This window comes from Melanostigma gelatinosum (assembly GCF_949748355.1).
Source record: "Melanostigma gelatinosum genome assembly, chromosome: 19".
NCBI classification, from domain to species: domain Eukaryota; kingdom Metazoa; phylum Chordata; class Actinopteri; order Perciformes; family Zoarcidae; genus Melanostigma; species Melanostigma gelatinosum.
In genome coordinates this window covers 15,184,250-15,245,197 of record NC_136652.1, presented here as the reverse complement: position 1 = coordinate 15,245,197, position 60,948 = coordinate 15,184,250, and the positions used below count along the sequence as shown (strand labels likewise).

Genomic DNA, 60,948 nt, shown 5'->3' with positions numbered 1-60,948 from the left:
TGTTGACATACGGCTGAGCTGAGATGCTCTTGTAAAGCAACAGAGGACATCACAAATAGAAGATGCCGTACAGTAAAAAAGGTGGCGTGTTATCTTCAGGACAGTCAAACAGTCTGCTCGTCAGGACGTGGGAGCTGACAGAAGTCCAAGAGAAATGAGTGAGGAGGATGTCCTCAAGTATGACCTCATTGTCCTTAATAAACCTATTGGTGAAACTTTAAATACCCGATCGTGCTGATATGGCACAAACATGGTCAGTATACTTAACATTAAAGTGGTAATTCCTCCTTTTGCAACTGAATAAGCTCGCACATTTGACGAAGATGAAAAAAAAGACATAAATTAGCATCAAGCTTGGTTATTCCATCTGCAAAAGTGCGATCTGAAAATGACTGGTTGAGACCTTCACAGTCTGTAAAACCTCCTCAGATGGACGTGACGATGGTATTCGTATGACAGTTGGTTAAATGGCAGTACAGTCTTTGTACGGCAGTGATTCACACCCTGCACAGCCTTGTCCGGGGGTTGCATTATTATTAAACGGTGGAAGTCAGCAGCATCAACAGGAAATGACATCATCTGATTTTGTTTTTTAACCTTTATTTATCCATCGAAGACGTGGCTCAGCATGCATGCTCTTTTTGTTTCAGCATTAATATCCAGTCATGACTCAAATTCACAAGCAGGAGCAAAACAAACACCATCTGCAGAAGGCTGGACGCATGGAGGTAAAGTGGGTTAAACGGATTAGACGCACGTATTCCCTGTTGTCATTAAGGGTGCTCAATCTCATGACTCTGTTGTCCTTTTTCCTCTATTGTTGGATTTGACAAGAAAAAGAATCACATTTGACATCCTGGGAAAGAAAAGCATATTGTCCCAATTAAAAAGATAAAAAAAGATCCAATTAATAAGATTCATAGAACTCAATTTTCTTTTCATACATTGCAATCAGACAATTGCCTTCATTACTTTGCATACTTTGCACTAGTTTTGTCAGGATCCAGGATCCCGGTCTGACCCGTTGTGTGTTTCCCCTGATCTCCTCTCCTCATGTGTCCTGTCATTCCCCCGTTTGTTATTGTGTGTGTGTGTGTGTGTGTGTGTGTGTGTGTGTGTGTGTGTGTGTGTGTGTGTGTGTGTGTGTGTGTGTGTGTGTGTGTGTGTGTGTGTGTGTGTGTGTGTGTGTGTGTTTGTGTAGTCATGACGTATAAACAAGTGAGTCATGTCTCCCTAATGAAGTTTCCACACAGGGATACATGCACACCTTGTAAACAAGAACCGCTGAAAAACGATCCAATCCGTCAAATTGATTTGAACACTTCACCACGGCTCCTCATCCCAGTTGAAAGGACGTCCCTCTGGGCGTCACGGCACTGACCTTTTCATGGATTTAGACGCAGGATTGTTCGGAATCCACGAATGACCTGCGTTTGATTTGACGAGCGTATGATGATGTAAACGTGCACTCAAAAAATGTAACTGAGAGCTCTGAAGCATCATAATAATCCCCCATTCAGGAGTCTTGTAAGATTGCAACCAGAGGAAGACGCAGGAGGAGACGGGGGAGGGCAGCAAGGTAGTTCACCAAGGCTTCACCTGTTGTTGTGGTGACGTGAGCTGCACCATTGATTAAAAAGTGTGTGGGTGGCCTCTATAGGCCTATCTACCTTACACTCAAATACACAATCCTCCCCGTCCAGAGAGGAGCAGGAAACCCCTTACCTTAATCACTCCCCAAGGCCTTGAGACTCCAAACTCCACTCATGCGTCTTTAAAAAGAGCTTTCCTCCTCTGAGGAAGCAGCAGACTACGCTCCTACCGAGCATTTCATTACAGAGCAGACAGAGAGCAGAAGAGGAGGAGCGGGATCATTGTTAGGAGTCGCCACTCTGGAAGATCTGTGGACAAACACAAGGAGAAAAACAAGAAGAGAGGAGAGGACCGTTTTTGGAAAAGGTAAAAAACAAAACGAATGTTTTTAACTTGTTCGTGGATTCTTGTTCTGGCATGGATCGCAATTGCGTCTGGTTGTTGTTAGCTTCTTGTTCTTTTGAACGGATAAGGACTATTGCATTGATTAACATAAACCTCCACAAACACAAATCTAGCTTACAGACACGGTAATAATAACTTCGTATTTCATTAACACATACGGTTTAAATCTATTTTAATCGCAGCAGAATATGTCTGTGGAGAGCAGCGCTTCGCTCAGTGAGTCATAATGTATTTAGTGTCATAATGAGCGTAGAGTCTCTGCCAGAGTTACAAAGACGATGGCCCACCAAGGAGTCACTCCTTAGAATAGAGGATGGAGGGAGAGACAACAAGAAGCAATTTCCCTACAAAGGAGAGGAAATTAACTCATTGCACCAAAATGAAAAATATAAAAGAGAAAAGTAGTATACCCAGGTATCAATATAGTTTATATTTTCTGTTATTTATAGCTTCTACAAAATAAACTCTATAAAGATGATATTTTCGACACGAATGTTTAAACATGGGAAGAGAGGGGAGGAGAACAATGGTAATACACATCACAGCAAAGAGACCAGCAGGAGCGTCATATCAGATCAAGATGCGTCATAACTATTATTCATCATTTGAAAGAACTTGTTTGTAGGTCTTCGTCATCACTTATGAATGAAGATATCCCTCCTGATATATGCGTGGTCCATATGAATGCAGCCTCCAACAACAGCAATCTGTTTCCTTGCATTCATTCGTCTCTGTCCATCGATCATGGTCCTTGAAGTAACATAAAAAGTAACGTTTGCTGGCACCACTTATCTCACAAAGCAACTTTAATGGTCATTTTTAACAGTCACCGACCTTTCAATGTTTGGCTGCAGATCTCCCCATTACTGTTACTAAGCTGGGGAAATACAGCCTATTTACTCCAGTACTAAGTTACTACCGTCATCATTCTGGTGTGCCCTTGAACAGCTATATAAAGGGACTGCTGCATTCAATTTCATTTGTTTTTGATTCTGGTTCTTTTTTTCCTGCATTACATTCAGAGCCAACTGGAATGTAGTTCAGGGACTGTGTGGAAATGACTGCAGTGGGGTACGAGGGATGAATGTATTGTTTGATTTTTTTTCAAATGAAAACCTTCCCCAGGGTCATTAAAGAGTAACTGCACACTCAAACATATTTGTTTTTTAAGCTGTAAACTAAATGATATAACTGTACTGTGATGAAACAAATCGATGCCGGTGTTAATATTGACATTTCTCACCACATTTATAAAACAAAAAAATCAGCATTTCATGGTTGAAAATGGCTCAAAACGCCATCTACTCCTTTAAATCAGACCTAATCTTGCAAGGCCAATTCTGACCTCACCACAGCGCCGAGCCATTTGATTTTTTCGGAAACCGCTTCGATGCATTATGACCACAGCACAAACCTGTTCTCTCCTTTCTGTGACTGGAGATTAACCTCTTTAAGCCATCAGCACGTTACACAATCCTGGTTGTCTGGCAATAGCGATGTGCTTTCCTACGATGTGACAAAAGAGTGTAGATGAAGCATTAACGCCAGCTTCCCATGTTTTCATGCAAACGTAACACTGGTAACAGATGATGGATCAGTGGGCTGCTGGGTCCCTGCTCCCCACTGCTAGGAGACCATACAGCCCAGAGGAGAGCAGACGGACGCTCTGGAGACAGAGGTGCTGGCTGACTTTGAGTTGCTGCAGCCAACATGCTTTTGCCCACTTTTTTTTTTGCATTTCTTCAAAAATGATGCAGTGGCTCAGACCTGAGAGTGAAGTTACACTTTAATTATTGCTTTGGGTTATTCCCTTCACCTCAACACCGCAACTCAGCCACAATTATCTCAGGTTTAATGTGTTCATGCAACAATCATTCACAGTCCAAATTGCACATTAGGAGTGTAATTATCACTTGGCAAAACTGTAAACATAAGTGGTGCAGCGTGTTTGCCGAATTACATTACAGCTGCTCTAATTTTGTACCAAGAGCCACTAAATGATCAGTAACATCACTGACATTTAGATTTTTCAGCACTGCAATATTTCATATTCATTCTTCATACAATCAGGTTTGGTTTGAATTTGCATGTTATGGGTTAAAGTTATAAGCCTGACTATTTCAGCCCCTGAGCAGCTCAACTCTCAGAAATGCAGCCAAATAACAGTCACATGGTATCAATAAAGTCAATCTGACCTTTTTTCCATCACGCCAGGCTAACCCGTGATTGCGTGCTGATGGTGTGGGAAGTAGTTTCCCACACTACAGCTCTGTGGCTTTTTTGCCTTTCTTTCTTTTAACTAACAAAAAAGGAAAATGTCTTTACTGACTGATCACCGTTAGCCCAAACCAAAAGGGACAAACTAATTGCGACTCCTGTGGAAGCTTCTCAAAAAAAGCCACCACCATTTTTCACCAATGGAATAATTGTAATGTGAAGCAGCAGCTGTGTATAAGGCAACAAGGGAAGGACCCAAATGCAGTCGAGAGTGATTTGTTGAAAAACTGCAAATACAAAAGCATACGGGTTGCAAGTCCAAACAGACTGAAGTAGCTGGAGACAGGTGGAAGTTCAACAGGAATGGGGCAGGAGAAAGTTCTCAGAGTTATGAGGTTCAGGTGGCTGGAAAGCAAGAGCACGCAACATTGACAATGCGGCAGGAAATGAATGAAAATGGGCCGTTAATATGCTGCAGAGACTCAGGGAGCCGCAACAGAGGGGCTGAAGAGCCGCATGCGGCTCGCGAGCCACGGGTTGCCGACCCCTGGTATAGGTGAAATGCTGCCCCTCCCCCCCCCCCTTTCACCTGTAATTGTGAAGGGTAAATGTGTAAAGTTCCAACACAGAGACGTGATTTTTTTGTGCATGTAACTATTTTGTTGTTTCATTTGAACAAGTCAATGTTTTCTGTAATTATTTAACAGTAAATCTTGCAAGATAAAGATCAATTAAAAGATCAATCTGGAGCAGGACAGATTCTCTTGCGCCCAGAACATATACACAAACAAGCGTGTTCCTCCTCCCTTTCCAAACCCGACTTCATGCCCAAATCATTTTCTAACAGTCCCTTTGGGTCAGCCGCAAACCTCAACCAAACGCACACATTTTCAAGGCATTTTTTTTCATCGACCATTTCAATATGATTAACAAGACCATCTGTTCAAAGACGCACATGATGTCGGAAGAGGAATGTGGATGAATGGTATTTGAGCTCACAGTCACTATTCAGTTTGGAGACACTGAACTACAAATCCACCAAAGATATGTACCGAACGAAGGAAGTGTTTTTTGCGGAGACATTTCTTGTATTTCTTCACACACTAACAATGTCTCCCAGAGTTTAAGAATAAGTGACTATTTGAGCCTGTCAGGACTGTAGAGTTATTGAAGCCTCTTATGTTTTGAGGAGACCGCCCCTGCTGTGGCTTTGCTTTCTTTTCAACTCATAGCCTCACTTGTGTTTCTGTCCTCCACACCAGGCTGAAGATGATGTATCTATCTTGGCTGTTGGTGGTGGTGATGGCTTACGTGTGCGTCCCCGGCTTTGGGTCGGTGTGCTGGGACAGATCCCAATGCAACGACCTGAGCAACAAGGGAAGAATACTGGTAGGTCAAACTGTCTCCATCCATTTCCTCTCTGTCACTGCCATGAGGCAAAGCCTGGTATATTTCTATAAAAGATTTCACGCAGGGTGATTTCAAAGTGATTACAGTGAACAGACTAAAAGAAAAAGTAAAATAGCACAAAAAGTTACATTTTGAGCTTCAAGGTTCATTCTTGACTCTCAAGATCCATTGAGTTGCCGTCCCGGAGCTTTCAATGTTCTTCTTCAAACTCTAACTGCTTTGGAAGCTTGTGTGTGTATCATTGAAAGCTCCAGAACACTCAGTATCAAAGCGATATAAAGTGCTCATTGGTGTCACATCGTCAACTCTTCTCTTAAAATGCTGCTGGTTTTTCTTTGATCCCTTCCATGCAGGACTGCATTCGCCTCTGCATGTCTGCGATCCAGTCTGAATTCCCTCAGCTCAGCGCAATGGCCCTGAAGGTGAACAATAATGATGATGACCTCCTACTCAGCGTCATTCTGGCCGCCATGGTGTCCGAAAACAAGATATCAGAGTCCCACAGGGACGAGCGACGCTCCTATTCAATGGAGCATTTCCGCTGGGGCAAACCCTCTGGCCGTAAACGTCGACCCGTAAAGGTTTTTGCCTCTTCTCTGGAGGGAGGGGGCCCTTCTGAGCGCAGTGTCCCCCCTCAGGCTCGCAGGCAGCTGGGCAGTAACAATGACGAAGTGAGGGATCTGAATGGAGGAAGTCAAAACCAAGGTTTGCAAAGCATCAGCCTTAAGTCACACGTCCCGGTGAGCCAGCAGGAGAGAAAGAACGAGGCCTATCGGATGAGTCACTTCCGATGGGGGAGCCCACCGGCCTCTAAACGCAACGGCAGCTTTATGAAAAAGCAAATGAAGAAACGTCAGGGGCAGCTGGACAAGCTCCTCATGACCATTATAGTCAAGGATGTGCAGAGGATAATGGGCTGATTGAAGGATGGAGGAGGGGGGGGGGGAGGTTGAAAGAATCGAATAGCCATTGCATGTTCGCACACACAGGTACTATTACAGACACTTATCACTGTCGTTCGCATGTTGTTGAATGTCTTTTCTGGGCCAAAGGTTTCTCGCATTAAAACCTGAACCTTGATAAGAAACAAGGCAGTGTTATGTTGAATAAAAACAACATTGCACCCACGGACTGCCTTGACCGTCTTGGTCTGAATGTGAAGCTTTCTTAAGAGTGTTTCTTCTATTTTATTTTCTTGAAGGATTAGTCATTATTGATCCATATGTTTGGAAAAAAAGAGAATGCCATTCCAGGGCAAGAGGTGAGTGTAAATGTTTATTTGCAGAGTGGTATCTTTTTTTGTAAATTAATATAATAATAATAAAGATAAATTCAGTATGTGGCAAACAAAACAAGTAATTGGCTGATTTCATAATAATCACAGACTTTCAACATGAACTAAATTATTATCAGTGACACCAGCCACCTGATGAAGGGCCCTAGCTGCAGCCGAAAGCTTTGGGGGGGGAAATTGGAAGTGGACTGTGTGTGAGGAACTGACATGAAGACAACAACATTAAATCAAAAAGCATGTATTAGAAAAATTGGGAAGATTGATGAAGTTACGTAATTTAAGTCACAGACATAAATTTGATTAAGGCAACGTTTATTTTGTGTTCCATATGGGACACAAACAGCGGCCTCTTGGCTAAAAGTCCAGGGTCAAAAGGGGTGAAGCATATCAAAAATCATGTGCAGCGCACCTGCCTGCCTAACTTGCTGTCCACCTTGACCTAATCTAATTAACTTGTGTGAGCAGGTGTGTTGAGTGAAGCTACAATGGTCGGTTGTGCTTCGGAGCAACGTCTGACACTTCAGCTGACATTTAGAAAATAGCAAATGTGTATTTACATGTAGAGGCAGGTGTGACGTGGTTTTTTATTGTGTAATGTGGATGAGAATACGGCGCAAAAACATTTAAGCAAGCTACACGGCATTCACAGGAACTTCTGCGCAAAAAGCTGTTTGTTATGGTAGTTTTTTTCACATATAGTGACTAAATATTAGGTATATTAATTATATTATCAATTAACTTGAGTTTGATAAAGACACCTAATCAAACATTTTGTAAAACCTAAGCAACAGTTTCGAGTTACATGTAGAGGCAGGTGTGACGTCATTCTACAGGACACGTGTTTACCCAAAACAGACTCCCAAAGATGATTATGTGTATTAACTTAATGATTTAAACTTTCCTTTTTCATCACACAAACCACAAGCGACGTTGAGAAGGTTTTGACACTGTAATGAAAAGCTAAAAAATGCGGCAGCTACGTGTTCTCTTCCTAATTACAACAGTTGTCATAATTAAGACAACCACGGGCGCGTTCAGCTAGAATGCACGTTCAAGGGGTCGCTTCATAAACCGACACACCGGCGTCAGTGCGTGAGGCCTTCCACCTCTCGTTTGCGTACTGTGATTAGATTATTCGACGGGAATGGGAAAGCAATTCTCAGGAGACCAGACTAGCATTTGGCAGTAAGACAATATGCAGTAATCAGTAAAGCAACTGATTGAATGTTGCATTAAAGCAAGAGCCAAGATGGCAGCTGAGTGGTGCTCTGAGCTAAATGCTAACATCAGCATGCTAACAGGCTCACAACGACAATGTTAGCATGCTTGCTAAATAGCACCAAACAGAAAGTACAGCCTTGACTGATGGGGATAACGTATTGACCTTTGTATTGATAATGGCACTTCATGATTTCATGACAATAGTTTTTGACATATTTCCACAGTGATGGAGAGGCCAACTCGACCGACAGATGACCATTCCTAGAGCCGTATTTATATATACACATATGTAGATATAAATAGATATACATATATCCTCACACTTTTTTTAAGTTATCAATTTTGAGGCTAGTTTGTTCATTTTAATACCACAAAATGTATCTCAAAAGGTATGAAGGTATGAAGCAGAGCTAGGCTAATGAGTTCTACGTTGTTTTTGGATACTACATTCTGTCACAGTAGGAGAAAAGACGCCACTAAAATACACGTTGAATTTAATTCTGATAAACCACCCAAGCAGATGACAGGCATGGGAATGGCAAACACACAGTACAGGCACTGATGCAAGTAGTGCAACACAAACAAAAGCAGTCCATTACAGGCAAGTAAAAGAAAAGCACTACAAGCAGTTAAAGAAACTTTGCAATTGCTTAATACTGTGTTGAACGCTGCAACCGACTGAGCACTCAATGTTAACAAGACATCTGCGTTTGCAGTCAAACGGTTATTTTCATACGCTGCATGATGGCACTCTGCAGCTTCCTGTACCTCAGAAAAACACATTCCACTTTACCAGGCTTTCCCTTTCACCAGAAAACAAATCGGAAACAGATCAGACATTTTCTGGTTACAGACACATTTATTGTACAACACGGCAACATCACCAGCATGCAAAGTCAGGTATGACACTCATAAGGCATTGTCTCCATGTAAAAGCTGCCTTTGTCACTAGGTAATCCAGTTTTTAAAGTGCAAAGTTCACAGAATGAATAGATTTGACCTACAGCACTACATTGTAAACAGATCTATTAACCAGACATGTAATGACAAAAAGTAAGATTGGATTAGCGTCAGTTAATATTACATCACGCTGTGCAGTGACAACAAGCACACTGGTCGATTCACGGGTCATCGCTGCAAAGTTGCAAGATGCTGAAAAGACAATTGTACAAGGTGTAACTGGAAGGTTTAGACACGAAGATAGCTCGTTCTTTGTTAACGTGGTGGAAAGAGTCACTGGACGAAGACTGTAAACAGTGTTTGAAAAGTTTGTTCTTGGGTAACGACGATAAAGACACGCGTCTGCATGAATGTTCATATAGACACATGAACAAATACACACACACACACACACACACACACACACAAAATTGTGAACTGATCTGATACACTGGCATGTGTGGACGTGAATAAAGTAACAGAAGACACTACACTGTAAAATAACAATAAAATGAACAACCAACTGGACTGTGACACATGACAATCAGGGACAAACCAGACACTGCAGTCTACATTGAACAAGGCTGGCTGCAACGCGTTTCACGTCGCCGTGAATTCACAGAAGCGCAGGAGCGGGAGGGTCGGTCTCTTCACGACATCACAAAACTGACCACCACAGCACAGCAACAAGAGTGCACAATTTAAAAACACACACACAAAAAAAAAAAAGAGTCTGCTACCAAAAGGTTGAGCTGTGTTAGCCAGGCCAGTGGCACATTATTGCCATTATACCTTGTGTTTTTTTTATACCTGTGTGTATGTGCACACATGCACACGAAATGGCTTTTAGACTTGTTTGAATCTTGCTGAATGAGACGGGTTGCGCTGCTTGGAGGCCGCAGCAGCTGTTATGGCGTAAAAACAGAGTGCAAAACGTATTCCAGCAGGACTGAGAATATAACGGCAACAATACAGGTCACGATGCTGCTGCTGCTGCTAAAAACCTGTCCCCGACATCGGTGGCCATTCATGAAGTTGATTATTTCAGGTTCATGGATTCGTTAGCGGGACGCTTTCAGACTCTGCGTTCTACTGATTTGGAGATGATGTCGATTTCTACTGTGGGCTGTTCAGACCCTCGTCGATTCAACTCTTTCATTTCATGTGTTGCTGGTTATCTATGTGAGAATTTAACAAACGTATCTGAACACTAAGTAGCTCTCTTCCTTACTTATGGACACAATTAGTGCAGTGGCAGTCTAAAATTAGAATAAATATACAGTATACATACACACACACACGGAAAAATCTCCCTACTCTGTACATCAGCTTAAAGATTTATATATTTCTCTGTATATACACATTTATATGGACAGGAGAAAAATAAAGGATTCATAATAATCTAGTGTTTGATCAGGTAAACATCACAGTAAACACTTGAGAAGTTTAGTGTGGTCATGACTGTGGCGCAAGTGTGTGTTTTTGTGTATGTTTTTAACTTGAGTCACCTGTAAGGCACACTCACTTTGGGAGGATAGCACACAGCTTGACAGTTTTCTCTCATTTAAACCACGGCTAGAATAAATAAAAAGAAGAAGAAGAAAAACAAAAACTAGGTGCAGGAAATAAATGTCTGTCGTGAAAGAAAAAGTACTTTTGGCTGAACACTTAAAAGGCAAAACTAAAAAAAAAAAAAAAGAATAAAGCATTGAACACTGAAGACAGATGTTCAGAGCTGAGCAACATGGGCGATGGGAAGGATTAGCTTCATATTTGTAATGTATATATATCCATATTTCATTCAAACATACACGATCAGGTCAATTAAAATGCATCGAATTCACATTAGCTCTTCCTGGCCATGAAAACAATAGAAAGAAAAGAAAAGAAAAAAAAGGTATAAAATATCAATATCACTAAATCTTAATTTTGTGATCATAGTATGGCACCCTGTAAGGGACAAACTGGTCAAAAGAATGTCCAATAATTGCAGTGCTATCAAAAAGGTGACGTTACAGGACATGCGACAAGTCAATTCACTCTCAAGCCACAGAAGTGACTCAGATTTTCCCCTCACAGTTCTCTGCAATCTCTAAATTGAAAATCCAACCAGTGGAGTTTCTACAGACATCTAAGGAGAGCTGAGGGGAAAATCCACGTTTGCCTTTAGTGCTGCGTGTATTGACATTAGCAGGCTTGTTTTGGCTGCTATCACAGGGAAACATATTCCCAGACAACTAAGTTAATAAAGAAGTGGCTTGTTCTCGAGTTGGTCAAACAACCCTGTGGTTGTTTGACTCCATGATCAAAGATGGCTTAACAGTGAGGATCGGTTGCCCCTCCCAAATCCCTCCCGCCCCCTCAAATGTGAAACAGTTCTGTGACTTTGCTTTCCTGGTCTAGTACACACAGAGGTCAGGAAACTTCATCTCGTAGATGGGCACAGATCGACTCTGGCTTTGGCCATAACCTGACGAAATGGTCCCAGACGGGCTGGGCGGGGGTCTGAATGGGAAGAGCAAACAGTCAGCATCAGCGCGAGTTCAAAACACCTTCATCATCTTAGTCAGTATCACATTTTATTCCCAAAGCACCACCTCTTACCTGATTGTAATCTCAAAGATCTGATTTAGTTTGCTCTGCAGTAGTGTGGCCTAGACAGGACAAAAGCAGATCATATGAGACAATAGTACAAAGCTGAAGCAAGAAAAACTGTTTAAAATAAACAACACAGATAGAAGGAAAGTGTTCTCGTTGTACCCTGGCACCACAGTGGGCAGCTATCTCCTCGAAGGGGGCCTTCTGAAACTTCTCCACCACTTGTCTCCTCCGCTCCCTCTCCTGCTCCTCCATGCCCACGCTGTCCACTAGAGGGAGACACAAACAACATTTGCATTTCAACATCGCTCTGCGCTGCAGTGCATTGTACATTGAAAGTGACAATGTTGCGTTAGTGCTTCTCACTGCAGTAAAGGAAAGTTGTATGAACCCTTTCAATCTGGATTTAGATCTCATCACAGCACAGAAACCGCCCCGATCAAAGTCACCCACGACCTCCTCCCCTCTTGAGTCCTCCCTCCACATTACTGCCACAGCCCTCTCCTGGTTCAAATTACTCCTCTCCGACCGTGAACAGTTCATTAGCATCAATAAATTCAAGTCTGACACATCCCCTTGTCTCTCAAGGTGTCCCTCAAGGTTCAGTACTCGGCCCCCTCCTCTTCATCCTCTACCTGGGCGACTGTGGCTAAGTGGAGAGCAGGGCCGTCCTTCAATCAGAGGGTCTTATGTCGATGTGTCCTTGAGCAAGACACTGAACCCCAAAATTGCTCCCGTAGCTGTGCCTACGGTGTAATGTGATAGAATCTGAATTGTAAGTCGCTTTGGATAAAAGCGTCTGCTAAATGACTGTAATGTAACGACATCATGCGCCACCATGGTCTCCATCTCCACTGCTATGCTGACGACACCCAGCTCTCCATCTCCACCAAATCCATCACCCCCACCACCAACAAGTGCCTCAAAGACCTTAAACTCAACAGCGACAAATCTGAAATCCTCCTCATCGTCCCCAAATCACAGCACAGCTTCTCCCTCTGCATCGATGGCACCACTGTTCCTGCTTCCACAACATGTCCGTAACTTCGGAATCATTTTTGATCAAACCTTCTCCTTCGAACGCCAAACTTCAATCACATCACAAAAAAACGCCTTCTTTCATCTGAAAAACATCGCCCGTCTCCGCCGCTCCCTCTCCTCCTCAGCCACTGAGACACTCATCCACGCCTTCATCACCTCTCGACTGGACTACTGCAACAGCATTCTGTACGGCTCAGCCACCAAAACCATCAACAAGCTACAATACATCCAGAACTCAGCTGCCCGTCTGCTCTCCCACACCAGACCACATCACCCCCAGTCCAATGTCATTTCATGAATACTTTAAAAAGGACGTACCGATGGCATTTTTCAGGGTTTCAAAAGTGATCTCCTCTGCTGGTGTCCTCTGGAGAAAAGAACAAGAAAAACGTAGTGTATGATGATCCAACAAGGTACTTTAAACTTCCCTAAAGGGGATACATTTGATTTCTGGAGCGTGAAATCTCTTTACCTCCTCTTTCTCCGGACTGTTCCTGGACTCCACCTCCACCTGCAGTGAGATGGTCTCCCCGATGCTCTTCCTCTTGGACAGACGGTCCTCATCTGGAAAGAGAGCACAGACCTGTTTTCTCTTTTTCTTAAATGTCTGATGCATTTATTGAGTCTGTAAAACCTGAGTAAACCCATATCGAATAAGACGGAGCCTTTGATGATCTGACAATTACTATAAAAGGTGAAGCGGCACCATAAAGACACTAAGTTAGAGAGTGCTTGACCTTTTAACTCAATGATCCAGGCACAGGCCTCAGAGCTCTGCCCTGATCACCAACACAAAGTTGTAACACGCCGGCAAGCTGACACACATTATTCTTATTTATTTACTTGAGGAGAGGAGCACATTTCTCACTTTGAGAATTCCTCTCAAATACACAGCTGTATTTTGAACTCGATGTGAACAAAAGAGATGCATTACCAGTATACTGAGGGACATAAGGCGTAGCCAGTCTATCGGTGTTATAACCACTTCCTCCGAGGACCTCTGTGATCTTCGACTGGAGGAACAAAACATCTCCTTCTACCTTCTCCAGTGAAGAAAGCAGCCTGGGAAGAAAGAGGGAGCAGTGATATACATACAGTATACAGGCTGACGACTATTATGAAATATAAAAATATCAAATGTAGCAATGGTATAGTTTGGGAGAAAGGAAAACTAAATGAGGCTGGTTCATACTTCGGATTGTCAATGAAGACGTCCTCGGGCAAAAGGTAGGGACTTTCTTTCTGTCTCACCTCAATTACCTGCAGGACAGATGGAAAAGGCTCTGTATTAAAAAGAGGTTCTTGGTATTCACTTGTACACACACATATTTATATATAAACAAAGGAGCGCAGGCCAGACCTCGTGTATGTGCTGGCAGAAGGCTGGGACGGTGGTGAGCTGGCAGATGAGGTTGAGGTAGGCGGCAGCGAGGGCATGAACAGCACAGCGGTTGAAAACGGGCAGAGCCTCGTCGGTGGACAGAGCCAGGTCCTGACGGGAGACAGAGAGACATCAGCAGGGAGCGCTTCAACGTATAACCCCCTGCATGAGGACCTCAAGCACACACAGTCTCCATAACTTGTACAGAATAACTTCCTCAAATACACTCAGCCTTGTTAGGACTCTTTGACTGTTCCCACCTCTTAATCTTGTGTTATTTTATTTATTTATTTATTTTTTTACATAAAAATATATATAAAAAAAAAAAATATATATATATATATATATATATATATAAAAAAAAATATATATAGGCTTTATTTACTGTTATTTTTACCACTCATCTTGAGATTTTGAGCCTTAATCGAAAAAATTATGGTTGAATAATTTTAGAAAAATCATTAGCTGTAATTAATAAAGCGTGTGCATCCACTATTTGTAACATGCTCATTGGTTTTCTTTCCAGTCCACATTGTTTTGATATAATGTGTATAGACCTATATTATACATGTATATAGTTTGTTTTAAATATCGTTTGTATGTGCAAGAATCCTCGTCTATGGTGTCCTGTGTAAAACGATCATCATGTCACATATTCAATAAAAAGTTGATCACGGATAACTGCGTCTGGAGGTTATCGACATTACATCGACACATCAGTACCTGCAAGGCAAGCGCCAGGCGAATGAGGTCCACCACCACCTCTTCGTTAGCCAGCTCCACGCTGAGAAGACCCAACAGAGCGAAGAGCGACTCGTAGTGCTGCCGGCCGCTGCTCTGCTCCTTACAGCCCAAGTAGATGTGTCGATACAGCTGCTGGCCGTGCTGTCAGCGGGATGAGAGGACGCTCTAGAGTTTAAGTGGCTACTTTTTCTGCATCACAAGTATTTTCAAATGTCAGAAACAACACTTTGATGTGTAATGGATTTTTTGATTTGTATATTTTTGTTGTCATTGGCAGGGAATTAAACTTAATACTGAATTCAAATGATACACAACTCAGCTCTAAAATGGCCAGACGGCGTACCTTTTTCATGAATAAGTTGTCCTGTCTGGAACATTTGTCCACTTTGAGTTTGAGCACAGAGATGTCGGAGATGATGCTGCGTAGAGAGAAGGCACAGCGATTAACGCACTTCCATTGCACCCAACGCACTAGAAATGAAGCTCCACAACACAAACGCAGAACCACCATGTTCCTGTGTATGCTGTCCATACCTTATGTCGGAGAACTTGGGCGTGTTGTCGTGCCTGTCGATGAGACTGAGAAGGATCTGGAGCACCAGCAGCCGAATCTCTGGATCCTCCGTCAGAGAGAAGGAAAGCAGCGGCTCCAGGAAAGAGGTGGGGAGTGCCGTCAGCATGTTGGTGTTCTGGAAACCGGCCGTCACCTGAGAGATGAACGATCACACTTTACAGCCTGCAAGCTACAACTCATTTCTAAAACACATAATCAGAGGGTTCACCAGGTTCATACATGTAACTGTCAGATCAAGTCTGAAGAGGCCACTGACTGATTTTCGATCTGTTGCATGTCGAGATTCCGATGTTTGATTCGGTTTACGCGACATAAAATACTTTAATCCATCTGGATAGACGGATGGTTGCTTTCACAAGCACACATATTTAGGGTTTAGTTCAAAGAGACCACCAGAAAGGTAGCCGTGCTGAGCGAACACTCCTCGGATGAGATCATGGGAAGACAAACGTGAAGCTGTGCAGGGAAATGAAAGACGAGGTTAAAAGAATTGTGAGACCATTAGAGTGCTGCCAAACACACACGGTTTGTGGAACACAAGAGCTGTATGCCGAGATAAAGTTTGATAGACGACAGCTATCAGCTGAAATGTCACTCGGACTGGACTGAATTTACTACACAGCTTGTAGCACTATTATATAAACCACTTTAAAGCGGTGTAAAAACCCACACGAAGAACCGATTGCCATTTTGAATTATTAATAACGCAAGGCTGAAAACGTACCTGGACCAAGGACTTCAGTAACATGACCTGAATCATCCTGGTACCCTCGGGTCTGGAGATGGAAACAAATTCAGATACAAATTAAAACCCTTTGATTCACCACCACTCAGGTTTACAAAGTACAGTTGACTGAAGGACGGAATGGAGTAAAATAGAGGATTCCATGAGCACATGCAGCATTCGGTTTTGTGCATATGTAGCACAATGAGAGCAGTGACTAACTTACCCAGAGCCTGAGGAGGGCAGAGCTGGGTGAATCCCAGGGACCGGGATCTTGCCCATGATGAAGAGCATGACCTCTGACCTCTGGTATGTCGGCAGAGTGTTGGCAAATGAACCTAAAAGAGAAAGAGAGATGGGCAACAGATGGGTAGGAGGAGGATTTGGAGCAAAGGGAAAGAAAAGAGAGATATGTGCGGAAGAAAGAAGATGAGCACTAGTCTGTACAAAACCCACACATGTACACAAAGGCATGAATACAGACAGAGGTAAACATAATCATCACAGACAAACTGTGTGTGTGTGTGTGTGTGTGTGTGTGTGTGTGTGTGCGTGTGTGTGCGTGTGTGTGAGAGAGAGAGGCTTTGCAAGACAGGATCACACACACACGCACACACACGAGACTCACCAATGGTCCTGATGACAGCCTCCTGCAGCTGCCTCTCCTCGTGAGCTTTGATGATCTTTGTGCCGATGTTGGTGCTGCCGTCATAGGAGCCGGTCAACTCGTAGTCCACACTCAGGCGGAGCTGCCGCAGCAGTGTGTTAAACACCTCCAACACGGTGGGGCCTGCAAACACGAACAAGTGAACGATCAAAAGACTAGTTCACCCCTAACACACACACGACAGGGGCTCCAGACTGCATGATGCCACTCACAACTCGCGAGCCTGTAATTTAAGAGTGTATATGCGTGTGTGTGTAGTGTGTTAATCTCCTCACCTACAGAGCCGCTGGCTGCAATGGCGGCCGCCTCCAGTAAAACCTCCACTATCCCAGCTCGCACTGTGGCTGAATTCTTGCTGTTAGCGTCCAGGTGACCGAGGAGCTGCTGGATTACCAAGTGAGAGTGCTGGGACTAGGAGAGAAGGAATGAATGAAGCGAGATTAGAAAAATACAAGATGGCAGCATGGGCGTTGCACTCTGTTGTGCTTTTTCTGTTTTTGTTTGTTTGTTCAGTTTTCAGCTCTCTGGGTACAAGTTCGAAACTCTCGGAAAGTAACTATTTCACCGCTTTTCATACAACCAGAATGTTTTGCAGAGCTTTTAGTTGGCGCGGCAGCAGCTCTGTATGGGATCACCAGGAGACGCAGACGACTAGATTCGATTTCTTTGTCCCAGGGGGATGTTTGTTTCCACAGCCAGTACACAGAAACATAGATATACAAATAGCGGCGTACAAACCGTTCAGATATACACTAAATCGTCACGTATGCACTCATTCAGCTCAGCTGAGGCAGATTGTTCAGGGCTGCTACGGCAGGAGGTTGCCGAGTGTTCTGTGTATCTGACCAGACGGCAATAATGTGAAGTGGAGTGATCCGTGTCATCTGATATTTTGAGTGCTCGGCATGTAATGGCTCTGAGGTTCATATCCCAGTGTGTGTGGGATGCTGGAAGGCGTGTTTTGTTTTGTTGGTGATGACGAAGAAGCAGAGGGAACACTGCAACTTACAGAACACTTGACTTGTATATGAACCATTTATTATATTGTATTATTAGTCTCTCATGTTTTTTATATATATTTACAGAATATTTCTACACACTAAACTTATTTTAACAGTCCCGTCTATCCTTTACCTTTATGTGTCCAGCTCTGTTTATTTTATAAAACTAGTTTTGGCTGTAAACCCCCCATGAATACTGGAGACATGTTTCACACATACGAGATTAAAAAAAAGATTTAAAAAAACATGGTGAGTGAATCACACATGATGTTTCAGGTTGTCATTATTTGGACCTGGATTCATGGTCAACAAGGTGAACGACAGAATAAAAGAGGCGAGGAAGAGGTGTTTGTGGATACGTAGGCACTAAAATCACTCACCTGGATAGAGTACATGATAATTTTAAAGCAACGCACTGCAAAGGTCTTTCCCTCCCATAGAGAGTGGTTATCCAAATGCCTGAGGGAACACAGACAGGAGGGGAGGGATGAGGAGGATGCAGAAGATGTCATAATAGAGTCACAGTAATAATGGAGCGCAGCAAGGGATAGAGAGAAAATGCTGTATATATACACTGCAATGTTTACTGTTCACAATCAATGAGTAAAGAGTTTATAGAAACGTGGGCATTTGACTCCGTCTTTCATTGTTGAATGTAGTCAGGATGTTGATGTAAGATGGAAAACCTTATCAATGGTAACAATCAGTAACAACATCCATTAAACATGATCAAGATCATTACTACTGAATCCTTAAGTACACAGAGAAAGACAGGAGGAGGAGTCAGAGACGGAGACAGTGATGGATGGACGAGAGCTGGTCTCACTCAGCAAAAATGAGATCAATTTAAAGAAAATTAAGAGAAAAAATGAATTGGATAGATAAAGAGTCTTCAAAAGAAATACAACTGTAATATATAACTGCACAAGCAAATGGTAACTACAGTTGCAGATGGATGTTGGAGAACAAAATCAATCAATAAAGGCATTACAACTTGGATCCAAACTAAAAGAATGCAGCTGTAGCAGTATTCCTGGAAGTGCATGACTCATGTAGAAATACTGAAATATTTTATCCGCAGAATTGCTCAGCAGATTTCTGAAACTAATTTGCTTTTAATCTAACATCTATTGGAAAATTAAACCATATCGTCAGCCTGCTACATCAGCTGAGGTGCAGGGAACGAAGCCAAGAGGGGCAAAGAACAGGTGGCTACACTAAAGACAAAAAATGAAAAGTCAAAAAGGAATAGTTGATGTCTGGGGCTCAGAGAGAGATACAGGGAACCGGCTGAGACAGATAAAAAGAAAGAGAGAAAGAACAATAGAGCTGTACATATTTAAACTAGAGAGAGAAGGAGGAAGCGTGAGATGAAGAGCGAGACAGACGATCACAGAGGACATCCACAGCTAAATCAAAACACCACAGAAGATGACCTCAGAAGCACGATAAAGCTGCAAGAATTAAAACCTTGCAAGGTAGACCTCAACATAAATGCAGTCACATACAATTCAAAACATCCCGTCTGCAAATCATGCACTCACATCTAGTCTGGAACAACTATGTAACCTTGCGTTCACCTTGTCGCGCCCCGTCATGCCAATCAGTGCACAGATGAATATGCAGCAACGCGGCGTTAACATGCATCCTTTCCTTCCGTTTCAGTCAATGCGACAAACAAACAACACATAAAAGGAAGGAATCCCAGAAAGAGGATAGAAGAGTTGAGTAGAGGTGGTCTCACATTAACACCGGCGTGACGGCATTCTTGATGTTGCCGTAGGCGGCTCGTCCCAGCAGCTCCCTGAAGCAGCGCTCCGTCAGCTCCACCGGGCTCTCCTTCTCCTTCTCAGACGCCTGCAGCGGAGAGGGGGAGCGGCTGGTCGGGAGCAATGCAGGTGAGGAAGCAGACGAGAAGGAAAGGAGGGGAAAGAGAGCAGGGGGGGGGGGGGAGTCGGGGAGGGAGGGGGAAGAGAGGGGGGGGGGGGGGAGTGAGAGTGAGAGTGAGAGAGAGAGAGAATGGACAGGAGCTTGAAATCAATTTGATTCAATAACACTAATGTTTCCACAAAGATTAGATTTCTTGCACAAACACTCTCTGGACGGCCATGTCACTGCAGCCTTCCCGCCCGAGGTTACTCTTCCCTCAGCAGTTTGTCTACAGTGAGAATGAGGACGCCTGCGTTAGCCGGCATGTGTGAACGCATCCGTTATCATCAACAGGAGACATGTCCGTGTCTAAGTTGGTGTGTGTGGCCACTCGCACCAGCCCGTCTCATGCAGAGTTAGTTAAAACCTTCACTATAACGCCATCTTAGTAATGACAACCCTCGGGTGGTCCGCCAATGACGGCATCATTTATTAACCGCCTCACTCTTTCATCTTGCGTGCTGCCTCTCTAACTTACGTCAAATCTATAAAAAACAATGACATCGACACCGGTTTCACTTTAAAGGGCAAAATCTTAAATGTAGCCATTTTCTTTTAGGGCTGCCAATGTGGAAAACGCAGGTGAGTTATAAGCTGCTGGTGTTAAAATGTTGCGCATTTGTTCAGCAGTAACGAATAATGTTTACAAAGCAGTTACAAAGTGCTTCTAAAAACACACCCACAGTAGACGCGTAGCTTTGTCGAATGATTTGGAAACGAGAGCAAATCAGCATAAAAGCCTATTTGGCTGCAGCAATCTGACCTCCCATCTGCTTTCATCAAACAATTCACGGGGGGAGGTTTTGAGTCTGCGGCGGTGGTAATGTTAAAAAGGCAAGGACCATTTCTGTTCACATTTTCTGCTGAGGCAACGGCGAGAGGAAAAAATGCCCGTGGGACATTCAGCTTTTGCAGGTACCTGAACACCTCATTAAAACCAGCCGATCATGCTTGCAGTTGTTCTTGAAGTACGTCAGTATCTCCAGAAATAAAACAGAAATTTGTCTCAGCTGTCAGAGGGCTCGACTAAAACTGTGCCCTGGTTTGATCTTTAAATTAACTTGTAACGCGTGCATGGGGATTAATGCAGAGAAAAATGCACCATCTGTGAGTTTAATTAGACTGTACCGACTGCTGTGGATTTTATGGATGCTAATGAGTGAGGATGCACAGCAGGGGCCGGCGTCATAACACACACACAGAGAGAGCGAAGGGAAGCTGAGAGGGAACTGTGTCTCTGCTGGAGTGTCTGTCTCTCGATCTGTCGCTCTCTTTTCAATAAGCTTCGTATTTCCATCACCGTACTTTCTATTATCTCCCCCCTCCACCCAGTCGTCAAATGTTCTTCTCTCTGCCCTCCCCCTTTTGCTTCCCTAACCTTCAGATCTCGGCACTGACGTCAAAGTGAATTTCAGTATGTGGAATACTGCCAAGAAAGGGAGGCTCCAGACTCTGGCAACCTCTAGCTCTCAATGAAATTGTGATGCTATTATTCTCCACCCATTGCACTCTTTTTCTTCAAGCTCTCCCCCGTTCTCTTTAAATTGTTCTTGCCATGTCTTTGTCCTTGGATGCTGCAGGACAAATATGGCCTAACATAAGACTAAACCGGTCGGCTGCAGGGTGACTGATGTGTGCAGATGACACGCTAACACCAGGGCCGTATTCACCTCAGGTCAGTGTGTTTTACAGGTCTGATGAACAGCAACATATAAAAACCCAATCAGTTCACATCTCCCTTGTTAACACACTCACCTCTCCGTGCGCTCTCCGCTCTGCAGGTTGAAAAGCAAAGAGGGGACGATCTTGTCCATGTGCTGAGGGTCCCAGATGTTGGCCTGCAGCTCGTCGTTCACCGTCTTCCTCACCACACCCTGCAGGCCCTTGATACCTGCCATGCGGATCCTTGGAGGTAACAGAAATAGAAGAGCGGGTGTCAGGCACTAGACATCGTTTGACGGGTAACCGAATCTATAAATGGATGATTTATATTTAGGAAATCTTATTTTTATCTAGGTTTTAAGTCTGGATCCCTCAGTGTTTGGCTGTTACCCTTAAATTCTGCAGCTCTACATTTAACCGTTCAAAGATGTCACTTTGTCTATTTTCAGAAGACAGGATCAGAAAGATGTAAGTGTCCAGAGGGAGTGGTAATCTATAAAAAAAAGACTTCATGGAGCAGTCGAAAAACAGAAAGTACTTCATAATTCTCCCTCTAGCGCTATCAAGCATCTGTCCACTCACTTAGTGCGGATGTCAGGGTCCTCGTAGCTAGAGTGGCACATCTCACTGAAGCGGGACACAAAGAAGTCATAACTGCGGTGGTACGATGGCGTATCCTCTTCTATGTTGGCAAACTTCACAAACTGAGAAGGGAGAAAAATAAAATACATTTTCATGTCAAACTGAAGGAAAAGTCTCCTCCTCAAAAGGCTCTAGTTTGTTGGGAGATTATTTAAATTTGATTAAAAACTCCTTAATGAATTAAGCCTAAATCCCCATGATGAATATCTCACAGGATAAAGTTAAACCACAGGGCCATAACATCTCAATTAGAGTGAGGGCAAAGGGGGGGGGGGGGCTCCCACTGGGCCAGAAAATGTCACTGACATTTAGCTTCACAGCACCCTCCAATTAATAAATGATGAAATGGATTTCTTTAGGATCGCGACAGAACGGATGCTACCTGAAGCAAGAACAAACAGCAGATGGTTATTAAAGTACATAAATCCCCCATTCAGAAACACAGGCTGGACTAGTGCAGTAACCCAAACAAGCAGGAATAAAAAGGAATTCATGGAGCAAATGAAGAGAAACCCCTTGTGAATCCATTTCCTGCTCACAAAATGAGTGTTTGGAGTGGGTTTGTAATGAAAAGAAGTACCCTTGAGCTAATTAAAGGACGTGATCCCATCACTACATCTGTGCTCAGTTGCTGCAGTTAATTGCTGAAGCTGTCCAGTGTTACCAGCAGGTATACTGGGCAGCTTCTAGGTATCAATGTATCGACTCCGCTGAAATGGGCTCTCTACCTGATTGAAAGCTTTGAGCCTCAAGGATGGAGAGATGAGATTATGAACACTTTTGTTGTGACAAAAGGCCACACCGGGAGAAACTAACCCCTGCCCGGAGTCTTTTTTTCCTTTTCTTTTTTTAAATCACATCACATAAAGCAAGCTGACAGAAACACTAACTCGGGTGCAGATGTGTTGAAGAGTCGGCTTGTGTTAGAAAGGGCTCTGCAGGGAAAGAAAGGGTTGAGGTCAGAGAAAACCCGGCGGAGTCTTGTGGCGATAAACTCTCTAATCTGCTCTCGTCACCTCTCGCTGACACTGGTCTGGTACAGCATTAGCTTGCACTGAAAAATACAGAACATGTATAGTTCTGTGTGTGAGGAAGCCCGAGGTTGTGTTTGTACAGTAGGGATTTTCTGCAATTACAGCAAAACTAATCCCAATCAATATCGTCACCGTGTTCAACAACAAGCACTCTGAATGCAAAGCGTTAAATTAGCACATACTGCAAAACTCAACTATTGACTACTAGTGATGCACAATTAATTACACGCAGCACTGATGTGTGTGTGTGTGTGTGTGTGTGTGTGTGTATGAATGGATCAGTATAGGGCCTTTGCATTTGTCCTAAATACACACTCGTGAGTTTGTGCAAGGGAGACTGGTAGCATGAAGATTATGCGTGAGAGGCTGGCGTGACGCGTCAATCTTTGCAGAGCTTTGCCGCTGTGGTTCTGCAGCTAATCTCATTTCCGCTCATCCAACAGCGCCGATAGCTGCACATCAGAGGATACTCATCAACGTCATAAACTGATGGACAGAAAAGCTACAAAATGTTAGTTTTTTGTTCTAAACTGGTAATATTGTCGTGTAAACTCACAGAGTTGGTTCCGAGGATCTGCAGGCTGGGTTTGTCCGACTCCAGCAGCTTGCGCACCATCTTGAGGAAACTCTCCACGAACAGGTTGATGCTCTGACAGTGGCAGGCCATCAGCAGCTGGTCCAGGGCTTCCATGGCTATGCACACATACCTGAACAGGAGGGGAAAGAGACACAGAAACATCTGGATGACGCCATTAACCCTGTAGGCAATGACAACTGTTTGGATATCTGATATGGATATATGCATATTCTAAATGTCTAACTGCACACAGCAACAGAAACATAAATGTGATAAGCTCTGCCAGAAGAACTATGGAAAGTCGCATATTGAACAGATTTCAGCCGGACTCAGCCAAGTGTAAATGTATTCTGTGCAGGCTGTTTGCATTGGCGAGAATCGTCACAGCGTTCTCGTCATGAGTCATAAAAAACATCAACTCCTGTGGCATATTAAGTAAGTACAGAGTGTACAGAAACCCTTGATGCCCAGAAAAGTGTAAAGAACACAGACGTATCTGGTGTAAATTCAGCGGCATAAAAACTGTTTGCATGTGGGTTACATGAGACCTGTATCCCTTTCGACAGGTCTTTAAAGCATCTTAAGCTCTTTGGTGGACCGTCAGTGGAAATCTTTATCGTGAAAGGCTAATCTGTGCACCATCCATTACTTCCCAGCAAGATGACTTTAGATTCTTATCACCATTTTAATGCGTTCACTTCAACTGTGTTGAATTTAAATCAGTTAAGTTCACGTGTGGCAGAGAATAAACAATACAAAAGAAATATGCAAACAGTATTTCTTGAGACAGCCGAAATGCTTTTTACGAAATCTTGATGCGTTTTGAATGACTGACGCTCACCCGTATCTGTGTCGGGCCACATCCCTCGACAATCTCTCAGACAGGTAGGCTCCGATACGGTCAAGCTTCTCTGGAGCCGACAGGGCGTAGAATGTCAGCTTCTCCATGTTGGCCTTCACCAGCCCATCCTAGGAGGGAGACAGAGGGGAGACAGGAAGGGGGGGGGGGGACAACAAGATAGAGACAATAAGAAGACTTTCGTGTCTCATTTGCATGGTTTAGAATCGGAGAGGATTGTTACACCCAAAACAAAAACATCAGTCACTCTCAGGTCAGAGGAGACGCACACGAGTCTGGTATGTGAACTAAACAAAGAAGCAGCTGATTAAAACAAAACGGGCGTTTGCTTTCACTGAGAAAAAAAAAACATCAGTGGCATTTTGCACTAAATCAGGGTGAATAGATCATGATTAATTAATGTGTTCCACTACTGTTATTAACATGTCTGATGCAATAGTGTGTGCTTCTCCTTAAAACCCAAATTGTATTAGTAAATCTAGTTCACAAAGTTTCACCACCTACTTTCCCCCTTGACCCACTTCACTGCTCTTCAGTCTGGTCAGGGAGGATTTGTTGGGAGTTATGCACTCCAAGCATCCTGTAGCAACACAGCTATGCAATGCAACGTGGCTCTAAAAATACTGACCGTGATACACGGGCAGAGCATCATTCATCATTTACAGAAATGCCCCCGAAAAAAAAAAAGAGAGCGCGCGAGAGAAACGTGAGCTGGGAATATGCGAGCAGGAATCCCATTCTGACTAGTAAAAGCACAGGTATTACTAATTATATTTACAACGGTCTATTCAAGCACTCCAGTAAGTCACGCCAGTGAGCAGGCATGTACGACACCGGGAGCCTGAACTGAAGCAGTTCAATGGAATTCAGCCACCGTTCATTTCTCCACTTGTGGTTTTTTTCCTCATATTACATGTAGCATCAACTGCCTTTTGGGCCAATGTAAGATCTTAACCGTCCCGGGGCTTTCCTATTGTGCACTCCGGCTCATTGGCACGGCTTCCTGGCACACCCCAGTGAAATGAGGGCCTCGTTAATGTTATTAGTTGCACCGGCCCTTTCAAGTCAAAAAAGGGCCAATTCCACACGTCAGCGGCTTATTCTAGAGGTCAGCACCGGGCGATTCTAAAACATCCTGTGGCTTTGAATCCAGTGCAGGCTTTTTTTTCCCAATAGTTTAAGCAATATAATTTGTAATTTCTTCCTAATGATGAAAATCCAAGCATACGCAACTATATGAAACTAGCAATGCACACTACTGTGGTGCCCCTTACCACCAATTATCTGGGAGAAACACAGAAATATAGCAACTGTGTACAAAACACATCCACAGGCTCACACAGTGAGACACTTCTTTTTTTTTTTTTTATGTAAATGTTATCAGACGGCTTCGTTATTCCCCAGCTGCTGGGATACAGTTAGTTACAGTCTCCGCAGCCCTGGGAGTACAATGACCAGACGCGCACGGAAATGAGGTCTGCTGGTCCTAGTACGTCCTGTATGCTGCAGACTTGGCCACGGATGTGATTGGTAAAGTGGGTTACTGCGGTAGCAAAGAGGCAAAAAGAAAAAAAAGTTTCCTCTGCGACAAACCGTCTCGTTCTTCTCCACCCGAATGATTCTCTTCATGAGTCATCTGGATCAGATCTCAGACGGTGAGCTGAGGTTTGATACAGACAGCTTTAAAGTAGATAGTTCGGTATGGAGGCGGTTTTCTTATCACCTCTATCTCACTCTTCCTTAAATCTCAGACAATGTCACAACACTGTGTTTATATTCATTTTCCAGGGACTACAGACCAAAAAGCTTCCAGCTAAATCTGGTACAGCGCATTTTCTCAAATATGCGTTCTGTTGCGCACTGTTGTCGAAATTAACCTTAATAAAGTGCTGCAGGGATGACGTACTTAAGTAGGCCAACCTGGTTCCCCCAACAAAGCGCCAATGGGATTTTTCGGATGTACACAATCACACAGACAACAGGGGAATCATTATCGACCTCAGACAATAAATATACTTGTTTTAGGGTTCAGAAAGGCATTATTAAAAGAAACAGTCGAGCTTCTCACCTCCGGGTCTTCTGGGAAGATGTTGTCCACCAGTCTCTTGTACCGAGGCCTGAGCGCCCCGCAACAACCACAAACCCCTGAGGAAGATGAGAGATGGCGGGGGGGGAAGGCAGAGGGAGATGCTCAGTTACACTTGCAACATGACTGGCAGAAATGCAATAAAAACAAATGCAAACAATGCGCAAGAAAGTCTTCTTTTCTGCTCCTTCTCTGTTGTCGCACTATTCACCAGAGCCAAAGTAATAACGTACGTCTTAAATCAGCCTCTTGGGTAACATACTGTAGGTTTGGTAGTTATTGACACTAATCGGTGATATACAGCCAGTCTAAGGCAGCAACCAATAATGGCTTCACATTAACAACATACTGTATCCTCATAAAGGAATTGGTGGGACACTCAATGATGAAAAGCAAGAACATAAAGGTCAACCAAAGAATAAATGAAAAGACATGTGGCGCTGTAACGACTGTCAAATTGGCTCGTCAGCAAGGAAACCACAGCTGCAGCTAATAAAATAATAATGGGTACGGCAAGTACGGACAATCGTCTCAGTATTAATGTTAGGGCCTTGTTTAAGTGACACACTTGAATATAAATATACACGTGGTTCATGTTTATTAGGTGCTGAGCTTTATAGCCCGCTGTGATAGGTTCAGATGATCGGCTGGAGTGCAGAGAAGCAGGGATGTTCTTGGGGAGCTGCAGAATACAGACGGACAGACGTCCATCACAAGCTTTCATTGCGTCAGGGCAAGGAAATATAGCAAGCATCCGCTAAACTGCAGAGTCATTTAGTACCCTGCAATAATACAAGAAGCTGCCAAATGTTGGATTACAATCACCAGTGGCGTGGCGCGATGCCATCAGTCAAACCACTGGGTCCAAGATTAAAAACATCACACGGACAAAGTGAAGGTAGTCAGATATGGAAAGAATGTGGTCACAAGATTACAGACTCGTAGAAAAGTGCAACACACTAAAGATTGATTTCTCTGACTTTGTATTGAGGAGAAAAGCAAGCTAGGCAGCAAAGAGATGGCTGGATTGTGATTGGTTGAAGAAATTCAGCAGTGGTGAGTCATAAGAGGACCAAGGAAGAACAAAGAAAGCTCAAAAAAAAAGGAGATATAACCTCTAAAAACACCATTTAACATAATTTGTGACTCCTGTTATGCAGCTCTGCATAACAACTATTATCTCCCTGCTGACACCAAACAAGGATATATGAATTTAGGAGTCACATGACAGAAAGTAGGTCATTCTGCTGAAAGCAATGCAGTCACTTCTAATGACTGGTTTATAACCTGACACTTCAGATAGAGACAGTAGAAGTGTAACGTAGGTAAGACGAGCAAAACAATCTGCTAAAAAAAAAAATACATATTTTCTACCCTTCCTCCCCCCGAACATCAGTTCCCTTCCCTCTTTTCTCGCAAAGGAAAAACGTTTCATTATTCATTTTTGCTGTTGCACAGATTGAATCATTTCTTGCTGACGTGGCACTAAAACCCCATTCTGAGTGCATAGTGACCGGATATTAACAAAATTGCCAGCTGTCCCCCCCCGCCCCACAGTGTGCTGTATACGACATACAGTAGATGGAGATATGTAGGTGCATTTAGTGTAAAGAACTCATGAACCAACCAACAAAGCCAGGGAAAGCTCTGTCCACACTGTGAATACAGAGATTAGTTTGCCCAAACCAGCTGTCAACTGTGCTACACGTCCTAAAAATCACCCCAAAAAAAAATCTTTTTCTCAATATTAAAAAAAAACAACTGTGCACATTTCACACAGATAATGGAGGCTATAAGCCGCCGCGTGCCTGACTCACTAATACAAATGGATGAGCCGAGCTCAGCTATAACACCGCTTCACAAGACACACAACAACCAAGTTCCCACTGAGTACAGTAGATTTCAACCAGAATATATAGAGCAAAGTCAACAAATTTATACCCAAAACACTTGAAATCCCATCATCAACTTTCTATTGTCAATAAAATCTCAGAAAATTGTAAAAAAAATAATAATGCCATGACAACGTCCTAAAGGCTGAAATCACAATTTCCTTTTTGCCATTTTTGCTTGAAAAATGACTTAAACAATAAATCGATCATCAAAACAATTGTCGGTTTAGCTCCATCTTATATTGCCTGAATGTCCATTCATTCATTCATAGATATGTTGTGTGGATTTCACTAAGGTGATGATTTAAATAAGGATACTTAATAAGTTTAATATTTTGGTTCATTCCCATCTTTGTTAAATCTTTAAGGCAGATAACAATAACAATGTGACCGCCATGAAACCAACATGTTCTCTGTCACACTTCATTATTTAAAACAAAGGACAATGTGGCTTTAAAACACGATCGGTTAGCCCTGTAGGTACAGTATGTATGGAGGCCATCTTTTACAGCAAAGCCACTGAGGCAATAAAGATTAAATGGCTGCCTTGAATAAGAGCTTTTTATCCAAAGCCCTTTACAATTTGAATCTCATTCACCCATTCACACGCACTCACCGATGGCAAGCAAGCTACCATGCAACGTGCTACACTTTAGAGTGCTGCCCAAGGACACTTCGACATGTGGACAGGAGGTTTGAATCCCCGACCCCGGCAGGCCCGCTCTACCTCCCGAGCCACGGCCTCTTCTGGGCCAAGTCCCTGCATTCACTAGCCTCCTGGTGCGTTATCAGTGACCTACACCTGGGAGGAGGGCAGTCAGTACAGGACAACATCTCCTTGAAAAGCCTCTTAATGGAGAGAAAAAAGGGATTATTAGGCCCTGAACCTCTGTTTAAAGGCCTCGGTGTGCTCTCTAAAAGTTCTGCTGAACTCCACAGCAGGCGCTCTGCTGGTGCTTAGGCTTATCTCCGACAGCCGGGTGTCTATTCATAGTGCTGCCCCTCTCTCTCCTCCATCACTTCAAACACTAATGAGGCCTCTTCTGCACCCCTCCCTCTGTCCCGTTGTCCCTTCCTGCTGAAACCCACCAAACCTCTCCTCTAACACCTGCTCTCATCCTTGCTGTATTGGCCCCGGGCCCGAGTGTAGGAGTCGCAGAGGATTTAATGAAAATGCAGCGGGTCCCACGAGTGGAAAGGGTTGAGGACAAAGAGAGTGACAGAGACACAGGCAGCTAAAGAGAGAAAGAGAGATGGAGGTGTGACGGGGGAGGAGGATTGTGATGCACCGAATGAGTCACAGATCAGTGCTACTTATTGCATCGTCTCTGTCCAGCACAGATCCGTCCTCTCTGTCAGCACTGCAGTAGAGAGGGACGAGATTTTTGGGGAGGAGAAGAGGGATTGCGTATACACAGGGAAACCAGTGGTGCTCCACAATCATTTTAACAGCTCAGTGGGTGTAGCAGTTTACCGGTACATGTTATTTCCCCTCCAAACGCATTTTCCATTACAGGTGGGTTATATTCCTAGCCACTTATTCTTTAAAGTTGCTGCGATTGCTTGTTTGTTTTTAGACCAGCTGGCATAGGCCAACTGCACGCAGTTATATAATAAATATTATAACTATACATTTGAACAGTTTTGACAAACGCCAATCAATCTTAAAGCAGAAAAGTAGTTTCTAAGTTTTCAGAGGCTTGATGAAAACCAGCTGATGTTGCTCAAAGTGGTACGTGCTAGTCACTATTGGACTGCAACTCACGATTATTGTCATTATCAATAAACGTATTCTTTTTTTTCATCAAAATATCCAAGCAAACAGTCTAAAAACCCCAAAATATTCAGTTTAAATTATATTAAAAAGGGGAAAAGCAGGTTTTTTGTGCATTTTTGCTTACAGTTACAACTCTGAAAATGCAACTGCAATCATTTTTCCATTTAGTACCATATTTTACTTCTAATGTGCTTCAAAGTGAGCTGTGATACCACGTTTCCATTGGAAATGACTCCAGCTGCCTCACCGAGAGAACACTGAGCTTCAGAGTTGTGTTGAGTTTGTGTGAAAAACAAAGAGTGTGTTTCTGGTGTTGATGATGGGTTAGTGTGGAAACAGCTAAGAGAGATCAGCAAGGTGGGTGGACAACAATTTGGACGACAGCGGTGAAAAGCACGCACACACACACACAGGGGGTCTCACGACATCCACCCACTCTGCATGGCGAGCTGACAACACATTTAGGGGCTGGACACCAAGTGGCTCCAAACACACTGACGCATTAAACCCCCACAGACACACACACACAGAGCGATGGATTACTGGTTGTTGGTAGGAGGACATCTCTGCAGCCTGGTGCACCAGACGTGGGGAACTTTGGCCCATGTGACGCATCTTACTCTTTTCCCTGATTGCCGATGCTAAGCTACACATCCATGCAGACTGAATTAACGTGTGCACACATGTGCAGAGGGGTCTCCAGCCCCTCAAATCACCCCAGCAAGGAGCCCAGCCAATCACAACGCTATATTTATCCCTGTAACAACGGGCTGGTACATTAACGGATTACACTCTCCATTTCCCCCAGGATCTCAGCTTAACATTTCCACATTAGGGTGAGCAAGAGATAGAGAGAGGAAGTGAGACATGTTTGTGCATGACACTATAAAAATAAATAGAAATATCCTCCACACACTGGCACAAACACGTTCAAGTGATCATTGCAGTACTGCTGCACCTATCGGCCCTGGACAATAGCACACCACAAACCACATTTGCTCATTAATATCTCAGACAAAATTAATTTATCTAGAGGAATATAATATTCAAACTACACACACAGAAGGAAGTGAGTGACGAATAGCCCGGCACATCTTGCAGTATCGTATCTGCTGTCCCGAAGCAGCTCTGTTGTACCTAAAGTCCCGTGGCTGACAAGAGAGAGTAAATATAGTCCTGCAAGGAGAATATCAAACACACTGTGGATCTCTCTGTGTGTGTGTGTGTGTGTGTGTGTGTGTGTGTGTGTAGTTGTGAGAGAGCGTGACAGAAGCGCCAATACACATTTAGACCTCACCTTCACCTCGGTCATGCAAAGCGCTGGTTTTAAGCACTATGTAGCCACCTGCACGCTGTGTATGTACACCTGTGCATAATGCATGACACTTCTCATGATGGTCAGAATGCATGTTGCCCTTCAGGAGTGTTATTACATAAGAGTGTTGGGGGAGGGGGGGGGGGGGGGAGACAGACAGACCAAGTCCTGCTATTTTTACAGCAGCAAAACAAAAAACATCCTTAAACCGTAGATTCACGCAGTAAAATGCAAAGCACACACACACCAGACGTATATACGCAGAGAGAACAGGACAAGAGGCGAGGAGAGCGCACGGACATATTTAGATAATGAGCCCGGCGGATTCAACTGCCAAACCAATATGCACATTAGCTGTCGCTCAATGAGTTCAAATGTGTTGCGTACATAACCAGAAAATCAATCTACGCCAACACACACACACACACACCTCAGAATGCATCTTCAGGCTATAGACACACATGCACACTGCGCACACACTTTGCCACGGGTGGAAGCAAACATGGCTGTTATAATGCGAGCAACATACTGATGCACAGACCCGGCTGCCAACACATCCTCATGGCACAAGGCCAATCAGACACTCTGTGAAACACAGTCAAACAGGCGGTGAAAGCGGGCTTCGAGGGACTCGAGCCCAGAGAACCGTTTCCATACAGCAGCGCGCTGCACAGCGAAGCCGAACTGAGCTTGTTCTTCTGGTACGCAGTGTCTGTACTCATCAGCCTTCTAACCAAAGCCTTTTTCTTTTTCCATCAATAGTCCGCAAACTCAAAGCAAAGCCGACTACATTTGTAATTAGTGCTAATCAATGAACCGTTTATCAACATGTCCCAGTAACAGCAGAGCGACAGTAAACGCCAACACCAAAAGGGGGATTTCTTCATGATCTCAAAGTTTCACAGAAAAGTACCACCGTCACTTTAACAGCACGTAGACTACGTTTCCCGTTGTCAAACATGGAGTTAACATGTGCTACGGAAGACATTGAAGAATCACAAAAAACGAGAGGCTTACAAGAAATCTATACACTCATGACAATGTCTCAAAGTCCACCGTACAGATAACGACAAGATTTGGCAGAATGTGTTACAAGACAAAACGTTACCACCTCGAATATGACAGAAGGAAACTATTTGAGTAAAACAAACAAGTATCTCATTACCAAAAATAAACATCTTCAAAAGCGGTGTCTCCTAATTTAATAGACTCTTCACAAGAGTCCAGGTTCCCATAATGCGCCTTCGGGAGACGTTACACTGTGGTGACATCTGCGGTCCATCAGCTATGAGGAAACGCGTTTGTAGAATGGAGGAAAACTGGCTGAACGCTGGCAGCTTCACATTACACACACACACACACACAAAGTGGAAGAGCGGTTGTAATTCTTACCGTACATCGATCGTGATGTTGAGAGTCCCTCACTACAGACACTTGTGTTTTCTCAATGTAGCTCCAGTCATACAGAGACACTACTGTGCCAAGAGGCACTGAAAACACACACACACACACACCGGCCGCTCACGCTGGTATAAACGCCTGCACGTGTGCGCTTGGAGCTAAAATGCGCACCGTGATTGGTGCAGAGCCTGGCTCGATGCACTGAATTACACACACTCTCCCCGCTGTGCAGACAGACAGACACAGACACACACACACACACACACACACACACAGGGGGCAGAAAGGCAACATCAGAGAGAAGCGTGCCGTGATGACCTTGGATTTTCCCGTTTGTCTTCTGCAAAAGCGCTCCTTCTGAAGGGGGGATGGGGGGGTGCAGATTTCACATGCTGGCACACACACACACACAAACACACCCACCTCGCTTCTAACCATTTTCTCAGTCGCAGAGAAAGAAAGGGGAGAAATGGGGGCGGGTGGGGTGAGAATATGACAGAAATATGCACTACAGGGATCGACAGGGAGAAGACCTCCCACCCACGCAGTCTCCTTCTCCTCCTCTATCCACGCCGTGGCGGCGTCACTCTTTTCCCTCCTCATCATCATCATGCCTCCTGCTTTATTTACTTTCAGTTTTTCCTTCTCTGCTGATGCAACTTTCTGTCACGTTTCCTTCCATTGTCCAGCTGAATACCAAAATGTCTGAGTGATTATATAACCACATTTACTGCTTATTTTTCATGTAAAACTGTGAAATATTATCCACTACTACACAAACCCGATGATACTGCAGTGTCATTGTAATCGCATGGATGAGAGCTTGAAATAAAATATATGCCGACTTAGCTTTTTGTTCATTCACCTTTTTTCCCATTATTCCAAACATCAGTTTATAGAAAACATTGCATGAACTTTTTTTAAGACTCGTCATTTAAAAAGATGATTTGGAATCAATCTAAGATAGAACTGGCTTGTACGGTGTGAGAAAGTGAAGTTCCCTCATAAAGCTGGGTTTTTGCAATCACCAAAAGTTCACAGCTGTCACAGAACCTGGACAGAGGACCACATCAGGATTGCTTAATTGAATTAAAGATGGTGGCAAATTGCTCTCAGTTGAGCGGTTCGTCTTTAGTCTGCATCCTCTTACTGTACGATACCATCATCCGCTGCTTAGAGCAGGTTTATTCATCTCTACACTTAATGTGAATTTCCAGTTTTTACAAGGATCTTGTGAGATATTGCATTGCTTGAATATTAATCCAAATCCTTTTCAATCAAGCTTTGTGTTGCTCGTTCTCACATGCCAGATATTCCGGTTGCTGATCAGCAATATTCCCTGTGGATCACTAAGCATCTCTTACCCAACGGAGAGCATTTCAGATTTTATCAATCAAAGTTTTTATCAAAGTAAACATGAAGACCCAGACTGACAATGAATGAAATTTCCTTACAAAAATTAGTTTTTTTTTTAAAAATCACTATTTTACAGCAACCTGTGCCAAGTACCAATCAGCCAGTGTTTCTTCTGTTGGCCGATTCAAGTGTTCGAGTACCCTCTACAAACTATGAAATATGCTAAATCAATTTTTACAAGACAGCAAGTCAAACCCAATCGCTAGTTTCCTTTTTGCGGCTCGACATGTTTTTGTAGAACATCATGGAACCATGAGGAAGAAAGCAACTTTTCTGTGAAATAGTGATCCGTTCAGAAACAGAGAAGGAGCCAGAGGGAGAACAGAGGAGGTGGTGTTGTGTCACTTACCCTTGCCAACGCGATGGTCCAGTAGGGTACGACAATCCAGTGCCAGCCTCTGAGAGGCCGGGACATCGGGCGCAGGCAAGGGCATGGCAGGCAAACAGACACGCAACAGCCCACCAACACACACTACTACTCCTTTTACAGGATCAGAAAAACTCCTAACCAAAGCTAAAAACAAACATGCAAAACTATAAGCAACATGCTGAACATCCTTAATTCTATGGCTATAATTTAACAAAAAAAAGTTTGAAAAGTAAGCCGACCAATACTCACAAAAAACTCACTGCCGTCAAATTCGCAATTCCTTGATAGATAAGCTAAATGCAAAGTTTACCAACTCGCATGCATCCACAACTCTCTGGCTGCAATAAACATTAAGACACATGCACACGCAAAACATACACTCCCTTAGTCAAGCCGAAACAGAAACGCCATCTCCAAATTCTTTAAAAAAAGTTTCACACTGGAACAAACTCCCAAATCCCTTTGAGTTCTTTCTGAACACCAACTTGCATGTCCCTGTCTCGAGGCTTCTTAGTAATTTATGTTAGTACATAGGCAGATTGACCGTATTAACAAAGAGATTAGCGATTAGTCCTTCAACAGCAGCTCTGCTCTCTGTGTGCGCCTCTCTCATTAATAAACATCTCACTAACACAATGGACCTCACTATCCACCCAAAGAGAGGCAGGGAGACACAGGGAGAGGGTGGAGAGAGGCTGGGAGAGAGAGGGGCACTGTGGGACAGCCATTCAGTCAGTGGGCTTGAGGTTCAAGGAATGTAGCCATCAGCAGAGATACCAACAAAGGCAAAATGTCTGGTGAGAGATTTCTGTGCAAATTCACACACAAGAACAGACACATCTCTCTCTCACACACACACACACACACACACCTCTCACTCACACACACACAAACACACACCTGGGACACTGATACAAAGCTTCCACGATCAGTAAATTATCTATTGTGGATTTGGTGAAGCAGCTCAAACTAGCTGTGATGTCCTCAGCAGCCCACTTCTTCTGCACTGTCCATATTAAAGTTTTGGAGGGCCGTACATGATGCCTTCAGACAGAGTACAGGTGTTTTAATAGTTCGGGGTTGCCCACCTGTCATGCTGGATTCTTGTCACAAGGCGGCGATGTTCTTCCAGATTCACAGAGGCAGGAAGATGGGTGGCACTTCAGCCCCGAATAAGAGTCTCCAGCGGCGGTCCAAAAATCAGGAAAACGGCTGGATTGTCTTTGGCCTGTGCAAGTTTGTATTCCAAAAATTAGCCGATGCCCTCATGCATGTTGTTGTCATCAAAACACGGGAAGTACAGGTCGTCAACGTTTAACCTGACCCGTGCCAAGTAAGTAATTTAATGCACGATAGTTAACATCTTATAATACACCGGGACAGAAATCCCAAATCATGACAGTTGCATGTAAATAAAATAAACGCTAACGTTAGCAATGCTAGCTTTTAAAGGTTGTCATCCCACGTTAATGTGTCCTCTCGTAATAGCTTAGGTTACTCTATACTTTCCCTTGATTTCGACTAGGTTTAGACATACATTCACGGCTGTCAAATATAGCAACATTGACTCATTATTCAGAGCCATAGCTATTCGGCTATGCTAGTAGCAAAGTATGCTAACGTTAGCTAACGTTAGCTGTCTGACTTGCTCAACGAGAAATCCCCCTGGCTGCCAACGTTGATTGGTGTCAACACTGATTACTTACCATGAAGTGAACAGAATTAAAATCCTTAAAATGTGTGGCATGCAGACAGTTAACATCAGCCACCTTGACTAAAGTTCAGCCCAGGACAGCATAGATTCAGTCACAGCGTTACTGTTCCTCCAGCTGACAGATGTGACTGGCTAACGTTAGCGCTAAATAGGTAACAGCCCACCACTAGTCACTAGTGTCATGTTTGAATACGTGCAGTCTAGGCGCCCACTGCCGTATCTTTATTCATAACCCTTTGTTTTACTGGATACATATTGAACAGCACATCACACAAATACTCTATCAGATGTTTGGTCAAATAAATGCTATAACATTCCAGAATAATAAGTGTATTGTGATTTAAAAAAAAATATGATATCCTAATGTTGCTCTCCTCATTACAGCTGACATACATTGCTTTCAGAGGAACCAAATCCCAACATGGTTAGACATTGTCATTTCAGAGTAAAGCTTCACTTTATTTTGTGTACAAGGACAACATGCTTTTGTATTGATCAGTGAACGATTATCCTGACCTATTTAGAGTGTGCAATTCCCTTTTATGTGTACACTCCCACATCATATATCCTAATTTATGCAGACCTGTTGCAGAGTTAAGCCATCCAGACATGTTAAGTGATGGAAGAATGAAGGAAAATAAAAGCAATTTATTCTGACCATCAGGCTGTAATAGATTTATTCAAAAATATAGCCTGTATCTGTGAATGGGACATCCTGCTTTTGAAAGTATTTTGTTCTACCAGTTGGTGACAGTAGTGAGTCAGGAGAATCTAATAAGAGATTGTTATGAGCAAAATAGTTGGCAATTTCCTGAAGTTATTAATGTGCATAAACAGTTTCATTGCAAATGAAGACCTAAGTATTTTTACTTGTTGAGCTAATGATGGCTAAGCCACAGCTCAAAACTAAGGGTTTGGTGTCATTACAGGATATGCTTTTTGTATTTCAGTGCGAGAGTAGAAAATAATTTGCAGACATGTGTAGAAAATGTGAACCTCATAAAAGCTGCAGCCAAGGTCTCTGACAAAACATTGAAGCAAGCTTACTATCACCATACCACCTCTTTAGTGCGGGAGGCTGCTTGTAGCCATCGTCTCATATCGTTCATGTTTATTTGTTGATTTGCAAATCCTTTTGACACAACACATTGAAGGTTTTGTGAGGTGGGAAATGCCAAATCAATTGTTAATATGAAAGTGTTTTGGATCAATCCCTGCTCTGGTCAGCATTGTTGTTTCACTTTGACCCTACTGACCTGTACATGTCTTCACTTTCAAGAGCTTAGGGAAACTGCCAACAAAAGCTGGCATGCATTCACTGTCCAACTGTAGTCCAACATTTAAAGTGGACCCTTGAATTACCTCCTAATAACCTCATGATGACACATCAATCCAGCAGACCTGCAGCAGATGCACGCATTCCACCACACAAGAGCACGAGCCTTTCTCTGAGGTTTGTCCACAGCTGTGCTGCTTCTGACGCCCAGCAGGGGGCAGCAGTCCACCTGCTCAGGACCGTGCAGCGCAGGCTGGATCTGTCCTGCTCCTCCTGTGTTGAGTTGGATCTCAAGGAGACTCTCAGGCTGACTGCTGAGGACCGCAGGGCCGTCTCCACCATCCGGAGACGCAGCAGCCAGAAAGCAGAGCTCATCCTGCAGGACTGTGAGGTGGAGGACAGCGGACTGGACCTGCTGTTTCCTGTCCTAGACAGAGTCCTCATCAGGAGGGAAAGACCACAGAATAACCAGAGAAGAAGCTTGTTTCCGTGTTTCTTCATCCCAACAGTCTGCTCTGTTTCTCCTGTTTAGAGCCAGTAACCCCGTCCTCCTCCAGCTGCTGTCCCTGGTTCCTGTGAACAGTGAGAGGGACACAAAAAATCGTTTTAACCTCCCAGTGAGAAATAATCACGATGGAAAGTTCTTAAAGTATTAAAAACATATTTAATGAACAGACACTTCAATCAAAATCCAGCTGAATGGATATAGCTCTTTCCGCACGAATGGTTCGGAGGTCTAACCATAATAAAAAGACAAAACAGAGTATATATGCGCGTTATCTCGTCTCCTCTCCCTTCACCCTCCCCCTCGCAGATGCTGTTGGCCGCTGCACCCACCAAGGCCAGGTTCCCATGCCTTTTCGTGGGAAGGAGGTTTGGGTGGTACATGCAGGTTTAAGCGATACAAGTTATAACTAAAAGAACCATATGATACATTTCCACAACAATGAACACAAACCTTCAACGTCCTCTGAGGAGGTTGGTGTGCTCACTGTGTCTCAACAGGATTTGGAAAAACTTGTCCGCGCATTTATCTTCAGCAGACTGGACTACTGTAACGGTGTGTTTACAGGTCTCTGTAAAAAGTCCGTCAGAAAGCTGCAGCTCGAGTCCTCATAAGACCAGGAGGGTGGACCACATCACTCCAGTTCTGAGGTCTTTGCACTGGCTTCCTGTCCAACAAAGAATTGACTTCATGCTGTTGGTTTACAAAGCACTGAATGGTTTAGGGCCAAAATACATCTCTGACCTGCTGCTACCTTACGAACCATCCCGACCCCTCAGGTCGTCTGGGACCGGTCTACTTTCTGTTCCCAGAGTCAGAACTAAACATGGAGAAGCAGCGTTCAGTTGTTCTGCTCCACATATCTGGAACAAAGTCCCAGAAAGCTGCAGGTCTGCTGAGACCCTCAGCTCATTTAAATCCAGATTGAAGACTTTTCTGTTTGCTGCTGCCTTTAATTGAAGCACATTCAATTAATATATTTATAAATTTCCTGTATTTCTGCATTTTACTACTGCATTTTATTTCTTACACTGTTTTTTTTATTTTTTACTGTTTTTGTTGTTTCAATGAATGTTCTTAATTGTTTTTAAATCTCCTTTTCTTTTGCCTTATGTTTTGATGCTTTTAATGGTTTTATGTGACGCACTTTGAATTACCTTGTTGTTGAAATGTGCTGTACAAATAAACTTGCCTTGCCTTGCCTTGGATAGATTCAAGTTGATCGTATCTGTGCTGAGCGTCGAGTCTGTGTCTGTGGTCAGATAGTCAAATATCTGTCGGATATGTATTTGTTTAGCTACAAAGCACTTTAAGCTGCTTTACATAATGAAGGAAAAGAAGAAAATCTGATTCAATAGATTAAACAGCAGAATGAAGATTTAACAAATGAATATGAGTAAATAATCCGAAATGTAACAGAAACGTGTTTCGAGGCGTGTAGAGGCGACTTTGTGTTTGTTTCAGTTTGATTTATTCAACCCTCCTTGTTGCCTTCAAATGTACTAACACCTTTTATCCTTGGGGTCAATTTGACCCCATTAATTTAAACCTCCAGAAAATTATTATAATTAAAATGATTACCCAAGTTTACGTGTCAGGTACTTTATGTTTGTTTGTTGACTACCTAAATAGCCCTTTAAATAAATACTTCAATAGCCCTTTAAATAAAACATATATTATTATTATTATTCCGACCTCAGACTCCTCACACTTCACCCCGTAGGAGAAATAGATCAGAATCTTAAAGCAGGCTGGACACCCCACTGCCCACTCCCATTGCCCCCAATCAGACGTGGAATGACGAGTACCCAAGTGCAGATGCAACACAGTATTTGCAACTCCCCCTCCCGCACCCCCCAGCTCCGGCCCCAGACACCAGGCCCCACAGAGCCGCAACGTGGGAGTGACAGCTATCAGCACAAAAGAGGATAAGCAGGCCAAAAAAACGCAGAAGTAAAGCTCAAACCTTGAGACATTATGACCCACACGTATGGCCAGCAGGGCCCCCCGTGTGGCAGACAAATGAGGGAAAGCCTTTCACTCCCCTCACAGACAGGGTTTCTTACAAACCACTAACACATCAGCTACATGCTATACCAACAGAACACCGTGGGAACAAAACTTCCGTGGTGTTTTTGCAACAGCTCAACACTTCTGAGTTAAACTTGACGAAACCAAATTGCACCATCTCTGACTGGATCGGCCATACGCCTCAGTGTGAGATCTTATTAAAACCTCCACATCTGCATGCATCTAATTGGCAATGGATGACCCTGTGGCCGAAGTGGCTCCCCTACACGTACAAAAGCATGCGTGGCTCACATTTGGCTATGAACAAGGCAAATTAGACCTGATGCTAAAATGACTGTGACCATGCAAATCAAACTCTGACATTCATTACAGCAAATACTGACCCCAAAAAGAGTGCGCCGATCCCTAAACAGTGAGACACAGACACGAACATGCAAATACTGTGCGCTACAGTCAGCACCGCTCCGGACAGAGGGATTTAACTGGACTTTGTTTGTTACATATTCAGCCGCTCCCTTGGATGTGACTCAAGGTCAGAGCCTGAACACACACACACGGGACGGTGTCCACTTTGAGCATTTTTTGTGGGTGCCAAATTACAACAATATTAAAGTAACTGCATGGCATCGGACCCAGCTTCCAGACTGGGAAACAAATCGAGCCTACTGTTTGAAAGATAGCAAGGGTGAAGGGTCAGTAGGATCAGAGAAGAGACGAGGATGGACAAACTTCTTCTGAGCATCGTCGTCGTGTCAGGCAAGACTTTCATATGTTTTTATTATTTTCCCATCTTTAATATTATAATATTGTTTAATAATGTCTCCCTGTGACATTCTTCTTCCCATTCTTTCTTCATCTGTTTTTACTTTAATGTAAAATGATCATTCGCATTAGTGAGTAAAGTTATTAAGTTTGAGTTATTTATTTATTAGTGTGTAATATAAGTTGTTTACTGACATTAGGGATGGACCGAATGTTGTTGTTGTTTACATTTGAAGCTTCTATTGAGGTTTTCGATTGAAGTGTTGAATGTCTGTTGACATATTTTTTGTGATGTAATAAACCCTAAAAGAAGAAATCCTCAAAATCCACTAGAATAAAGTGATTCATCGGATTGAATGAGTTCATTTAAATCAACTTTCTTTAAATCAGTGGTTCTCAACTGGTCTGGCTGCGGGACCCACCATCACCTCTTAATGACAAGCCACGACCCAAATCGAAGTTCAACTTCTCAAATCTATTTAATGAAAAGAGCAGTTTGAACCTGATCTGAAAAAGTCCTCTGCAGTGTAGGGAGCTCTCTTGTGCAGAGAAATTGTTTAAATTGTTCCCCTTCAAAATAAAAGCACAGCATTTTCTTTCTTCTTTTTTTCTTCAGTCAAAGGCCCACCCACTGAAAACAGGTCCGTGACCTACATTTGGGTCGTGACCCACCAGTTGAGAATCACTGCTTTCATGAATATAACTCATTAGTGCTCTTTTGTGAGCAACAAACTGGAGAGATAACAAATGTTCTGCTTCTCAACTGTGAGGGACAGAAGTATGATAAATATTAATAAGAAACGTTTGTGTGACGTGTGAGTTCACTTATGAGGCTGAATCTGTGTGTCATGGGAAGATGAGCCTGATGCTCCAACAGGGCATCTGACAGAGAGAGAGAGACAGACAGACAGACAGACAGAGTGAGAACGTTTATTCATGTATATATAAACCATTTATAATAAGTTCAGTTAATACTATTAAATGTAATCAATATGCTGTTTGTCAATCCAGGGCTGTGTGCCGTCTCATCAGCTGCTGAAGGTCGCTACCATTTTGTTTATGACCTGAAGACCGTGACTGAAGCAGAGCGTCACTGCAGAGAGAACGACAGCAACCTGGCCACCATATGGGACATGGAGGACGTGAACACCCTGAACACAATGGTGGATTCAAGCCAAATGGTCGCGAGCTCTGTGAGTAATATTGTATCAGTGACAGGAGGTCTGAAAGTTTTGCATTCACACAAAGTCTGCAGATGAACTGTACTGAAGTTTGTACTTGTACTTTACTTGAGTATTTCATTTAATGCTATTTATTAATACATTTCAGAGGGACATTTGTGTGAAAGATTTACAGATTATTTTACAAACAAAACATGATTTAATGCAACATACTGATAATCTGTCCTTTATATTTAAAGCATTAATATCTCATCAAACAAATATCATCCATGAAAAGATATAGAGGAGTAATGTTGTCATTGTTTGCACTGTTAGCATCGTTAGCTGTTAGCATCGTTAGCTTCTAGCCGCCAGCTCAGCCGTCACCACGTCGCGAGACGCTTAGTCCATTATGAACAGCAGGAGTGATTACAGGAAGTAAAACCTGTTTCAATGTTGTTACAACCCGGCGCCAAGGCTGTAACATAAGGGAGACAAGACGAGTGGAAAAAGTAATAAATAGACATTTATTTAACGAACTACTAACCAAACAAACGATCCTGGTTCAGATGTGCTTTATAGCCATCACCTCAGCTCATTAGCTGCTGATCCACATCCTGAAAGACAAAGACACAGGACATCGACCCCTAGTGGATGGGTGGGGTCGTCACAATGTTCATATTAGCACCTGAATATTGTTTTGAGACAGACTTGAAAAGATTGGAAAGTAAAAATATCTGAAAGTCTATTTCTTTATATCACAATGAAATATTGCTTTCAGCGAGCCTGGATAGGACTGAACATGGACGTGGACAACTGGAGGTGGTCACTGTCAAACACAAGTTTCTACAAACCCGGGGAGACGGCGTTCAGACGATGGTACCCTCCAAATCAGGACAACATACTCGGTGAAGAACACTGTGTCTTGATAGATATACATGGGTACTGGCACGACCAAACTTGTGCTCGACTCTACAATCCAGTCTGCTTCGATATCAGAGGTGAGAATACTAAGAATACTGCAAGGAACTTTCATTTTGTGTTGATTCTGTTGGTCCCTGTGGACATAAGTGGCAGTGTTTCAGAGCATCAGAGTACATTTAGAAAACCTCTCATTTTACTGAAGCAGGATCTGACAGTCGGTCCTGTTCAGTCCTGGTTCTAGTTCTCCCGTGCCTCCCTTCCATCCCAGCAATAAGGTCTGGGTCTGTCCACGGTGGTCCGGTCTCTGCTGGAGGATCTGGGTCTGTCCACGGTGCTCCGGTCTCTGCTGGAGGATCTGGGTCTGTCCACGGTGGACCGGTCTCTGCTGGAGGATCTGGGTCTGTCCACGGTGGACCGGTCTCTGCTGGAGGATCTGGGTCTGTCCACGGTGGACCGGTCTCTGCTGGAGTCTGAGCTGAAGGAGTTACTGGTGAAGCTGCATGAGTTCAACTGGTTTCACCAGAATCCGACCCGGTGGCTCCGATGACGAGCATTAACAATAACTCGATGGAAATAGACCATCTTCTCTCTGATGGTCTCTTTACTGATGGAGGTCTGATAGAGGATCAGGACTAAACTGTTTCATAACCAGCTAAAAGTTGCTCATGGTAACTTGAACTAGTCTTGGGCTACATGAATGTCATTTAAAGCAGATGAATGTGAGTCCTGCCCCATGTCACTGTGGGAGCAGGCTCATTAAGCCGGTTTGTAGAATGTCTGTTGGAGGGAAAATAGCTCTGATGTATCTTTATGAATGTGGGACTCAATGGATGCCTGAATGTTCATGTTCACACAGCTCTGTGTTGACTTCACCTTCATGCTGAGATTCATTAAGCAACAATACAACTGGTATGCATCCATGTTGTCTGTTATGGTGCCTCTTCACAGCACTTCACTCTGGTCTATTTTCAGGACCGACTGAGACATTTGTCTTCATTGACATCGCCATGTCGTGGACTGAGGCCCAGAGCTACTGCAGAGAACACCACACAGACCTGGCCAGTGTGAGAAACATGGTAGAGAACCAGAAGGTCCAGAATCTGGTATCCTCAGGATACTATGCCTGGATGGGCCTTTTCAGAGATGGATGGAAGTGGTCTGACGGAAGTGACTCCTCATTTAGAAACTGGAAAGCTATACCTACAGGTGTCTCTAGCAATTGTGCAGCAGCAGATTTTAGTGCCAATGGACAATGGGAGAACCTGAACTGTGACGTCCCGAGAGCGTTCATTTGCTACCGTGGTAAGCTATCATTCACTCAGTGTATTAATGTGGATTTAGGTTTACTTTATGAGCAAATACAGTTTAAAAAATACAGAAAAACATCAAAAGTAGAGCAAAATAAAACCATAACTATCAAGTTATGGATAAAAACACATTGAATATGCAGATCAACTGCAGATGATGGAGAGTGATCGCCTCATTGATGCTCGAATGCTAACGCTAACACCATGCTAAGCTCAGGCTTTCTTGCACCAGCCATATTTAAAGATTGAGCTGATGGGAAATTACCAGACTTTCTATTTTATCATTCAAAGTGTTAAACATTCAAGGATGCAGATTATTATCAACCAGAAATGTTGTGACTGATGAAGTTTGTTGGTTTTTAGCTCCTGTTTCAATGCAAGTGATAAAAGTGAGGGTGCAGAAAAGCAGCTCGTCTGTGGATCTGAATGACCCTGTGGTGATGGAGGACCTCTTGAAGACGGTACATCTTTCTAACATTAAAAAGAGAACAACCAGGTGATGCATGTGATTGAGTGGCCCACTAAGAACAATGTAAATGTGCTGTGTGCAGTGCACACGTGTATACGTCACTATTGAAGGTAGACTTGTGTCCAAAGAACATGCAAACAACAAAGCTGTTCTAGTGGGAACCAGAGTTCTTCTAAAGCAGAGCTTCCACATGAGGACAGTGTGAGAAAGGATGCAGGATGTAAATGAACAACAGCGTTTAGTGAAGACTTCTTCTCTGTCAGCGACATTCAGGAAGTAAAAGTTGTTGTATCTCAGTTCAAACAGAGGCTGAAGGACCAGGGGCTGAATGACGGCATCAAGCTGAGCTGGAAGAAGCAGTCGGATGGAAAAGTCTTCCACAAGGAAGAGAAGAAGACAAAGAAGAAGGAGACGTGTCCAAATAAAGATGAGCTTTAATGTTTGAGTCCACTCTGGTCAGAGGCTTCCTTTATCCTCCTCCTCTTCTTCTTCCTCCTCTCAATCAATGGTAGAAAGTACCTAAGTACTGACCCTTTGCTGTGAAGTAACGTATTTACATTTCATGCTACTTTAGACTGTTACTCCACGACATAGATCTGTCAGCTATAGTTTCTACACTCTTTGAAATAAAGGTTCCAAACAGGTTCTTCATGAAGGGCTGAGGTTCTACCCAGAACCATTTGCTTCTGAAGAACCTTTTCCTTCTTCAAGGGTTTCTGAAAGCACAGGTGTTTAAAAAAAAGCCAGAAATGTGGGTTGTGCTGCGCCACGTCATCCCCGGTTCTTTAGAAACCTCATGAGGAACCCATAGTGAGTTCTAGATGGAACCCTTGGGATACGAAAGGGTTCCTGGTGGAGACACGCAGGTGGGATCTTGTTTGGACCCTTAGAAGGTGGAAATGTTCTGCATAGAACCTCCAGAGAAGATTTTGTCTGGGAACTTTTACATGTGGTTCTGGGTCAAACTATTTATGGTTCGTTCTTGGTAGAACCCTCTGAAAGGTTTCCAGGTGGAACCTTTAGAAAAGGTTGAACGGTTGAACCAAAATGAGTTCTCCTACGGGGACAAGTTGAAGAACCCATGGTTCTAGTTAGCACATTTATTTCTAAGAGTGTAGATTCTTTGCACTTAAGATATTTAATATAAAGTGTGTGATGAGCTCATTAAATATGACGCATTGTTTTATAGAATCTCAACCTGCTGCAGCGTTAAAATGCTACTTCCATGTTAATCAGTAATAATGATCCAATAACATGTTTATGACAGTATAGCGCTCTATCAGAGTTTATTTTGCATAATGAGGAGTGTTTCTCTTGATCATGAAGAACTTTGTTCTGTAATTCTAAAATGTAGGACTTTTTATTTGTAGTGTTGTGTTTTCTCATGGTGATAATGCTTCTTTTGCTTCAATAAAACATTTGAATCAGCTTCCTGTTTCACCACAGTTCTTCATGTACTGCAGGTCCAAATAGAGTGTGATGACTCCAACAGACAAAGTGTGGGGTCAAAAACAAGCCTCAAGAACAGCTTCAATGCTGCTTTCCTCTTTTGATTTCACTGAAAATATGATTCCATGTTCAAGCAGCACACTGAGTGAAGTCTTTATTACTGAACTGACTTTCCACCTGAACTACAATGAACTGAGCAACATGTCTCTGGTCGATGAAAGATCGATACACGGACGCCAAGTATCGATCTTTCATGATATAAACTATTTTTAAAAAAATTACTAGAAAAATCAAATCAATTGCTTTTTCAGTCCACTAGATGGTGCTGAGTTGTTTTCTGGTGACGTCGGCAAAGGTCCCGGGTCAGCGTGATTGGTAGGAAGTTGGTCAAAACAAAGAGAGACATCTGGCCTCACAACGGGGTTAAATCTGCCAACAGTAGCCAGTTATATAACTCTTATATCCTACTTATATAAGTTATAGTTCATATACTGAGTCCACACGTTTGCATTCAGTTTAGTTAGACTATGCAGTAATACAAACAGTTCAGTTTGTCGGGTTCATGCAACATTTATGACATTGTTGGTCAGTCTGTCTGCTTGACAATCCTATTTTGCTGCAATAAAAATGATTGAAGTGAGATGAACAGACTGAAAACTTTATCTTATTCGATAAAACATGTTGACACCGTTTTCCTTTGGGGACATAATTTGAAGTTGAAAAAAGTAATTCATCGCAATATAGGCCTATGTATCGTGATAATATCGTATCGCGGGATCTCTGGTGATTCCCACCCCTAATATTAATATGTTATAATATTAATTTATTTTGATTTCTTCCTTCTTTAATTGAAACTTGAACCGCTTCACATCAGGCAATAGCGAACCCTTTGATATCCTGACAAATACTTTGCACTTGGGCTAATCCCAGTTTTTCAGCAGAGCTTCCGCTGTTCATTCTAAAATATTTCACACGTTATCGAGGATGAACACGAACGAACTCTCCCATTCTCTGCACTCGATTACTTCTGGCTGCAAATCGCGCGCGTATTCTGCGGTCGACTCCCTTCATCGTATATTGTGAAAGATGGATCACTCGGTAGTTGGAAAAAGGGGGTTCTCTGTGTTCTTACACTATATTTTTAGTTTCCTGATGCACATACAGAAGAATAAACCCAAACTACTGCACATTTGCGTCTGATGGACCTGACACAAGAAGCCACCTTTAAGATAAATTTGACTCTTTTAATTCAGTGTTTCACTACCAACATGTATGGAAATAAATATGAAATCTTTATTTTACTATATTGTGTATTATATTTATTGTCTGACACAATTAATAGATCTTTATTCTAAAACATATCAGTATCTGTCTTCATAAACCACCATGGTTACACAACAACATTGCTATTAATAGATCAGGATTTAAACTGGTTTTAAGTCTTGTAGGGCAAGTCAAACTCTCATACTAGTTATTATGATAGTTATAAAGTCTCACGTCTTTGAGGTCCAGTCTAGTGAGTCCACATGTTTGTGACTCCAAGTCTGCTTCAGCTTGTGTGCAGGGTACGAATCCACATCTGGCTAGAACCCTGAAGCATTACTGCCCAAATAAATGTCTACACCTGAACCTTGTTGTTCGGTAGATATGCTGCCCTCGTGGAGTAATTTACAATAGAGCTTAAAACCTGATACCCAGGTTTCAGAAAACTCTTCAAAGTATTGATTCACGGTACATTTTCGTGGTAATCTCATCTAAAGAGCAGTTGGTGCTTTGTGGGGACGTTTTGGTGCCAGTAAACAGAGACAGAGTGAGAGCTCGTGTCTCGCATCTATGATGCCGTGCAGGCACGCGGGCTTCCCTTCTCTGTGCTTTGATTGTGGCCCCTTGTCATCAGAAGAAAGTTAAGCCTCACACTCAGTTCATTTTTATTTTTTTGCAATAATATCAACGAAGTATGGCGGAGTCTCAAGAGGACAAGCTGTACAAAGCGGAATATGCCAAAAGCGGCCGTGCATCGTGCAAGAAGTGCAAGGAAAACATAGGGAAAGACTCGCTGAGAATGGCCATCATGGTGCAGGTAACGACGTCCAGACTCATCCGGAGACACATGCTCTGTTAGCTCGCTCACTGCCCGGATGCTAGCTCCTGTGAATTAGCTGGTTTATTCTGCGAATATAGAGAACATTTATGATTGCACGAGAGCGTGAAACATGCAGTTCACAGTGTGGTTTCAGTTGCGTTTAGGTTAGGCCCTCGTTAGCATTGTTAAATGTCTGTCATTGTCTGCGGAGTGTTGCTCACAAAGAGCCGCTGAGACTGTCTTAATCTCGGACTCTTGCGAGCACGCATCCTGCTCTTCACGAAAGGGCAGTTTTGTATGTTTTACGCGGCTCGAGGTTATTCTTCAAGACGACAAGCTGCACAATGTCTGTGTGACCATCTGCCTCAGAGGCCAACATATAACAACAGCATTATTAATACATTGCCAAGTCCCCACAGATAATGAATTCACTTAAGGGGCTAGAAAGCTTTTCATTCATGGCCTGTGGAGCAGCTCCAGATCCTCAATTCATCATTTTGTTGCCTATTACGTTTTAATAAGTGGTCATTTAAATCAGCCATTTCATGTGAATCAACATAAAACAATCAAAACTGACATTGGCCACCCACAGTATCTGTTGGGAGTATTTCCATTCTCCCTGGTTGTAGTTTATTGTGTCACCCTTCCCCAAATAAGTGCCCAGCCCACCTGGACATACAAGATGCCAACAGATGGTGGAAGGCTACATCATTTATAACATATATCTTTGCATTGCAATCAAATGTTTTTTAATCCTCCCCACAAAACTTCCACAAAATAAATGTCACACATGCTCATCACTGGTTGACTTATAACGTATTGTGTTTGCTTTTTTGTCCGGCAGTCGCCCATGTTTGACGGGAAAGTCCCCCACTGGCACCACTTCTCCTGCTTCTGGCTGCGAGCGGCGGCTCAGTCGACGGCTGATATCTCTGGGTATTCTGACCTCCGCTGGGAGGACCAGGAGAAGGTCCAAAAGGCCATTGAGAGCGGCGGAGCGGTAGGAGGTCAGTACTCGACATTTAGCATTTAACATAGGTCTTACACAGAGCCTTCTCCATATCTGCCCCCTCCCTCTGGAACTCCCTCCCCAAAAACAACCGAGCTTGCACTGACCTTTCCACATTCAAATCACAAATCAAAACTCACCTGTTCAAAACTGCTTTTAATGTGTGACTATTATTGTGTACTTTGTTTTTAGTGTATTGTTTTAATATATGATGATTTTAATGTAAAGTGTCTTTGAGTGTCATGAAAAGCGCTACATAAATAAAATATATTATTATTATTATTATTATTATTATTATTATTATTATTATTATTGGGTTGTTGAAATATCACATTCCCACACACAACAAGTACGAGCTGTAGTCCCAGTGTGGCTTCATGTAGATGATTTGAAATCTTAAATATATTTGCATAAAATAAGCCGAACTTTATTACGTTCGTCATAAACATACAGGTGCATACATGACATTTGACCTCGGCTTTTAACGCAGCCGAAGCATTTTAGGAGCCGTGGGCTTCTTTGGGTTCAGTGCCTGGCTCAAAGACCCTTTGGCAGAAGGAGCGGGGGGGGGGGTTGAACCGCCAACCTTGGTAAAAGCACGACCCGCTCTACCCATCAGAGCCACAGCCACCCCAATATAAACAACAACAATATTTATTTATTTATATTTATAAAAATGATAAAGTAATATATTTTACTCGATTGCTCTTCCTTCTTGCAGGAAAAGTGGACCAGAAGGGCGGAGCTAAAGGACAGAAGACACTGAATGACTTTGCGGTTGAATACGCCAAGTCAAACCGCAGCACATGCAAAGGCTGTGATCAGAAAATAGAGAAGGTTAGCAGCAACTCAATATGACATATGTATTAGATATCATGTAAGTTTGATCAAGGGGGGATTCTTCCATTAGGGTTACAGAGTCTACGATTCTCTCCTTTAGGATCAGATCCGCGTATCCAAGAAAACGGTGGACGCAGAGAAGCCCCAGCTGGGTCTGATCGACCGCTGGTACCACACGGCGTGTTTTGTGAGCCGCAGGGAGGAACTGGTCTTCAAGCCCGAATACACCGCCGCCCAGCTGAAGGGTTTCAACGCACTACGGGCAGAAGACAAGGAGGAGCTTAAGAAGAGGCTCCCTGCTGTCAAAACCGAAGGGTGAGTCCAAAAAGAAGGGATGATATTATTTTGTGCGGGTTGGGTACTTGGGTACTCAGTGTTTCAGCGTCGTGCCGCATTTAAAGCCTCTCTGGCTCCCGCCGCCCTGCAGCACGTGAACATTGCCTTGAAGGCGTCTCTGAACGGCGTCATCGTGTACGCATACAGGAAAGGGTTGACGGCCGAGTTGGCATGTGACAGGATGATGGCAGCGAGGAGCAGCTCCAGCGGCACGGGGCAGCGTGGGCAGAGAAGCAGGAAGCAGTTGATCGTGTGCAGGGGGATCCAGCAGACGGTGAAGAGGAAAAGAACCAGGAAAAGGGAAGTGGCCGTCTTCATCTCTCGGCGCATGCCGGCCGCAGTCTGTCCCGCCCCTCTGCCGCCGTGCTCCGCTGCGATGCGCTTCACCTGCCGCTTGACTGTGATGAAGATTTGGGCGTAGATGAGAAACATGATCACCAAGGGTGCCAGCACACACGCAAAGAAGTTGAAGTAGACCATGTAGGTCATGTCCACCACCGAGACAAAGAAACAGTAGCCTGAATCGGGGGGCGTCTTGTGCCAGCCCATCAGAGGCACGAGCCCGATGAGAAAGGCCAGCAGCCACGTGGTCAGGATCACCAACGCGGCGTTACGAGGCGTCATCACCGCATTGTAGCGGAAGGGCATGAATATAGCTACGTAGCGCTCCACCGCCACCGCCAGCAAGCTGAAGATGGAGCTCTGGGTGAACATTATCAGAACACTCAGCATAAGCAGACACGGGTAGAGGTTGTGACGTGGCAAACCAACGCCGGTTAGGATGGCGCAGGGAATGGCAATCGTGCCCACGCCGACATCGGCGACCGCGAGCGAGACCAGGAAGTAGTTGGTGACGGTGCGTAGCTTGCGGTCGAGGCCCACGGCGGCGCAGACGAGCAGATTGCCGATTGTGGAGAGCAAGGCGATGACGAGCTCAGCCGCCATGTACGACACGTTCGGGGAGATCGCCAGGTCAGCGGGCGGAGGTGAAGGAAGGGAGGAGGAGGTGTTGGAGGAGGATGGAGTGGAGGAGCTCTGTAAAGGCTGCAGGAAGGGAGAAGAGGGACGGGATGAGCTTACAGTTTGGTGGAGAGTGTAGAGGTTCAGCAGTGCTGTGGTGTTCTCCATGGTTGTCCCTAAAGAAAGCAGTAAGATTCAAGTTAGAAGTCAAGCTCAACTGCTCAGTCGGGCGATGAAAGCAAACTAAAGTTACTCACCAGTCTACTGCAGGATAGCGCTTCTTAAAACAAGTGTTGTTACTCAGTAAACTAAAGAGTACGTCATCGTTATTCTGACATCCTGATAATGCTCACACTTGTCCTCACATTGAACATCTAATGCTCTGTTTGAACACAACTGAAAGATGCTTCTTTATAGAAGTCCCTTCTTCCCTCTTGGCATCAGTATTGTCTGATAAGGGACGTTTGTCTTGTTTTGTTGTACTACAAAGGATCAGACCGAGACTGGCTGCTACTGGATGGTCATTAACTGATGCCTGTGTCTGGTCTCATGGGGAGGCTAATGAATAGTTCTTGTCAGGGCAGATGATATCAGCATTGACACCTGGGATTGTGGAGACATGTACCTGCTTGTGTGTGTCTATTCAGTGATGGGGCTCTAATTAATTTCCCCTAATGAATGAAGGTGTCAGACTCGGGCTTGTTTGTTCCAGTGTCCCTTTTGGCCTCATTTAGGAAGTTAATTTGGATGTTTTTTTCTTCTTCTTTTCTTTTTGTCCATGCTGAATTATTAAAAAAAGAAAACAACAAAAGTTTGGAAGAAAACTTTTTGGACCTTGTTTGCTGTTACAGGAAGCGTAAGGCTGATGAGATGGATGGAGCATCAAAGAAACAAAAGAAAGAGGAAGAGGAGGAGAAGAAGCAGCTGGATGAGCAGTTAAAGGTACTTTCTCTTCTTCTTTTAGTTCTTATGTTGCAGAAAACATCACATTCTGATTGGCGGCCATGTTTTTAATATGCTGCTCTGTTTGTTTCTTCTTCTTTTTTTTTGTTTTTGCATCCGCAGAACCAAAGTCAGCTAATTTGGGGCATTAAGGACAAGCTGAAGAAGTTTTCTTCAACCAATGATATGAAGGAGCTTCTGATTGCAAATGGCCAAGAGGTTCCCTCTGGAGAGTCGAATGTAGGAGAGCCTCTTCTTATTCAACTGCCACTGTATTCAAAATGAAATGACATTCAAAGGAATCCAGACAGCTGTGTTGAGGGAGAAAGTGTTGTTGTTGTGTGTAACGTATACGCGACTAACTGTCCTACTTGATGCAGCTGGAGTTACTGTTCCGTGATCAGCACATGTGTGTTGTTTACAGGTGGTGGACTGCCTGGCTGACGGCATGGCTTTCGGTGCTCTTGAGGCCTGTAAGGAGTGCACGGGCCAGGTGGTGTTCAAGGGCGACGCTTATTACTGTACAGGGGACATCTCAGCCTGGACAAAGTGTGTGTTCAAAACCACCACACCCATACGCAGAGACTGGGTCACCCCCAAGGTAGGTCGCCTCCTCTCAGGGCTCCTCTTGGTTCCTTATCGGGTCGATGTTTTCATGCTGAATCACCGCCTGTAGCCTTGAGCAGCTGAATTATGGTTGGAAATATAGGTTTTTAATTTGTCCTGGTGATTGAGCTAAATCTCTACCAATTACTTACATTTACTATTTGGAATATTCTTTATCATTTTAGGAATTCCACGAAGTTCCCTTCCTGAAAAAGTTCAAGTTCAAGCGACAGGACCGAGTTTACCCGAAGGAGGCTCCGGCCCAAACTCTCCCCAAAGCCAAAGCAGAACCCTTGGCGAGTGCATCCAGTGCCCCGACCGAGCGACTGCCAGAGGGAGCCCCCGCAGGTCAGTGACCGCACCTGAAGGAGCGCGTCGGTATCCTGCGCACGTTGAAATATTTAGCTATATCTGTAATATCTGTGTCTATCCCGTAGACAAACCTCTTACTGGTATGAAGCTGTTGTCTGTGGGCAAGCTGACCAAGAACAAGGACGATCTAAAGGCTGCTGTGGAGGAGATGGGCGGGAAGATTACCAACACAGCCAATAAGGCGTCCCTCTGCCTCAGCACCAAAAGTGAGCTACCCGTCAAAAATTGCAGAGTTACCAACATGTGGTCCAGCGAGCGGCATCGATGTAATATTTCCAGCGTTTCTGACCTGCCGTCTGTATCCCACCTGCTTCTTCCTCCTCCATGTTTTCACAGAGGAGGTGGAGAAGATGAGTAAGAAAATGGAGGAAGCCAGGGAGGCCGGCGTGCGCGTGGTCTCCGAGGACTTCCTCACAGACATCAAGTCGTCGGGTAAAGCCCTCCAGGAACTGGTCTCCCTGCACGCCATCTCACCCTGGGGTGCAGAGGTCAAGGTTGAGGCACAAGCTGCGTCTGCAGCCTCTAAGTCTGGAGCGCTGGCTGCCAAGAGCACAGGCAGGGTGAAGGAGGAGGAAGGTAAAAGATACTTATTCAGCTGTTATTTTATTGTTTTGGAGGGGTGATTCATCTGGACTTGTGTTATAGTATTGGACTCTTTGGTGTATATTTATGAGTAACTCATCTACATTATTCCAGGTGGTAACAAATCCAAGAAGATGAAACTCACGGTCAAAGGAGGCGCTGCTGTGGATCCAGATTCAGGTAGTCACGAGGAGCACCCTGCATTGAAGACGTGTCTCTGTCCCTTTTTTTATTATCTTCTGACATGGACTGGTGATTTTGATTTCCTAGGTTTGGAGAACAGCGCTCATGTGTTGGAGCAGAGCGGGAAGATGTACAGCGCTACGCTGGGCCTCGTGGACATCGTCAGAGGAACTAACTCCTACTATAAGTTGCAGCTGCTGGAGGATGATGTACAGAAACGGTCGGTGTGACTGAAGAAAATCATTTCACTTTCTTTTCTTATTTGTTCAGAGGTTATTAAAAGCTTCATATTCCACCAGTCATCCTGCAAATTTCACTTGGCTTGCTTGCTCCAGTGCAGTAGAACTTTTTCATTTTTTCCATTATTTTGCCATAATTGTAGAAATAATAATTGTATCAGAATGATCATTCTACCTAGACTGTCTCTGACATTGCCCTTCTTCCCTGTATGTCCAGATACTGGGTGTTCAGGTCATGGGGCAGAGTGGGCACCACCATTGGAGGCAACAAGCTGGACAAGTTTCACGACAAAAACTCTGCACTGGACAACTTCCTGGGTGTCTACAAAGAGAAGACGGGCAACGAGTGGAGCTGCTCCAACTTCACCAAATACCCCAATAAGTTCTACCCACTGGAGATCGACTACGGACAGGTACATACGTCAACACGCACTCGAAACCAGAGAGGACATATGCGACGGGTTTTGTTTTGTTCTGTATCTGAATCGGCTCTGCGGTGTTCTTGTTTCTTGACAGGACGAAGAAGCAGTGAAGAGGCTGACGGCCACCGCCGGCACCAAGTCCAAGCTGGCCAAGCCCGTCCAGGAGCTGATCAAGTTGATCTTTGATGTCGAGAGCATGAAGAAGGCCATGGTGGAGTTCGAGGTAAGACTCTTATTTAGTTTTGTTTGTGTGCATGTACGTGTGAGATAAGAACAATGTAGTTTTCCTTTTATTGATGTATGTATTACACTGTAAAAGAAAAATCCACATGTCCATCTCAATAGAGCCTCATTTGAGCCTCACCAGTGTGTGCATTCATCTTCTGTGTCCCGCCTACGTACGTCTTATCGCTCCTGTCCCGTCTTCAGATTGACCTCCAGAAGATGCCCCTCGGAAAGCTGAGTAAGAGGCAGATCCAGAGCGCCTATTCTCTCCTCACTGAAGTACACCAGGTCAGCACTGCTTCTCACTCTTTACCTCTCTATTGGGATTCCTTGTGTGGCGCATTGCAATCCACTCTTAAAACATTCAGTTCCTTTTCCTGTTTCCCTTTTTTTCAGCTCGACACTTGTGAAGCACAGTTTCTCCCCTGACCCATGCAATCTTGTTATTACTGATCGCTTTGTTTCCTCTTTAGGCTGTGTCAGGTAGTCAGTCCGAGGCCCAGATCCTGGATCTCTCCAATCGCTTCTACACCCTGATCCCTCACGACTTCGGCATGAAGAAACCTCCACTGCTCAGCAGCCTGGACTACATTCAAGTAAGGACGCAAATACCGCATCCCACTGTACAGTTCTGTCTCGCTTTATAAATGTGCGGAGTACCAATGCATCTCACAACATCCACATACATCACTGTTCAGGCCAAAGTTCAGATGCTGGACAACCTGTTGGACATTGAAGTGGCATACAGCCTGCTGAGAGGAGGGGCCCAGGACAATGAGAGCGACCCCATCGACATCAACTACGAGAAGCTCAAAACCAAGATTGAGGTGAGGAGTGTAGTTCCACGTTTTTACTCTTTCGTGCTTATGGACGGTTGTATTTTCTCTAACAACAATGTCCAGCATGGTCATTGTATGAAGAGGTTATGTATGGAAATATTACAGTATTCTATATATTTGTTGTTTCACAGGTTGTTGACAAAACTACAGATGAGGCTGAGATCATTAGGCAATATGTTAAGAACACCCACGCGGCCACACACAACACTTACACACTTGAAGTGCAAGAGGTAAGTCAACGGTTTGACAACCGCTTCATTTGAATTCTTAGTTTGTAGAAGTCTTTGTTTCTAATTACTGATTCAACCACAAACTGAATGTAAATTATTCTACAATATGTGCATTACTGTTTATATCTACTGTATGTTTTGTTATCCAGCCTAAATTACCATCTCTCTGCGTTTCCTGATTTTTTTATTATTTTTTTTTATTCATTTTTCCCATCCTGTAGATCTTCAAAATAGTTCGAGAGGGAGAGCGCCAGCGGTACCGCCCCTTCGAGGAGCTACACAATCGCCAGCTGCTGTGGCACGGTTCTCGTGCCACCAACTACGCCGGCATCATGTCTCAGGGTCTTCGCATTGCCCCTCCAGAGGCCCCAGTGGTGAGTTTGTCTTTGTGGTTAGGCTGAGTTCAAGTTTGAGGGGACCCAAAAACTGCTTCAGCCACTATGTCACACATTCACTTTCTGAAATAAACTTTCAAATATTCCGTCATGTTTTTAAGTTTATTTTTCTCCTTTTCAGTCCTGTGTTATATTGCCGTTTTGCTTCATTTTCTCCAGACTGGTTACATGTTCGGTAAAGGTGTGTACTTCGCCGACATGGTGTCCAAGAGTGCGAACTACTGTCACACCTCCCAGTCTGACCCTGTAGGCCTCCTACTGCTGGCCGAGGTGGCCCTCGGCAACATGTAAGTGACAGTCAGAGTTCTTTAAAAAAAGAGAGCCTGAATATCAACCTTTTCATGTGCTTTATGTGTGATGATAATATAAATGAATGTGTGTTTTTTTTCTTTTTTAATGCAGGCATGAATTGAAGAAGGCGTCCCACATTTCAAAACTACCTAAGGGCAAGCACAGTGTCAAAGGTCAGAAAACTTTAGTCACATTTTGTTTTGATGATCCGTGGGCTGTTTGGGATAGCTTAAAGGCACAGTGTGTAGAATTTAGTGGCATCTAGCGATGAGGTTGCAGATTCCGCCGCTCAATCCTCCATTTTCAAGACTACGCTAACGTAAGCCACCGAGTGCAAAACCATGCTAATGCCGTTCATTTCACTCAGTGGCCATCTTTAACCATAATAACACTACCGGTAATTTAGGAATAACGGAAGACAGACGGCAGCTGACGGTACCACGGTTTTGCACTCTACAGGTTACATTTCCGCAGTTTCAAAAGCGTGTTAGAGAGCTACGGTGGCCTTCAGGTAAAGTAAAAGTGTTATTGGCCCTCTCTAGAGCCGGGTTTTGGTTTGTCTGCTCTGGGCTACTGTAGAAACATGGCGGTGCAACACGGCGGACTCCGTGAAGAGGACCTGCTCCTCTAGATATGAGCAGATATGCAGAGCTTATTCTAAGCTAACAGAAACACAATCATTCTTAGTTTCAGGTGATTAACCACTTATGATAATATAGTTATTAATATTCTATTTCTGCTAATATATGCTCCTAATTCCTACACGCTGTGCCTTTTTTAATAAAGTGTTATTTAACTGATGTGCATAACTTGTTTTGTTGAACATTGTCATTATCGTGGTCGGACATTTGGCAACTCAAGAGCCTCGTGTTTATAAAACATCAAAGTTTGAAAAGACTTTCATTCATGAACTCTTGTTGTTCTTGCAGGTTTGGGCAGATCTGCTCCTGATCCAACAGCATCTGTCACTTTGGATGGCGTGCAGGTACCTCTGGGAAAAGGAGCCAACACGAACATTGATGACACAAGTCTCCTGTACAATGAGTATCCTTCCACACTGACCACCTGGGTTATGACTTTTACAATAATCTTTCCAAATTACCCCGTATCTCTCCTGCTTTTCCATATAATTACGTATTTAGTAGTTTGTTGTGTGTGCGGAGTCGAAGACTAAGGCAGTTCTTGACATTAAATAAACTGACTCAAGTTAAATTTATAATTTATATATAATGTGTACAGGTTTAGCTGTCACTGCTGAGCTTTCGATTTTACGCTATTACCAAGTTCACATCACACGAAATTTAGCCTCAATTTGGACTCATGTTTCTGATCTAATTTCAAAATAGGATTGATCTTGGATGGCTGGTTTAAAAGCTGTAGTCAGCATGTCTTGTCTTTAATGTGAGACGGGTTGTTTTGTAACCTCCCGATCATGATGTAGAACACTGAGGAACCAACGGTGTTTTATACCAATTACAATTAGGTATTCTGGCATAAATTGGATCATCTATTTCTGTTCCCCTCATGTCTGTAATTTGTGAAATGTCCTCTTATTTCACGAGTCTTTGTTTTCCTAAGCTGCTGCTCCTCCAGGTACATTGTGTATGATGTGGCCCAGGTAAACATGAAGTATCTCCTGAAGATCAAGTTTAACTACCAGACGTCCCTGTGGTGAGAGGCTTTGTCCAGACCCTCCTTCAGTGAAAACTAAAACCACTGTTGCCTCCAAACGCCCAGGCTTCATTCGCTGCAACAGAAAATATTTGGTGATGGAATGATGCTCTACCATGCTTTACAACGGGCAATGGAAGTCTCAAGACACTTTATTGCTTTTTTCATCCGGTTTAATAGCTGGCAGTCTTCCTTAGTAACACATTAGGTACTTAAATACCTACTTCAGTTGCTCATACAAGAGACAAATCACAGTTCAATATTGTGATTGAAGCAAGCGGTGCACACTGCATAGAAAGGTTTTGGTTTAGACATGAACATCAGAAAATGTTTGTAGTTTTCACGTGGTTATCTTGAATTTGAAAAGTATCTTCATTCTTAATTACACCTTTAGTTAATTAAGGTTTAGTCCTGCAAGTTTAGAAGGGATTTTCTGCAGATGTACACAAACATTTTGTCAACTGTTGGGTTCAAAGATACTGTACAAGGTTTGACGTGTATATATTTGTTTTGTTGCTTGTCTCTCAAACTGTCTTCCTTGCTGAAAATGAAAAATGTGGTTCGTGGTTTTCGCAAATTATTCTGCAAAAGAAAGGACTGCGATGTTACGCGCCACACTTTTTCTTAGTGTTTTTCTCGCTTACCTCAAATACAATAAAATGTTTTCAAAAGGTCATGCCTGCCTTTGTGTATCATTATTTTGTTCCACTGCATGTTGGATACAATTTCAAATTTGGATTTGATTACAGTGTGAATATAAATGTAAATTGGCATGTCAAGCTTTCAAAGTTATGAGATGCTGGATTTGTTTCCCGTAGGGCTTTCTCCTTTTCCCAATTAACCCTTGGGCAGGTCAGAGTCAGTGTGATGCTAGATCTTGTCGGACAATATTAAAAACACTAATACCACGAAACAGAAATAGTATATTATTATTAACTTGATTTTCCATTTGAAAGAGACTATAAAAGGCATTTTATACTGGCTATGGTTTTCTATGTTTAACTCCGGTTAAAAACAACAACTTGCACCATGGGAAGTTGGGAATAAAGCATAAATTTTTCCCAACAATGAATTAAATTGAAGAAAAAATAAACATGTGACTGTAGCTCAAGTGCTGTCTGACGATGTGTGGATGCTGAGTGTCTACTCTTGACTTTTTCTTAAGAAACTGTTTTCCAAGAACTTCCCGTTACATTTCGTACGGAAAGTTGGATTGATATTGAGTGACTGTAAGTGTGTGTTTGCACATATAATACAAAGTGATTCTGCAGTCGTCGGTTTGATAAATGATGTGCTTTTTATGTCTCAAATCGCCCTCCAGATAGCGTCCCGACCCAGAATGCAGTTTGACAACGTCTTTGAAAAAGCGGCGCGGCTAATTCAAGATGGCGGAGATGGACCAGCTGTTAGACGAGAGTGAGTAATAACATATATTCAAGGAGTTTTGCATTGTAAACACGCAGCAGGCCCCGTAGTGATAACATACAATATTTGGTGATACACTGCTATTGTTGTCCATGTAATGAATATCGCAAGTTGTGGGCAGAGTTCACAAAGTATTTTCTAGACGCTATATGAGATACCGGTCTCCCCAAGTCGGCTAATGCTTGTTAGCATGAGAGGCTAACCATAGCTAATGTTGGAGTTGAGCAAGTTACTTTAGCTCAACTGGGTAAACAAATAACGTTAGCTTAGCTATGAGCTAACGTCTGCTAGTCTTACGTCGTAAGCAGCAATAACAAAGGGACGACCACAACATCTCTGTTAACGTTACTAAAAGTATTGTTACACACGTTAGCCAGTAACGTTAGCTTGGTGTAGTTTGTTAGTCTTTTATTTAACGTTCGTTAGCGGTTGGTTAATGTTACATAGTAACGTCGTTGTGTATCGTTTTGACAAGACGGTGAAGGGAAACTAGTTATTTTTGCTATTAAACAGATGAAATAGTAATTTCAATCGATGTGAACGTAGTTGATTGAAATACATGTTTATCCCCTGGTCGTACCAAGTGTAACGTTAGCTTATGTTAGCTCGTTTCGTGGGTATGATTTGTACAGCTGACGTTATGCCCATTCTTGACAGCTCATATTGGGGATTAAGGCCTAACTGACTGCGCGAGCTATATGTAACTTCAGTTAATGTAGCGTTAAGCTATGAGGCTGCTGTCAGTGTTTAAATGGCAATCTCATAATCACCCTGCAGACGTTTTCTGTGGTAGCTTAAAAAAAATGTATTAAGTATCACGAACTTAAAACTAAAGAGAATGGCCTCGATACGTTTTTTATTACCCTGAAGTGTGTCGTCAAATATTTACAGTATAGTCCTATGCCGTGAGTGCGTACGTTCAATCGAAGTAA

The 60,948-nt window shown here is 43.4% G+C and overlaps 5 protein-coding genes across 8 annotated transcripts in view; 3 read left to right on the top strand and 2 right to left on the bottom strand.

The window, feature by feature from the left end:
* Positions 1 to 1,857: 1,857 nt before the first annotated feature.
* LOC306793542 (pro-opiomelanocortin-like) lies at positions 1,858 to 6,545 on the top strand (the record flags this gene model as incomplete). The annotated part of the gene is made up of 3 exons (XM_079291185.1): positions 1,858 to 1,959; positions 5,478 to 5,604; positions 5,979 to 6,545. Exons 2-3 carry the CDS (start codon positions 5,485 to 5,487, stop codon positions 6,543 to 6,545), a joined length of 687 nt encoding a protein of 228 aa, XP_079147311.1. The 5' UTR covers positions 1,858 to 1,959; positions 5,478 to 5,484.
* A 4,914-nt stretch (positions 6,546 to 11,459) lies between these two features.
* efr3bb (EFR3 homolog Bb) lies at positions 11,460 to 36,593 on the bottom strand. 2 transcript variants are annotated; one of them, XM_079290452.1, is made up of 24 exons: positions 36,476 to 36,593; positions 35,858 to 35,997; positions 26,581 to 26,657; positions 24,495 to 24,622; positions 23,633 to 23,783; positions 21,983 to 22,104; positions 21,494 to 21,643; positions 19,554 to 19,688; positions 18,190 to 18,268; positions 17,084 to 17,219; positions 16,770 to 16,931; positions 16,368 to 16,479; positions 16,142 to 16,193; positions 15,378 to 15,550; positions 15,187 to 15,262; positions 14,823 to 14,984; positions 14,079 to 14,210; positions 13,911 to 13,978; positions 13,653 to 13,780; positions 13,191 to 13,282; positions 13,037 to 13,085; positions 11,840 to 11,946; positions 11,684 to 11,733; positions 11,460 to 11,584 (listed from the first exon to the last, which is right to left on the bottom strand). In XM_079290452.1, exons 2-24 carry the CDS (start codon positions 35,862 to 35,864, stop codon positions 11,479 to 11,481), a joined length of 2,454 nt encoding a protein of 817 aa, XP_079146578.1. In that variant the 5' UTR covers positions 35,865 to 35,997; positions 36,476 to 36,593; the 3' UTR covers positions 11,460 to 11,478. The 2 variants fall into 2 exon arrangements, with proteins under 2 accessions (XP_079146578.1, XP_079146577.1); XM_079290451.1 differs by lacking the exons at positions 35,858 to 35,997; positions 36,476 to 36,593 and adding an exon at positions 34,749 to 34,856.
* An 11,663-nt stretch (positions 36,594 to 48,256) lies between these two features.
* On the top strand, positions 48,257 to 59,258 carry parp1 (poly (ADP-ribose) polymerase 1). 2 transcript variants are annotated; one of them, XM_079291509.1, is made up of 23 exons: positions 48,257 to 48,446; positions 49,294 to 49,456; positions 50,180 to 50,295; positions 50,399 to 50,613; positions 52,446 to 52,536; positions 52,660 to 52,776; positions 53,030 to 53,137; positions 53,328 to 53,490; positions 53,580 to 53,720; positions 53,851 to 54,090; positions 54,211 to 54,276; positions 54,367 to 54,499; positions 54,736 to 54,931; positions 55,035 to 55,163; positions 55,370 to 55,453; positions 55,639 to 55,761; positions 55,864 to 55,992; positions 56,136 to 56,234; positions 56,456 to 56,608; positions 56,789 to 56,916; positions 57,032 to 57,093; positions 57,850 to 57,964; positions 58,514 to 59,258. In XM_079291509.1, the coding sequence occupies exons 1-23, from the start codon at positions 48,324 to 48,326 to the stop codon at positions 58,593 to 58,595; spliced, it is 2,976 nt and encodes a 991-aa protein (XP_079147635.1). In that variant the 5' UTR covers positions 48,257 to 48,323; the 3' UTR covers positions 58,596 to 59,258. The 2 variants fall into 2 exon arrangements, with proteins under 2 accessions (XP_079147635.1, XP_079147634.1); XM_079291508.1 differs by having other exon boundaries at positions 52,961 to 53,137.
* On the bottom strand, positions 50,677 to 51,762 carry adorb1a (adenosine receptor B1a; the record flags this gene model as incomplete). Its single annotated transcript, XM_079291100.1, has 1 exon — positions 50,677 to 51,762. One exon carries the CDS (start codon positions 51,760 to 51,762, stop codon positions 50,677 to 50,679), a length of 1,086 nt encoding a protein of 361 aa, XP_079147226.1.
* A 697-nt stretch (positions 59,259 to 59,955) lies between the features above and the next one.
* Positions 59,956 to 60,948, top strand: part of lin9 (lin-9 DREAM MuvB core complex component) — a gene marked incomplete at its 5' end in the record, with an annotated part of 7,992 nt that continues 6,999 nt past the window's right edge. Inside the window, one exon of one of the 2 annotated variants that reach the window (XM_079291315.1) lies at positions 59,956 to 60,007. In XM_079291315.1, the coding sequence (XP_079147441.1) occupies positions 59,977 to 60,007 (31 nt within the window). The remainder of the gene's footprint in view (positions 60,008 to 60,948) is intronic. The other variant, XM_079291314.1, reaches the window with a different exon arrangement.

Excerpts from the sequence above, each read along its gene's own strand:
- efr3bb (XM_079290451.1), bottom strand. The coding sequence starts at position 34,833 with ATGCCCTTGCCTGCGCCCGATGTCCCGGCCTCTCAGAGGCTGGCACTG. Across the intron at positions 14,985-15,186 it reads ACAACTTATTCATGAAAAAG|CACGGCCAGCAGCTGTATCG; the intron begins GTACGCCGTCTG and ends TCCCGCTGACAG. Across the intron at positions 13,979-14,078 it reads TCTGCCAGCACATACACGAG|GTAATTGAGGTGAGACAGAA; the intron begins GTCTGGCCTGCG and ends TCTGTCCTGCAG.
- parp1 (XM_079291508.1), top strand. The coding sequence starts at position 48,324 with ATGGCGGAGTCTCAAGAGGACAAGCTGTACAAAGCGGAATATGCCAAA. Across the intron at positions 48,447-49,293 it reads GAATGGCCATCATGGTGCAG|TCGCCCATGTTTGACGGGAA; the intron begins GTAACGACGTCC and ends TTTGTCCGGCAG. Across the intron at positions 55,164-55,369 it reads AGGCCATGGTGGAGTTCGAG|ATTGACCTCCAGAAGATGCC; the intron begins GTAAGACTCTTA and ends TCCCGTCTTCAG.